The 72,089-nt window shown below is 44.4% G+C and overlaps 1 protein-coding gene across 4 annotated transcripts; it reads left to right on the forward strand.

Moving 5' to 3' along the window:
* The first annotated feature begins 13,998 nt into the window (after positions 1–13,998).
* On the forward strand, positions 13,999–50,234 carry LOC122548350 (equilibrative nucleobase transporter 1-like). 4 transcript variants are annotated; one of them, XM_087983065.1, is made up of 12 exons: positions 13,999–14,031; positions 27,490–27,622; positions 28,593–28,639; positions 30,040–30,116; positions 32,304–32,396; positions 33,693–33,832; positions 36,559–36,791; positions 38,388–38,546; positions 43,081–43,200; positions 44,034–44,229; positions 45,807–45,930; positions 48,180–50,234. In XM_087983065.1, exons 2-12 carry the CDS (start codon positions 27,600–27,602, stop codon positions 48,315–48,317), a joined length of 1,350 nt encoding a protein of 449 aa, XP_087839191.1. In that variant the 5' UTR covers positions 13,999–14,031; positions 27,490–27,599; the 3' UTR covers positions 48,318–50,234. The 4 variants fall into 4 exon arrangements, with proteins under 4 accessions (XP_087839191.1, XP_087839189.1, XP_087839190.1 ...); XM_087983063.1 differs by lacking the exon at positions 13,999–14,031 and adding an exon at positions 22,356–22,546; XM_087983064.1 differs by lacking the exon at positions 13,999–14,031 and adding an exon at positions 22,356–22,546 and having other exon boundaries at positions 44,054–44,229.
* The last annotated feature ends 21,855 nt before the right edge of the window (positions 50,235–72,089 follow it).

Here is a 72,089-nt window from a genome sequence, read left to right on the forward strand (position 1 = left end):
CCGCCCTCATTTCGGGAGCTCCGACCACAATGCCGTGTTTCTTCTCCTGGCTTACAGGCAAAAGCTCAAGCAGGATCCAAGTTCAGTGCTGGTCGGAGGAGGCAGAGGATCAACTCTGGTGCTGTCTGGAATCGGCTGATTGGGCTGTGTTCAAACAGTCCACAGGTACCCTGGACGAGTACACCACCACCGTCACAGACTTTATCAGCAAGTGTGTGGCAGACTGCATACTGAGGAAGTCAATCCAGGTGTTCCCCAACAGGAAACCTGGATGAATCAGGACATACAGAACCTGCTAAAAATCAGATATGAGGCCTTCAGGTCAGGAGACCCACTTAAGTTTAAGGAATCCAAGTCTGACCTTCGCAGAGTCATTAAGACAGCCAAGGACCAATACTGATCCGAACTAGAGACCCAGACAGACACCCCGCGACTATGGCAAGGACTGAATGACTTCACAGGTTCGAAAAAGAGACAGTGAAAGATAGCAGGCAATGGCCCATACCTCCCAGATCGTCTCAATGCCTTCTATACTCGTTTTGAGCAGAATTCCGGCGGAGAGGCAACACCTATTCTGACAAGTCCTGACAAACCATCCCAACAGTCACTGCATCAGAGATTAGAGCAGTTTTCCTTCGTGTGAATCCAAGGAAAGCGATGGGACCAAACTGAGAACCAGGCCGTGCACTCAGAGCAGGCGCAGATCAACTGGCAGAGTTCTTCTTGGATACCTTCAACCTGTCCCTGCAGCAGGTCATGTCCCCGCCTGTTCCAAGAGGACCAACATCATCCTTGTGCCTAAGAAGGCTCATGCAGCATGTATCGATGACTACCGCCCAGTGGCCCTAACTTTGATGGGTCATGAAGTGCTTTGAAAGGCTGGTCATGGCATTAATCAACTCCAGCCCCCTCCGACTACTCTTGACCCACACCAATTTGCCTATCTGACCAACAGATCCACGTCAGATGCCATATCACTTGCCCTTCACTCCTCCCTAGAACATCTTGACACCAAGAACACCTACGTAAGAATCCTACTCATTGAATACAGATCAGCCTTCAACACTATTATCCCCTCAAGTCTGATTACTAAACTTAGTGATCTCAGAGTAAGCCCCACTCTCTGCAACTGGATCATCAGTTTCCTGACCCATAGGCCACAATCAGTGAAGTTTGGGGACAATATTTCATTGTCACTAACACTCAACACTGGAGCCCCCCCCCGGGGTGCATACTCAGCTCCCTACCGTAACACCATTTACATGTTCGCTGATGACACCACCATAGTCGGTCGAATCTCAGATGGTGATGAAACAGACCACAGACGAGAGGTGGAAGACCTGAAAAAATGGTACACTGAGAACAACCTAGCTCTCAATGCTGGCAAAACTAAGGAACTTATTATTGACTTTCGGCAGGCTGTTCCTCATGCCCCCCCTACATATTAACAGCACAGACATGGAATGAGTAGAGAGTGGTCATCAGCAACAAGCCTTCTTGGACTCTTCATGTGGATGCACTGGTTACAAAGGCCCGACAACGTCTCTTCTTCCTCAGGCAGCTGAGGAAATTTGGCATGACGGCGAATATCCTTTGCCAACTTTTATAGGTGTGCCATCGAGAGCATTCTGTCTGGATGTATCACTACCTGGTGTGGCAACTGTACCATTCAAGATCGGAGACGGTTACAGAGAGTGGTGAACTCAGCCCAGACAATCACAAAGGCCAACCTCCCATCTATAAAATCCATCTATCAGGCCCGCTGTCAAGGAAAGGCCGCCAGCATTCTCAAAGATCCATTGCACCCTGGCAATATTTTTCTACAACCTCTACCATTGGGGAGAAGGTACAGAAGCCTGAACACTCGCACCACCCGGTTTGGAAACAGTTTCTACCCGACTGTTGTTAGAAAACGGAATGGACTCACAAACTCTTAACATTCACCTGTCCCTGTGTTTTTGTTTTTGCCGCTATTTACCTATTATTTACTTTTCTATGCTACTTAACTCTGTGACCTGTCTGTATTGCTTGCAAGACAAAGCTTTTCACTGTGCCTCGGTACATGTGACAATAAATTCAAATTCAAATTCAGACACTCACCACCCTCTGTTTGAAAAAATTGCCCCTCTGGACCCTTTTGTATCTCTCCTATCTCACCTTAAACCTGTGCCCTCTAGTTTCAGGCTCCCCTACCTGGGGAAAATGCAGTATTTCCCTTTTCTATGTCTGTCATGATTTTATAAATCTAGATAAGGTGAGCCCTGAGCCCCCTACGCTCCAGGGAAAAAAGTCCCGAGCCAATCCAGCATCTCCTTCTAACTCAAACCTTCAGTCCAGATAGCATCCTAGTAAATCTTTTCTGCACTCTTTCTAGTTTAATATTATCCTTTCTATTATAGGGCATTCAGAATTGCATGCAATACTCCAAATGTGGCCTCACCAACGTCTTGTACAGCTGCAACAAGACATCCCAATTCCTCTACTCACTGCTCTGACTGATGAAAGCAAGCATACCAAATGTTTTCTTCACCGCTTGGTCTACCTGTGACCCCACTTTCAAGGAGCTATGATCCTGTACTCCTTGGTCTCTTTGTTCTCTAACACTACCTGTGAGCCCACTTTCAAGGAGCTATGATCCTGTACCGCTCAGTCTCTTTGTTCTATAACACTCCCGAGGCCCTATCATTGACTGATTAAGTCCTGCCGTGCTCTGCCTTACCAAAATGCAACACTTCACATTTATCTGAATTAAACTCAATCTGTCACTCTGCAGTCCAGTTGATGAAAGTCTCGCGGCATTCCCAGATAACCTTCTTCACTGTCCACAATGTTGGTGTCATCCACAAACTTACTTACCAGACCCTCCTAAATTCTCATCCGAGTCATTTTATGTAAATGACAAGTAACAGTGGACCCAGCACCAATCCCTGTGGCACAGGGCTCCAGTGTGAAAAACAACCTCTATCCTCTGTTTTCTACCATCAAGCCAATTTTGTATCCAATTGGCTGGTTCTCCATGGATCCTGTGAGATTTAACTTTACTCAGCAACCAACCTGATCAAAGATCTTGCTAAAGTCCATGTAGAGAACATCTACCACAATGCCCTCATCTACTTTCTTGGTCACCCTTTCATAAAACGTAAATTCATGAGACATGATTTCCCATGCACAAAACCAAGCTGACTATCCCAACTGAGTCCTTGTCTCTCCAAATTCATGCAAATGCTGTCTCTCAAAATCCCCTTGAACAACTTACCCATCACAAACTTGAGGCTCACCGGTCTGTAGTTCCCAGGCATTTCCCTGCAGCCTTTCAGAAATAATGGCACAACATTAGCCACCCTCCAATCTTCGGGCACTTCACCTATGGGTCTCGATGTTGCAAATATCTCCGTTAGGGGCCCAGTAATTTCCTCCCTAGCCTTCTACAATGTCCTGGGACACACTTCATCAGGTCTCGGGATTTAACTACCTTAATGCATTTTAAGACTTCCAGCACCTCCTCTTCTGGAATGCACTCTCCTCAAGACTTCACTATTTATTTCTCCAAATTCCCGAGCATTCATAACTTCTTCAGTGGTAAATACTGATGATAAATATTCATTTAGGATCTCACTCAGCTCTTTTGGCTCTGCACATAGACAGCCTTGTTGATCTTTAAGAGACCCTATTCTCTCCCCAGTTACTCTTTTGCTTTTCATGTATTTGTAAAATCTCTTTGGATTCCCCTTTGCCTGGTGTCCTCTTTATGCCCTCCTGATTTCTCTCTGAAGTGTTCTCAGACACCCTGTATACTCCTCAAGGTACTCACTCAATCCCAGCTGTCTACACATGTCATATGCCTCCATGTTTTTCAAGACCAGGGCCTCGATAACTCTAGTCATCCAGGGTTTCCTATTGCTGCTATTCTTACGCTTCACTCGAACAGGAGCATGCTGCCCCTGAACACTCATTAACTCACTTTTCAAAGCCTCCCACTTACCCGACATACTCGAGAGACAGCCTTTCCCAATCAACCTATCCAAGTTCCTGACTAAGATCATTAAAATTGGCCCTGCCCCAATCTAGAACTTTAATTCGTGCACCAGATCTAACCTTTTGCCATAGCTATTTTAAAACTAATAGAATTATGGTCACTGGTCTCACTGCTAACATTTCCATCACTTACGTTGATGTAGAGCCATCCAAATATTGCACGAGAACTTCTTCCAGAACACACTTAACAAGTTTCTCTCCATCCAGGCTCTGAACATTATTGCAGTCCCTGTTGATGTTAGGAAAGTTAAAATCTCCTCCTATTGCAACCTTTTATTCTTGCGGCTATCTATGATCTCCTTATATAATTGCTCCTCAATCTCCCGCTGACTATTAGGGGGCCTGCAGTACAATGCTATCAAAACAATCTCCCCCTTTTTTATTTCTCAATTCTACCCTCATACAATCAGTGAATGAACCCTCAAGAATATCTCCTCTCAGTCTCGCTGTGATATTCTCCGTTATCAAGTTTTACCCTCTCTGATATTTGTAATATGTCCTGCCCAAAATGTTGATACAGAGCTAAAATCCCAGATAATGTTGGTGTTTAAATCATCGTGATTTATAAAGGTAATGTGATTTGTCTATTTGATGATAATGGTGTATGTACCATGGAATTATTGGGGTTTATGTATGTTAGAAGTGAGAGCTTTAGTCTGGATCACGATGCAAATGCATCAATATGCTCTGGTTACATTTTCCATGTGGTTGAGCTGATCCTGGTGTTAATCTTCAATAATTAGTGTTGCATTCTAAATATGATTGTGTTGGGATTATATCTGGTACATTCTCAGGGTACTGGGAATGAAGGCGTCAGTCCATCAATTGTGCAGCATTCCTGTTCGGATGGGTCTCCTGAGAATCAGCGTTTGGGATATGTCGTTTCCATTTTCAGCACCAGGACTGATCCCAGCACTGACAGCCAAGGTCTATGGTGTGGAGAAGGCAAATGCAATTGATTGCTTGTAGATACATGAGAAGCGGATCTGAGTGTCACTCTCAACAGTCAGGAGATGCAGTCACACGCCTAATCAGTCAGGGTTAATGCCCTGGTCGTGTCCTGGGGATCTGGGTTTGAAACCTGCCATGGCAAATTAATTTGTAAAAAATAAAACTCTAGAATTCAGCGTCTGATGATGATCATGAATCCATTGCCTATTGTCAGGAAAGTTGGTCCAGTTCACTATTATCCTTAAAGAAGAATACCTGTCCTTACCTAGTCTGGCCTATATGTGACTCCAGGCTCACAGGAACATGGTGGACTCTTGACTGCTTTCAGGGCAATTAGGGATGGGCAACAAATACTGCTTCATCCAGCAACGCCCACATCCCATCACAAGTTTTGTAAAAATCCATGTTCACGACCAATTTGGATGTTCACGGCCAAGGAATCAGGAGCGGGATCTGCCTAGCAAACCATTCACATGTTCAGTCAAACGATCCTCATCCCCACTTACAGGTAGCTCTCCTATAATGTGGTGGTTGTGTTCCTGTGTGACACTGTGTTATAGAAAATCACGCAATAGAAATAACGGGGCCTATGGGAAAAACAGGGTTAGGGCAAACCACCAGAAATATCAGTAAGAATCGAAACAAAATCAGTTAGCTCAGTCTAAGTTAATCTATAAATCATATATATTAATAAAACAAATGTCACACTTTAACACTAAAATCGCACTGTAGCTTTCACAAAGCTCTTCACCAGAAAGCGTGCGAGCTGATGGACTATGTGATCTCAACATGGAATTCCAGTCCTCCTCAAGATCTTCCCTGTTTGAAATAAAGTTCCTTCTAAACATACATTACAATTTCCAGTTGCAAGCTAAGTTTCAAGATTTGCAGAGCTCATTGCATGCCTGTTTTAGCTGAACACTGAATTTGCATTTTGCAGACAGAGGATCCTGAGGCTCGGTTTTGCTGTTCAGGTAAATGCTGGGGATGGGAATCGTGTAGCAGCGAATGGGAGCTCGCTTTATTAGAAAAAAGCCCACAGTTCACAAATCGCACTAAATCGTGTTTAATAAACACGCGTTATAGGAGAACTACCTATATTGCAATTACAATCACCTCCTATTCAAACAACCTGGAATCAAAATAACCAAATGAGAAAATGCTGGAAAATCTCAGCAGGCCTGGCAGCATCTGTAAGGAGAGAAAAGAGCTGACGTTTCGAGTCTAACTGACCCTTTGTCAAACCAAAAAAAGGAGAAATAGGGAGGTATTTATACTAGGCTGAGAGAAGCTGAGTCATGGCTCCAGAAGCAAAGGTAGCAATAAAGAGGTGATAATGACAGTGATTATAGGGAGATTAGGAGCTGTGAATGACCAAGGCTGAAGCCTATGTGACAAAATATAAGGGGGATTGGGGGGGATAGGTGAAGCAGAGGCAAAATGGAAGACGGGGGAGAAGGGTAGTAAAAGGGGAAGAGGAGAGTAAAAAGATGGTGAGAGAGTGGGGAGCAAGAGAAAGAGAGACAATCAAGAAATAAGAGGTTATTATGGAGTCAAAATAATATGTACCACCATTAAGTAGTGAAGGGGAACAGTAAGAGATAAGAAAGTGAGAGTCAAAGTGGAAAGTATAGGAAGAGAGGCAGTGGGTGAAAGAGAAACAAGGAAATGGGCTTCAGAAATGGAGAGCAGGAATGAATGAAAGCGAGTCATACTAGACTCAAAATGTTCACTCTCTTTCTCTCTCCACAGAAGCTGCTGAGTTTTTACAGCAGTCTCAGTGTCTCTTTCACATTTCCAACATCCGAAGTATTTAGAGTCATAGAGTTATAGAGATGTAAAAACCGAAAGAACTGCGGATGCTATAAACCAGAAACAAAACAGAAGTTGCTGGAAAAGCTCAGCAGGCCTGGCAGCAACTGTGAAGAGAAACCAGAGTTAACGTTTCAGGTCTGATGACTCTCCCTCAGGTCCCAAATATTCGCTTTTCTTATAGCAGGAGTGGAGGTACTGCAAGGGAAGGAAACTAAGACGGAGAGAGATTCCAGAGGGAAATTGGGATAAATAGAGACTGAAAGAGAAAAGAGACAGAGGGAGAGAGAGAAAAAAGCAATGGCGAGCTGTGAAATGTTTTCAGCAATCAAACTGACATGTTCGACAGCAATATTTTCAAGAGCTAATTTACCTCAATGCAATGAGGAAGGGTTTAAGACACGAGATTAATCGAATGACTTCAGACATGTACGGCATGTCAGCATTGCAAATGCCAGTTCCATTTCATCAGAAAAGGGAGAAGAGTGCAGGTGAATGGAGAAATGGAGAGATGATTCACAAAGAGAAGGTGAGACAGGGTAGGAGCAGGAGTGTGACCCAGAGATGGACTGCATCACAGACCATTGGAAGGTTAAGGAAAGCGTTGACTGAGAACAGATGAGACAAAGGCAGGAGGAGAGATTGAGAGAGTGAGTTATAGAGGGAGGGAGACAGAAAAGCAGCAAACAGAGAGGGAGGGATGGAGAAGTGAATAAAAATGTACATAGAGAGAAATTGAAACAGGAACAGAGACAGAGGTTTTATTAAAAGCAAAGTGACGCTGGCTTGAAATATGACACTATTTCTCTCCATGTTTTTTTCCCCGGAATGTTCTGCTTTTTAATTCCAACAGAGCTCTTTAAAGAGATTCACCAACGGAAAATCACTCCTTGAAAGTTTTGCAGAAAATGAAAGATTCTTTATTTATGCATGACTCGATTCAGAGAGACAACTGCTTTAAGCAAAATTCAATCAGAAACAAATCCTTTCGTCTTCTTAAAAACTGTGTACTTTATCTTTCCAACTTAATTTTCCAGACAGTAAACTGCCCGTGTCACTGAAAGAATTGACAGTATTTTGAAATACTTACTATATCCAGCACAGAATTTAATGAAGTACACAGATTTATGGCCAAACGTCCTTCCACTCTGCTTTGAATTCCTGACCTTATCAGAATTCCCAACAGTCAGTGACAGTACACTTTGCCTCAGAACTAACCTATGAGTGAACAGAGTCAACATTCTTCACTTTACTGAGTTTACAAACAGCAAACTCAGCAGCTTGCTCATAGGTCCATTAGTACTGACTCGTACATTTCAAAATGATGGCGCCATCACGGTCGGTCATGTTCAGGCTTCTGAACCATTCTGGTCCAGGGCAGCAGAATTCTTCTCTCTCTCTCCTCATCTTTTCTCTGTTTCTTTTCTTTCTTCATCTTTGAGGCCAGAGCAGTGTTGGCAGAGTGATTGCTGCAGCGTCAAAGATGTGGATCAGGACACCTGGCGGCAGCTGCAGTGCCCAGAGCAGTAGGCCGAGCCTGGGCACATGGCGATGCCAGGAATGGGGATGTCTGACTGTGGTAGGCCTGAAGCAGAGACTATTGGAGGTGGCAGAACCCAGAGCAGGGATTCCTAATTGTGGTAGGCGCAGAGCCTTGGCTGCGTGGCGATGTCTGGAGTGGGGATTCCTGGCGGTAGGCCCAGAGTCTGGATTCTTGGTGGTGATGGTGCCCATAATGAGGGCTCCTGACTGCAGTAGGCCCAGAGCTTTGCCTTTTGGTGGTGACAGTACCTGGAGTGGGGACTCCTGACCCCTGGTAGGCCCGGAGCCTGGACTCTTGGCAGTGTCAGCAGCGAGGCCAGGGTCTCCTGAGGCATCAGCGTCATCGTTACTGTACCTGAATCAGGGACTCCTTGAGGTGAAGAACACCTTGCGGCAACCTTGCAGAATCCCTGGAGCTGTGTTCAAGACCCAGTTTGAACAGAAGATGAACTCTATTTAAATAATTGCTTTCAATTCTTTTTGTACCTCAAAATAACAGTGGATTATAGCAACAAAATGCTTTTCACTGTATTTTCCGAGATATATGTGACAATAAATCATTCGGATTCAGACAGATGATTACTTTAACACCCCAACCTGTTCCCTGGCCAGCATCTCTGTCTCAGGTTTGTTGCAGTGTTTCAGTGAAGCTCAGCATCACATGGAAGAACTACAACCTTATTTTCTAAATGGGGACCCTGCAGCCCTCCGGACTCAATGTCGAGTTCAAAAACTTTACCTGAAAGATAATAATGTAACAAGCTACACTGCACTTGCTTGGATGAATACAGCTCTAATAACCTTGTCATGACCTGCAAAACTCCGAACATGATCAATAATTCTTCTACAACTGTAAAAATATCAGATTAAGCTCAATTATCAACACTAGGCCCAAAGCCTCGAATGTTATGACACTTCAAGTGTTCATCCACAAGCCTTTTCAAGGTTGTGTAGTTTTCCTCCTCCACCACCCTCCCATTTTACACACTCCAGTTTTGAGGGAAAATGTTTCCCTCAAATTACCTCTAAATCTCTCACTCTTGACCTTAAAATGATGCCCCTTTTTACTGATCCTTCGACTGTGAGCTGCTTCCTAAACATCCTGCTCATGTCCCTCATGATGTTATACACCTCTATCAGATCCCCACTCAACTGTCTGTGCTCCAAGGAAAACAACCTGAGGTTATCCAACCTCTCTTCATCTCTGAATTGCTCTATCTCAGGCATCATCCTGGTGAATCTCCTTTGCAGCCCCTCCAGTACAATCCCATCCTTCCTATAGCGTGGGAACCAGAACTGTACACTGTACTCCAGCTGTGGCCTCACCAAAGCTCCAACATCAGGTTGTACCAGAACTTGGAGAGACTTCTTCTGGGATACTGTGTCCAGTTCCGGTCACCCGGTTATCGGAAGGATATTATTAAGTTGGAAAGGGTTCTGCAGAGATTTACAAGGATGTGTTGGGTATGGATGGTTTGAGATATAAAGAAAGGCTAGATAGGCTGGGACGTTTTTCACTGGGTTGTTGAGGGTTAAACCATGACCTCATAGAAGGTTATAAAATAATCAAGGGTAGAGATAGGGTGAATTGGAAAGGTCTTTTCCATAGGATGTGTGTGGGATGTCAAGATGAGGGGGCACATTTTTAAGGTGAGAGGAGAGTGATTTGAAAAAGACACAATTAAGTTCTTTACACAGAAGGTAGTTCCTGAGGAAGGGGTGGATGTGGACACAATTACAATGTTTAAAGGACATTTGGATTGGGACATGATTCAGAAAGGTTTGGAGGGATATGGGTCAGAAGCAGGCAGATGGGACTAGTTAGGTTGGAATTATGTTCAGCATGGACTGGTTGGACCGAAAGTTCTGTTTCTGTGCTGGATGACTTGAAGACCTTCTTGGAGTTTGCTATAGAGTATTAACATGGACCAAGGGTGGCTTAACAGACGGAGAGCAGTGATTAGGAATAACCAGGATATTTTTGGATTGCTCAGTTGTAGGTCGTGGGACTCGAAGGTTCAGGACCCGTGTCACAAGCTATCTATGCTCCATATTAATGACTGATCTTTGGGGACTGCGCTGTGGCTGTTTAATCATTGATTAGATTCAAGGCAGAGAATGATGGAACATTTGGACAATTCCTGAGGAAAGCAGGAAAGTTGGGATGGAGGGTTATCCCTGATATTGATGGACCAAGCAGCAAATGGGCGACTGGAACTCTATCCCCTTTGTTCCCCTTTCTCCACACAAGTCTCACAATGTCCCTGCACATTGCAGAAAGATGAGAGCTCATTCTTTGGAAAGCAAATACATCTGACAGTATCTGACAGAGAAAACACTGTCTTCCCAGCTGGAGATTCCAACTCCATGGAATTAGGCCTGAGATTTGTGCAGAATTCGATACAGCAACAACTCCTAAAAGGAGCTGCCCTCATAGAGGTAGTAAAAAAGTTAAAGGGTAAGTCTGCTGGTGTTTTAGTGCCCTCTGGATTGTTGCTCCTGGGTGTGTAAAAGTGATTCCTTCTTCTCATCCACATTCCCTTCAAAGGAACACTGTGAAATCAAGATGTGAGAGGGAGCTTGCTCCTCCCAAACTCTCAGTTGACTTCGATTGCATCTGTTTGAATGTTTCCCTTGTGATACTTGCATCTGCAGGAGCAAAGGAATTCCTGCCAATCTTAACAGAGTCAAAACAATGCCACAAACTACAGTCACGGAGTCACAGAAGGTGTACACAAAAAGACCCTGCAGCTCATCATGTCCGTGCCTGCTCAGAAACAGCCACCTAACTATTGTGATCCTGTTCCCCAGCACTTGGCCCACAGCCTTGTAATTTCTACACACTATACATCGTCAACATCTTCAATGTTCCAAGGGTCACAACAGGCTGTGAGTGCCATGTTCCCAACACCCTCTGGGTGCATGCGTTTTTCCTCACAACCTCTTTTGCCCTTTACCTTAAACAGTTGTCTGTCTATGTCTTTGATAGAAACATAGAGACATTGGGGATAGATTAGATTAGATTCCCTACAGTGTGGAAACAGGCCCTTTAGCCCAACCAGTCCACACCAGCCCTCTGAAGAGTAACCCAACCGGACCCATTTTCCTGTGACCGATGCACCTAACACTATGGGCAATTTAACATGGTCAATTCACCCTAACCTGCACATCTTTGGACTGTGGGAGGAAATCCACACAGATACGGGGAGAATGTGCAAACTCCACACAGACAGTTGCCCGAGACTGGAATCAAACCTGGGACCATGGTGCTGTGAGGCAGCAGTGATAACCATTGAGTCACCGTGCTGCCCCATAAAACACAGAACGGTGCAGCAGAGAAAGCTGTTGGAGTAAGACCAATGATCACTCCGTCCCTGGGTGGTCTCAAACCTTTCAGTTAGCAGCTGAACACACAGACCAATTGCACCACAGAGACTGGATAGGAGTAGCCATTTGATGCTTCCAGCCTGCCCCACTGTTCATTTTGATCATGGCTGATCATCCAACCAAACAGTCTGTTCCCATTTTCTCTCTTGATCCCTTTAGATCGTGTATCCGACTCTTTACCCACCAACACTTTCTATGTCTGCAATCTCCACCAGCACTCTCTCCCCCTGACCTTCTCATACCTTTATCATGTCTGAAAAGTATTCAACAAGAAAGTTGTGAAGCAGATTACTCAAACGTTCAGGAATTGGAGTGTTATCTTTATATATCAGGTATCATGAGTTCCAACCTCACTTGCAAACGTTTCTATTGTTTTCATAGTCTACCTTTTTTGATAAGTGGTACTTGCTGACGTGTGAATAGTGTTTTACAACTGATAAACATTATCTGAACAGCACAGAAAGCACGCATATTTGACAATGAATATTTTCCCTCTCACTGCCTCTCTCCCTCTGCATGTCTGACATGCTCTTTCTCACACACACACACACACACACACAAACACACACAAAACGGAAACAGTCCCTTCAGGCCATGATGACCATTTTCCCAAACTAAATTAATTCCAACTGACTGTGCATGGCCCATATCCCTCCAAATATTTCTTACACATGTACCTATCCAACTGTCTTTTAAACATTGTAACAGTACCCACATCTACCACTTCCTCAGGAAGTTCATTTCACACATGAATCATTCTGTGTAAAAATATTGCCTCTCATGTATTTTACTAAAGTCTTTCTCCACTCACTTTAAAAATATCCCCCCTAGTCTTTAAATCCCCAATTTAGGGAAAAGGCATTTACCATTCATCTTATCTATACTCGTCATTATTTTATAAATCCCTAAAAGGCCACCTCTCAACCTCCTATGCTCCAGTGAAAAAATGTCCCTGCCCATCCAACGTCTCCTTATAAGTCAAACATTCCATTGCTGGTAACATCCTGCTGAATCCTTTCAGAACCCTCTCCAGCTTACTAAAATCTTTGCTACCTTCTCCCACCCTCCTCTCTGACCTATCACCTCCATCCCCACCCCCATTCACCTATTATACTCTTTGCTACCTTCTCCCCAGTGTGCCCCGCCCCCCGGCCACCTATTTATTTCTCCACCCTGACAAAGGGCTTTTGCCTGAAACATCAATTTTCCTGCTCCTCGGATGCTGCCTGACCTGCTGTGCATTTCCAGCACCACTCTGATCTAAACTCTGGTTTCCATCATCTGGAGTCCTCACTTTTGCCTAAAATCTTTCCTATAATAGGTTGACCAGAACTGGACACAGTACTCCCGAAGAGGCCTCACCAATGCCCTGTGGAGTCTCAGCATTACATCCCAACCCCTGTACTCAAAGAGCAATGAAGGCAAGTATGCTAAATGCCTTCTTAATCACCCTGTCTACATGCGATGAAAACCTCAAAGAATTATGAACTTGAACCGCTGGGTCTCTCTGTTCTACTGCACTACCCAAGGTCCGACTTTGAGTTATATAAATCCTCTCCATGTTTGTGTTACCAAAATGCAATGCCTTGCGTTTATCCAAATTAAACTCCATCTGCCACTTATCAGTCCATTGATCCAATTAATCAAGATCCCTTTGATGATCTTCTTCACTATCCAACAAACCACCAATTTTGGTGTCATCCACAAACTTACTGACCATGCCTTCTATACTTTCATCTAACTCATTTATATAAATGACAAACAGTGGAGCCAGCTCTGATTCTTGTGGAACACCGCTAGTCACAGGCCTCCAGTTCAAAAATCAACCCTCAACCACCACTCTTTGTTTCCTACTGTTAAACCAATTTTGTATCCAATTGTCAAGCCCGCCCCGAATCCCATGTGATCTAATTTTACTAACTCGTCTACCATACTGAACCTTGTCAAAGGCTCTACTAAGTTCAAGTAAGCGATGTCTACCATGCTGCCCTCATTGTTCTTCCTGGTTCCTTCCTCAAAACAATCCAATTTGCGAGTCATGCTTTCCTTTGCAAAAAACCGTGCTCCCTAATCATTCTCATCCTGCCTACACTCTCCTGCTCTCTGTTCCTATTTCCATAAAAGAGAGCAAATTTGATTATTCTAACAGTAATTGCAGTGCAAAGTGCATTTCAAACAGCATGCTCCATGAATCGCGTTTAGGATAAAGCGAGTACAAAGGTTAGCAATTTGCTGAGAACAATCATTCAGTGTCTCAGTGGAAAGTGTTACATTTAGTCAGCACTACCTCCTTCATCTAATGTTGTGAGTATTTAAACTTTACTTTTGTCTTTAGATATTGAGTGTTCAGTGCTGATTGGTATATTGGTAAAAGAAGGCAAAACAGTTCCCAACAGATATTTATAAGTGCTGAAAGGTGAGTAGTTGGAATGTGGTGATGGTATCAGAGCTTTTCAGGATCATTACACTGACAGTTTCACACGTCCACATATCTGCAGTCACTACCCCATGTTGAATCTCCCCAGCTCACACTCTGCGACCTTGAGAGCGGGTTGCAGATGCCAGGAGATACAATGTTCAACAAGTATCAGAAGACCCCGCAAGAAATAGAAACAGGACTAGGCCATTTGGCCACTCAAGCCTGCTCTGCCATTCAATAGGATCCTGGTTGATAAAGACATTCCTCACTTTCACTATCCTGCCCTTTCCCTGGAACCCTTGATTCCCTGACTGACTGAGAATCCATCTGTCTCAGCCTTAAATTTACAGGAGGACTCTGCCCGTATAGCTCTCTGTGGCAAGGAATTGCAAAGACTCACAACACTCTGTGAGGATTCATTCGTCCTCATCACAGTCTTATTCCTGAGAAAGTGCTTCATATGGGTAAGAATGTGGAGAGTGAGGGTAATAATGTGCTGAGACGGTAATAATGTGCAGAGTGAGGGTAATCATGTGCATAGTGAGAGTAATATTGTGGAGAGTGAGATTAATAACGTGGAGAGTGAGGGTAATAATGTGGAGAGTGAGGGTAATAATGTGCAGCATAAGGATAAAAATGTGCAGAAAGGGAAATAATGTGCAGAGTGAGCGTAATAATGTGGAGAGTGTGGGTGATAATGTGTAGAGTGAGGATAATAATGTGGAAGTGAGGATAAGAATGTGCAGAGTGAAGGTAATAATGTGGAAAGTGAGGGTAATAATGTGCAGAGTGAAGGTAATAATGTGCAGAATGAAGCTAATAATGTGGAGAGTGAGGGTAGTAATGTGGAGAGTGAAGGCAATAATGTGGAGAGTGAGGGTAATAATGTGCAGAGTGAGGGTAATAATGTGCAAAATGAAAGTAATAATGTGGAGAGTGAGGGTAATAATGTGCAGAATGAGGGTAATAATGTGGAGAGTGTGGGTGATAATGTGGAGAGTGAAGGTAATACTGTGGAGTGTGAGGGTAATAATGTGAAGAGCGTGTGTAATAATGTGGAGAGTGAGGGTAATACTGTGGAGAGTGAGAGTAATAATTTGGAGAGTGAGGGTAATGATTTGTAGAGTGAAGGTAATACTGTGTAGAGTGAGAGTAATAATGTGGAGAGTGAGCGTAATAATGTGCAGAGTGAAGGTAATAATGTGGAGAGTGAGAGTAATAATGTACAGAGTGAGGGTAATAATGTGGAGAGTGTGGGTGATAATGTAGAGAGTGAGGGTAATACTGTGGAGAGTGAGGGTAATAATGTGGAGAGTGAGCGTAATAATGTGTAGAGTGAGGGTAATAATGTGAAGAGTGAGCTTATAATTTGGAGAGTGAGAAGTGAGGGTAATAATGTCCAGAGTGAAGGTAATAATGTGGAAAGTGAGAGCAATAATGTGGAGAGTGAGGGTAATAATGTGCAGAGTGAGGGGAATAATTTGGAGAGTGAGGGGAATAATTTGGAGAATGAGGGTAATAATGTGCAGAGTGAAGATAAGAATGTGCAGAGCAAGAGTAATACTGTGGAGAGTGAGGGTAATAATGTGGAGAGTGAGGGTAATAGTGTGCAGAATGAGAGTAATAATGTACAGAAAGGGTAATAATGTGCAGAATGAGTGTAATAATGTGAACAGTGAGGATAAGAATGTGCAGAGTGAGGGCAATAATGTGCAGAGCGTGAGTAATAATGTGCAGAGCAAGGGTAATAATGTGGAGCGTGAGGGTAATAATGTGCAAAGTGAAGGTAATGATGTGGAGAGTGAGGGTAATAATGTGGAGAGTGAGGGTAATAATGTGAAGAGTGAGGATAATAATGTGCAGAGTGAGAATAAGAATGTGCAGAGTGAGGGCAATAATGTGCAGAGCGTGGGTAATAATGTGCAGAGCAAGGGTAATACTGTGGAGAGTGAGGATAAGAATGTGCAGAGTGAGGGTAATAATGTGGAGAGTGAGGGTAATAATGTGGAGAGTGTGGGTGATAATGTGCAGAGTGAGGGTAAGAATGTACAGAGTGAGGGTAATAATGTGCAGAGTGAGGGTAAGAATGTACAGCATGAGGGTAATAATGTGCAGAGTGAGGGTAAGAATGTACGGCATGAGGGTAATAATGTGCAGAGTGAGGGTAAGAATGTACAGCATGAGGGTAATAATGTGCAGAGTGAGGGTAAAACAGGGGAGGAAATAAGTGATGAATCACAGAAACGGAGTTCCCCATTTGTTTCAATCTCCCAGCTACCCGTGACGGTGAAGATAAAGATTGTTGACGGGTCAGACAAAATGCAGATCACAGCAACTTGTAACAGGGGCTGTCAAAAGCAGGCGGAGGAAGTAAAGCATCACGGATTCAGTGCTGAATGGGTGAATTAGCATTATAAGTAATATAGATCAAGAGGCACACGCAGTACGTTTATTCATTTGTTTCAAGGTTAAAATTATGCAGATATAATCCGGAAAACGTGTGGTTATCCACTTTGGTAGCAAAAACTGGAAGGCAGGTTATTATTTAAATGGCAATAGATTGGCAAAAGGGGGGAAGTGGAACAGGACCTGGGTGTCCTTGTACACCAGTCACTGAAGTTAAGTACATAGGTGCAGCTGGCAGTGAAGAAGGTAAATGGTACGCTGGCCTTCATAGCGAGAGGAGCAGGGAGGTCTTGCTGAAATTGTACAGGGACCTTGGTGAGACCACACCTGGAGGACTGTGTGTAATGTTAGTTTCCTTATCTAGGGAACAATGGAGGAAGTGGAATGAAGGTGTGTCAGATTGATAGCTGGGATAGCACCACTGACCTACAAAAAGAAACTGGGTCAGTTAAGACTATAGTTTTTAAAAAATGAGGAAGTCTCATTGAAAGAGGACTAGACAGGGGAAACACAGGAAGGATATTCCTGATGACCCAAGGAGCCTGGAGCTAGGGCTCACTCTTTAAGGATACAAGGTTGGTCATTTGGGACCAAAATGAGGAGAAATGTCTTCACCCAGAGATTGGGGAGCTTGTGGAATTCTCTGCCAGAGAAAGTGGCCAAAGCCAGAACATTTATATTTTTCAAGAAGGAATCAGATATAGTTCTTAGGGCTTAAGGGGTCAAAAGGTTATCGGAAGAAAACAGGAACACGGGACTAAGTTAAATGATCACCCATGATCACATTGAATGGTGGAGCAGGCTCAGAGGGCCAAATGGTCTACTCCTACTCCTATTTTCTATGTTTCTACAATACCTGAAGCTGCCTTGAAAGGATACCGGAGAGGTCGAGAGAGAATCCAATCTAACCCTGTGGGTAGCCAAAACATAAGGAAGAAATGACCAAACTCCTGTAGGGAGATTATCAGGAACTAGAAGCTAAACCATTGAAGAATTATTACCTCAGGATTATCATGTCAATCATGTGCAAGTTGACATTGCGACAGATCGATGGAGTTGGACGAAAGAATGGGGCAGAAAGGATGGGTCCCATTTCATGGGTGCATGTGCCTTAACTAAGGGACGACAGGATTGTACCATTGAAATGCATTGAACTGGAGCTAGCTGGGGACTAAATTCACATCAGAAAGCACACTATCGGTGGTCACAAGATTTGGAGATGCCGGTGTTGAACTGGGGTGTATAAAGTTAAAAATCACACAACACCAGGTTATAGTCCAACAGGTTTAATTGGAAGCACTAGCTTTCGGAGCATCGCTTCTTCATCAGGTGGTTGCGGAGTACACAATTGTAAGACACAGAATTTATAGCAAAAGTTTACAGTGTGATGTAACTGAAATTATACATTTTAAAATACCTTGATTGTTTGTTAAGTCTCTCATCTGTTAGAATGACCATGGTTGTTTCACTTCTTTCATATGGAAATCACAAACCGTTTTTTAAAAGTTACATTCTCAGGTTAACTGTAACAATTGGTGTCAGCCCAGATAAGATGTTGAAGGTTAGCCCCCTGTGTTCTGTTGTCTGTGCCAGACTGATTCTAATCTAAAAAATGAGTTAACAGACTCTTATATGGATTCTTGCAGTTTTTGAGCAAAGTACAATGTAACTCTGCAAGTACAAATTCACCCCACAAACATATATGTGTTTGTGTGCATGTGGGTTTGTGTGTGTGTGTCTGGGATGGGGGATTGTGAGTGTCTGTGAGAGACAGTGCATATGTGTGTGTGAGAGTATAAAGGGGTCTAAGTCTGTGAGAGGGTGTATCTGTGAGTGTGGGAGTGTGTGTGTCTGTAGGAGTGTGTGTGAGTGTCTGTGTGCGAGTCTGTGTGTGTATAGGGTGCCTGTGTTTGTGTGTGTGTGTAGGAGTGTCTGTGTGTGTATATATTGCAACGGTGGTCACCTGTAGTGTGACATGAACTCAAGGTCCTGGCTGAGGCCCTCCCTATGGGTACCGAACATAGCTATCAGCCTCTACTCAGCCACTTTTCACTGCTTCCTGTCCCAAAGTCCACATTGGTGGATGGTCACCCAATGGTCACAAAGGCTTAAAGTTGACAACCAAATGCTCAGATGGAAACCGAAAGAACTGTCAATCAGAAACAAAAACAGAAAGTGCTGAAAAAGCTCAGCAGGTCTGGCAGAAACAATTTGAAGTGAAGAACAGAGTTCAACACACAAAACATAAGTATATCAGGTAAATTTAAAAAAATACTAAAAGGGATTAAATAATTAAACAGACAACAAAATGTGAGTCGAACAGGTAGTCTGAGGAAAAATGAGAGTGTGTTCCCCCAGCAGATGTTCCTTACAAAAACATACAAGGAGCAAACTAAGTGAATTGCTCACTGTAATAAATTAAGTAACTTGAAGGGCTTGGTATTGTTAGCCATTCCTGAAACATGACTGTAAGAGCTTCTTGTCTGGGAATGAACTACAACCGATTTAAAGTTGCCCAAGGAGGGCAGTGTGTTTGGTACGCAACATGGAATAGTCATAGTAACCAAAGATCATATCATTTCCTGAAGAAGGGCTTATGCCCGAAAGGTCGATTCTCCTGTTCCTTGGATGCTGCCTGACCTGCTGCGCTTTTCCAGCAACACATTTTCAGCTCTGATCTCCAGCATCTGCAGTCCTCACTTTCTCTCAAATATCATATCATTCCCAATGAAAGTGCATTGGATTTAGAATGGAGTGAGGCCTTTGCTTAGGCCCTTAAGTTGCTGCTGTGAAGTACAGAGATTCAGCAAGCAGGAAGCATGTTTTCAAAGAGACAGAGGGGGATTTAATTAGAACTCCTAATGTGTGAAAACAGGCCCTTTGGCCCAACAAGTCCACCCTGCCCCTCCGAAGAGTATCCCACCCAGACCCATTCCCTTACATTTACCTCTGACTCATGCACCTAACCTACATATCCCTAAACACTATGGGCAATTTAACATGGCCAATTCACCCTGACCTACACATCTTTGGACTGTGGGAGGAAAGCAGAGCACCCGGAGGAAACCCACGCAGATACAGGGAGAATGTGCACACAGACAGTCACCTGAGGCTAGAATCAATCCTGGGTTCCTGGTGCTGTGAGGTAGCACTGCTGACCACTCTGCCACTGTGCCGCCCCAAACTTTCAACTTATATTTAGAATCAGTAGATTAGCAAAATCACAAATAAACAAGTGTGCCTAGGATATTTTCTGCAGCAACACTTTCTGTTTGCACAAGAGCAGAATGATAATTGCCTGCCAACTGTGACATAGATTACAATTGCATTATCGTTTGATGGCAGGCCATTTAAGTGTCTAAGTACCTTATCAAGCAGTGTGTTTATTTTTGCTCAGTTTGTTCATGTTACAGAGTCTCAAAGATCTATCTTTGAAATGGGACAGCCAGTCTTCCAAGGAGCTAACACTAGAATACACAAAAACTTGCTTTGTTAAAAGTGTTATTTTCATTCTTTATAGGTTCATGGGATCCAGGTGTGGCTAGAAAGGCCAACATTTATTGCCTCTTCAAAGTTGACCTTAAATCAAGGCAACACTCAGACGATAAAGAACAATCGTTGTAGGGATCTGAAGTCACATGCAATTCAGACCAGATTTCATTCCCACATTCGATTTTGTTCACTCAGGGCCATTAGGGAACCACATTGGTTTGTACAGCAATCAATGAGAGTTGGCATGGTCCCCATTACTGAGATTGGGTGTACATTTATCAACATTAAATGGTACCATCAGCTGTGGAATTTGAACTCAGTGCATTAGAATGACCATCCGGGCTACAAGTCGACCAATGTTAACATTTCTCTTTGAGCTGAACATCTGACAAAGCAAAGCGAAATTACTACTGTGCCAATCAATGATTTACATTTAACCTGGAAATGTAGAAAATAGGAGCAGGAGTAAGTTGGTCAGCCCTTCAAGTCTATCCCACCATTCACTATGATTTTGGCTGATCATCTGACTCAATAGCCTGTCCCCACTTTTTCTCATATCTTTTGATTCCTTTAGCACCAAGAGCTGAATCCAGCTCCTTCTTGAAATCACACAATGTTTTGGTCTTGATTGCTTTCCATGGTAGTGGATTGCAAGGCCAGCAGCATATTTTTACAGTGACAAAAGAAAGGTTTGAAAAAAAAAGCATGAGGGGTAATAAATATTTTACACAGAGAATAGTTCATGTGTGGAATGAACTTGCTGAGGAAATGGTGGATGTGGGTACAGTTACAACATTTAAAAGACATTTGGATAAAGTACATGAATAAGAAGTGTTTGGAGGGATATGGGATAAGTGCAGGCAGGTGGGATTAGTTTAACTTGAGATTATGGTCGGCATGGACTGGTTGAACTGAGTTTTCAAGCTGTATGACACTGTGACATTCCTCTTCATCACAGACCGAAATGGTTTACCTCAAATCTTTAAACTTACTTTATTTATTCCTTTAAACAAACTCATATACTCCTTGTCCCACATCTTCAGCAAGATGCTCCACTTCAACTTCACAAGAATCTAATCCCATCATTCATCTGTTGGCCTCCCAAATTTCACCTTCTGTGAAATTAAGCTCAGCAAACAGTGAGTCAGCAGTTACCAACTTGCGCCTACTCTCATTCATTCACCACTGCTCACAGCACCAGAGGTCAAGATTCACTTCCAGCCTCGGGCAAATGCCTGTGTGGAGTTTGCCATTTTTCCCCGTGTCCATGTGAGTTTCCACCTGGTGCTCTGGCTTCCTCCCACGGTCCAAAGGTGGATAGATTGGCCATGGTAAATTGCCTTGTCATGTCCAGGGATTTGCACGCTAGGTGAGTTAGCCATGGTATATGCAGGGATACAGAAGTAAGGTGAGGGCTGGGTTGGGTTGGGATGCTCTTTGGAGGGTTGGTCCACACTGAGGGAGACTTGCAATGTGGAGAAAATCAGTGCTGAGCTGTCATGACTTCCACCTTCTAGGATGATATGTGCAGAATGATTCCCCGTCCTTTGGAGTGGATATAGAAATCTCATGAAGGTGATTGGGTTAAAAAAAAAAGAGCAGGGAAGCTTTCTGCTCTGTTGTAGGCCCATTGTTTTCTCTTCCCCCCCAACTAGAATAATTTGAATAAGTCATCAGACATTACCACATTGAGTGACTTGCTTCTTACTCTGCTCACATTGGCCAGAATGCTAGTATTGTTAGGCTATACAGACCAATGAGTCTCACTGTCTTCCAGCTCACGGCAGACTGGATACAGAAGCACCTTGGAGCTTTACCTCAGATTCCATGGCCCTGGTCTCATGACATCCAGCCTATCTGCATCTAATATTACATGTTGTATCAACATTTCTTAGTACTTTCAATTATTTCTCAGGTACTCCATTGTGTGAAAAGAAATTGGAATAACACTTCCAAAGTATCTCAATGTTTTCTACACAACGATCTGTTCCCATCCTAGCTCGGGTCAAAATTGTTACCTTCCAGCCAAAGCAAGCGTTTTATTTACTCTCGGCCTGTTTTTCATGTCATTTCCCATCTTAGTTCCATCGCTCATTGCCATGTCCAATCAACCCTTAATGAGATTTTTTTTTAACCTCAACACAATGATGTCCTGAACAAATCAACAGCAGCTCTACCTGAACGTTATCTCGCAAGCGTTCGCAATGTCTTAAAATGGGGGAAGTATCTCTATAGAGGGCATTTCTTTTTTTTTACCTCAGACCCATGCAGATAACACTCCAAGGACGTCCAAGAGAATTCCCCATAATTCGAGGCAAATGTTGAGCATCAAAATCAAGCAGTATTTGACCTTTGCAAATGGCCTCTTCGAGTGTCTATGCTTCGGGGGTGCCATCTTCGGCTGGGCCTCCCTGGTCTTTGTGTTGAAGAAGGAGGGCTATTTCTCCGATCTCTGTGACTCAGTCAGCAACATCAGCCACCGTGGAGAGAGGAACAGTACTGGTAAGAGTGTGTCACTGAGCGTGTGCGGGAGAGACACAGAGTTAAAGGGAAAAGGACAGATGTGGGGAAGTGACAGCGAGACGGGGGGATGAGGGCTCTTGAGGGAGACACAGGGTGATGAAGGGGAGAAGGGGGATCAGGAATTAATACCTGCAAAGACATGGCCTTGCCTTAGACATGGCCCAGAAAATGATCAGCTTTGATGCTATGGACCAGACCAAACCCGCCCCCTCTCACAATGTGTCAAGGAATATCACCGAGATCCTATTTTAGCTTATTTAAAGGCAGGTTTTAGGCACTCTGGTCCTGTTGTAATTCAATTGGTCAAACTATTTTATCAAAACAGACTTTATTCTTATACCACAGTTGAAATACAAACAAAGAACTGTTCCAATTTCGCAGCATCCCTTGGCAAAGGAAATACAGCAAAACAGGTTTCCCTAACTTATCTCACTCCTCCAGTCAAGGAGAGAGACACCACCACCTTTAGGTTCCCCTCCAAGATAATTAGCACCCTGACTTGGAAATACATTGCCGTTCCTTCACTGTCGCCAGGTCAAAATCCTGGAATTCCCTCCCTAATGGTATTGTGGGTCAACCCAAGCAGGTGGGCTGCAGTGGTTCAAGAAGCCAGCTCGCCCTCACCTTCTCAATGGGCAAATGGGAATGGCAATAAGTGCTGTTCCAGCCAATGCTGCCATATCCCACAAAATGAATAGATTCTTCAAAAATGGATCTAGCAGCTGAAAGAGAACTCGTGCTTTTTTTTTACAGCAGCAGAGAGAGAGAGAGAGCGGTATCCGGCAGCTTCAACTCCAAAAACACTAATTTCACCAAATGAAAGGAAAAACAAGACTCTTGGGTCTGTGTGTAAGCCTGACTCCACCCGCCTTCTTCTATCTACTTTAAAGAAAACCCAAAACTATTTTCTCTGCTTTCCATGGAACAGACACCTCACCATGAGCGCTCTTCAAGAGAAGCAGGATAGAACTAATCCCTCTTAAAGGCACATCTCATCCCACTTGACACTGACAAATCACACCACCTGACCTTAGCTTTCAATGGTATTTTGGTGGCTGCACCCATTCCATAAACATAATTGGGTTTACTGTTGAGCAGACATTTGATGGACCAAGAATATAGCTAGAAAAGTCCAGCAACTACAAATTCTGCTGTAATAACTCCCATCTTAACTCTCCAAAGTTGGACCAAAACCCCAGTCAGATGATATATTCTGTGGTTGATTAGTTTTTTTTGATGATATATTATAAGGGTCTAATGGTATTATCATTAGACTATTAATCCAGAGACGCAGGGAATATTCTGGGAAACCAGGTTCAAATGCCACCATGGCAAATGAATTCAATAAACTCCAGGGAAAAGGGACTAATGTTGATGACTGTCAGGAAAAATCCACCTAGTTCACTGATGCCTGTTCGGGAAGAAAATCTGTTAGTTTTACCTGTTGTAACCGACATGCCACATACTGCAATGTGGTCAACTCTCAACTGCCCTCTGGACAATTAGGGATGAGTAATAAATACTGACCTGGCCAGTGATGTCCACATACTGTGAATGAAGTAAAATATATATATAAAATTGGCTGGATAAGTGCAGCTACATTAACGTTCAAGAACACAATCACCAATCCATGCAAAATACCTTCTCTTGATCGGTACTGAAATCACTCCCAGAACATTGACTGCGATTTTAGTGAGTGATGAAGTGGTGCTGCTTCAAGCACAGAATGTGTTTCCTAATCGCACTGTCAATATAAAGTATAATATGCAACATTACCGAGGGATTTTGGCACCACACTGTATGGATGCATGAAACAGGATCAAACGCACTATGAGACAACATGATTCCATGAATTGTAAGACTTGGATACTCAGAGCAGCGACACCAGAGGTAGTTAGCCACAGTCACACCTTCATGGTTCATATAAGACCATAAGATAGGGGAACAGGAGTAGGCCATTTGGCTCATTGTGTCTGCCCCACTATTCAATGAGATTGGGGCTGATCTAACAATCCTTAACTCCAAATTCCTAACTAATCCCCATTACCTTGCATCCCCTTGCTGATTACAAATCTTGAATATACTTAACAACCCAGCTTCCCCAGGCCTCTCTGGTAAAGGTTTCTAAGAAGATGAACAAACCTCTTCCCAATCTCTTTCCTCGATGTGTGAGCCCTTCCTCTGAGATGATGTCCTCTCTGCTCCTCCACTCTCCTTCAAATTGAACTGACCCAAATAAACCTCCTAAGAATTTTCTATGGTTTAATAAAGTCTCCTATCATTCTTCTATACTCCAGACACAAACATCTCCTTCCCCCGTATTCACCGAGTGAAATCTCTCAGGATTGCTTCCAGGGCCAGTATATTCCTCCAATTTGGAGGATGGACTTGTTCAAAGTACTCCAGGTTTTGTCTAATAATTTTTTTGTTCGCTCATGGGCTTTGGGCATTGCTGGCTGGGTCAGCATTAATTGCCCATCCTGAGTTGCCCCCCCCCCCCGAGAAGCTGCCTTCTCGAACCACTGCAGTCCATATGCAGTAGGCTGACCAACAATGCCCTGAGGGAAGGGGTTCCAAGGTTTTGACCCAGCGATAGTGAAGGAATGCCGATATATTTCCATGATTCGGAGATGCTGGTGTTGGATTGGGGTGTACAAAGTTAAAAATCACACAACACCAGGTTATAGTCCAACAGGTTTAATTGGAAGCACACTAGCTTTCGGAGCGACGCCCCTTCATCAGGTGATTGTGGAGGGCTCGATCGTAACACAGAATTTATAGCAAAAATTTGCAGTGTGATGTAACTGAAATTATACATTGAAGAATTGATTGTCTGTTAAGCCTTTCATCTGTTAGAATACAGTGATCGTTTCACTTCTTTCATGAAAGCTAGTGTGCTTCCAATTAAACCTGTTGGACTATACATGAAAGAAGTGAAACGATCACTGTATTCTAACAGATGAAAGGCTTAACAGACAATCAATTCTTCAATGTATAATTTCAGTTACATCACACTGCAAATTTTTGCTATAAATTCTGTGTTACGATCGAGCCCTCCTCAATCACCTGATGAAGGAGCGTCGCTCCAAAAGCTAGTGTGCTTCCAATTAAACCTGTTGGACTATAACCTGGTGTTGTGTGATTTTTAACGAGATATTTCCAAGTAAGGATGATGAGTGGCTCGGAGGGGAACGTGCAGGGTTGGTGTTCCCATGTACCTGCTGCCCTTATCCTTCTAGATGGAAATGGTTGTGGGTTTGGAAGGTGCTATCTGAGGATCTTTGGTGAGTTTCTGCAGTGCATCTTGTTGATGGCACACACTGCTGCTGCTGAGCGTTGGTGGTGGAGAGAGTGGTTGTTAGTGGATTTGGTGCCAATCATGCGGCTGCTTTGTCCTCGATGGTGACAGGTTTCTCGAGTGTTGTTGGAGCTGCACCTATCCAGGCATGTGGGGAGTATTCCCCCACACTCCTGACTGGTATCTTGTGGACAGGCTTTGGGGAGTTAGGAGGTGAGTTACTTCCAGCAGGATTCCCAGCCTCTGAATGATTGTCAATAATTAAACAGCAATGAACATAATGTGAGGCCACATGATCTCTGAGTTGCAAAATTTGAAAGTTGAAGATGAAGACACCACCTCCATGACTTGCCATCAGTCTCACTTTGATAGCTCTCATTCCTACCCCTGACCAAAAGTATTGAAGTTACTCTCGGAACCTGAACATGCGTAGACAGGGTCCTGGTGCTAGTACTAGAGGAGGGTTGTCCTGGGATCGGGACAACATGGAAGGAGAGCTGGATTGTCAGATGTGGGTGTGCCCCACTGTCAGAGGAAATCTCCTGAGGATGAATTGTGACTAGACAATCAGTACCAAGGACAGCAGTCCCGATGGAGTACAGCCCAAACGCAGGACTGGAGAAAGATCTGCACTGTCAGTGAGCTGGTTTTGAAGGCTTAAGTACCAGAGGGGCATTGCTCTGTGAGGGTTTAACCCTGCGAGAGCACTATTGAAGGAGCAAGCTTGAGGGAAGATCCCATTGCCAAAGTAATGTGGGAACTGACTGAAACCTCATCTTTTATCTCAGCTGAATACAATACATTGACAGAAATTCTGGAGCTGGTTATCTTCCATGTCCTGGCCCTGCAGTCTACATTCTAATTCATCACAAAAATGATTAGCTTTCAAAACGATCTCCGGTGAATTGGTGGATGAATTGCACTAGCAGTGGAATGTTCTTTCTTATTAATTGTTTTTTGCTCATTGGCTTTTGTTCTCTCTCTTGGTATTCATCAGCCTGGGGCTCTGACAGCTCAGTCAGCTGGCTTGCAATATGTATGATGCCAACAGCGTGGGTTCAATTCCCGCACTTGCTCAGGTTACCATTTAGGATTCTCCATCTCAACCTATCTCCTCACCTGAGAGCCTTCCAACCCTACGGTCTCCGTCTGTCTCTCTCTCTCTCTATAATGACAGAGCAGCCCCATGGTCCTTGCAGACTATGTTGACTTTATCTTTATTCATCAACCTCCATTGAACACAGTCTCAGTATTTTGTCTCACTGCCTTTTTCTGTATCTTTGTCTCCTTCTGACGATCTCGCACGTTCTCAGGCATGTTTTCTGCTCTGTCTCTCTCCATCCAGCTTCTTCAATTTTTTTTGTTGTCAGATTCTTTCTGACTCAATCACTCCTGTTTACTATTTCTCTCTTGATACCTTATCCTTTGCGTTGCTCACCCTCTCTATCTTGCTCACTCTGGTCTTATGCTTTTCTTGATAGTTTCCCTCATTTTTGGCTTCACTTCACACATTTTGCCTCTCATTGCTTTCAACTTATTCTCTCTTCCCATGCTGTCCCTCCCCAACCATGCTCTCCCTCCTTTTCACTCCCTCTCATTGTCTCTCCACCTTCCTTTGAACCAGTGGACTGTGATCTACAGGATCAGCACTTCGCCCTGGTCTTCACGCTGGCATCGTTCTCGCTCTCTTTCATCACCCTGCCCTGTGGGTTCCTGTTTGACTACTGTGGCACCATGGTGACACGATTCACAGCCATGTGAGTCCTCAATGTTTTCTCTGCCCGGGTTACCATTACTGTCTGGTCGTATATTAGCTGCAGGGTGAACGAGGGGAGCTGGGTAGGACAATGAAAGATGGGGTGTTCATGCTAAATTGCCCTGCAGTGTTCAGAGGGTTTGATGGATTAGCCACGGGTAAATGGGATGTTGTGGGGTGATACGGTGGGATGCTCATTGGAGGGTCAGTGCAAACTTGATGGGCTGAATGGCCTCTTTCCACTTTGTAGATTCTAGGTCAGAGAGTGGGAATGGGAGCACGAAGGTATCTGGAGAGGCAGTGTCAAGGGCAGGCAGATGGAGAAAGAGAGGACAGAGGGTGAAAATGGATTGGAGGGGAGAGGCAAAATTTGGAGCACAGCTTTTGGGGCACTTTCAGGGGAGGGTGGGTAGGAGGAGAGAAAAGTGGTTGGATAGATTTGGGGTCGGAACTGGGCGAGGCCAGTGTGATCATTAGTTGGAGTGAGGAGAGGAGGGGGAGGGTAATCCATGGGATGGAGTGAACAGTAGTAAAGGAAGAATAAAGCCCCATTGGTGAGCACATCATTCTGAGGAAACAATCCACTTTGTGTAACAGTGTCCGAGATTGTGCACCTGGTATGAACTGGCCTACAGTGGCCCACTGGCCAGTTTTGAATGTTATTGTCACAAACACCAGCAAAATATTTGTGATTTAAAGGAATTCAGGAGGAACCTCCTACAAAGGTCAAATCATGTATCCACATGGCCATCTTGGTTTTATTTGGCCCTCGAAGGATTGTAGGTGGAGTTAAGGCCAGCATTTATCACCCATCCTAAATTACCCTTGGGGAGGGGGGGTAAGTGATAGACTGGTCTGCATGTGGCTGGGTATCTGGGATTTTGTTCAGGTTGGGTGAAAGAGTACAAGGAGTACAATGTGATGATGAGAGAGTCTTGAATTTATCGCACTGTCTTTCTCCATCTCCCCAGATCTCTGTACACCTCTGCCAATTTAATGATTGCCTTCTCCACTCCAGGTGAGTCAAACACCTTTATTTCTGTGCAGAGTCTTGGCAGATGGGTAACGCTATAATCCAGTACATAAAGCCTGTTAATGATGATGGTCAGAACAGAAAGATGTCATTCATTCTCACCATATCCTACCAACCTTTACAACATTCTAATGTTCCTTACTGTCCTAAATGTTTACACATACATGAATGACCGCCATCGATTGGCATTCAGGCTTAGCTTAGTTCATTTTAAATGCACATATTGTTCATCTCAACTAACTCATCGGTTAGCAGACTCCACAACATCCCCTTGCTGCATTTCCCTTTTGAATTTATTGCTGTGTATTGCACATTAATGACCAACAGGTTCCTCAAGTTGAACTCAACCTCTGTCTGCTTTATTCAAACATTTCCAAATGCTAATAAGCTTGATGAGGGATCCTTCGATTCCCTGATGTCAGTGCAGCCTGTCGGACAGGGAGAGATAATTTTAAAGTTGAATGAGGAGAATTGATGACCAAGTGAACATGTGAAGCACGGCTGATGATGAAGGGCTTCACAATCCAAGGACAGGATTGTGGTATCATCAGAACACAGGGACAGGAGGAGGCCATTCAGCTCCTCAAGCCTGTTATGCCATTCAATGGCTGTCTGTGGCCTAACTCCATATCTCTGGCCTATATCTCTTAATGCCTTTACGTGACAGAAGTTGTCACCAGGCATGTATTTTTCAACCAGTGCTGAAAATACACTCATTACAGAAACATACAATCCCTACAGAGACGATAGAGACCAATCAGCCCATCAAGTCTTTCTCCACCCTCTGAAGGGCATCCCACCTTATCCATGTAGCCCCAAGTTTACAGGAAGTAATCCACCCAACTTGGACTCTCTGGGGTAATTTTTCAGTGCCGCCAATCCACCTAAACTGCACACTTTTGGACTTTGGGAGCAAAGTACACACAGGCACGGGGAGAACATACAAACTCCACACAAATAGTCTCTTAAGACGGGAATCGAACCCGGGTCCCTAGCACTGCAAGGCAGCAGTGCTAACCACTGAACCACTGCCGCAGCCAAAACAAAGCTGCATTGAGATTTGAAATCAGGGTCTCCTGTTTACATGGCAGGCACTTTAACCCACTGAGCTATGAAGTAAAATACACGTGACACTAAAATCATTCATTCAGTAAGGCACTGAGCCCTCCCCTACAGCACTGCATCTCGGTGGGAGTCCATTGTTCTTGTTTGTGATGCTATTCTCAATGTTAGTGACAGTGAAAATTGCCTGCCCTTTCCCTCACATTGTTCCACTGCTCCATGTGATGGACCATCTTGGCTGATGAGCTGAGGTTCCACATGCTTGCAGTAATGCAATTCCCTTTTATATCTCATGATCACTGTCACCCTCTGTTCCCTCACAGATTCTGCTATCCTGCTGTTCCCTGCAGCCTGCATGATCGCAGGTGGTGGAATCCTCTTCTTCACCACCAACATACAGGTAATGGCCAGTCATCTGGCAGAATCTCTACAGGGAATGCTGTACTGTCGGAGACTCAGCGTCAAGACAAGCTCAGAGATTGCTGGAGAAACTCAGCAGGATCTGGCAGCATCTGTGGACAAAGAAACAGAGTTAACATTTCAAATCCAGTGACCCTTCTTCATTACCCTGTCTTTCAGCTGAGGATGTACAGCACTGTCGCTGTCCGTACTGAGGGAATGCTGCACTATTGGGATTCAGTAACCACACAATATCCACTATTATAGGATCAGTATTCGAATAGTCTGACGGTGTCTCACAGGACAGTACCGAGGGGGTTATGTCTTGTCACTCTGATAGGGAGCCTATATTTGAGAGTCTAATATTGAGGGAGTGCTGCAGTGCCTGAAGGTCTGTATTGAGTTACACCATTAGAGAGATTGACCATTGATTGTTCATCTCACAATGTGAAGAAACTTTCTGCCTACAAATTGGTTGCATTTCAATCATGAATGTTGCCTAGGCCATCAGCAATTCTGAACTCTCCAATCCAGTATCTTCCCTCATTACTGACCGGGCAGCATTCCTGCAGTGCTGCTATTCTGATCAAGAAATAGCCCTTCAGTTCCTGAGACTGTGGGGAAAACCCTTACTTCCACACAGATGGTGAAGCACCTCTTCCCTATGAAACTCCCTCAATACTGCCGCTCCAACAGTGCAACGCTGAACCTTCACCAGCTCCAGCGCTGACTGGAAGTCAAGCATTTTGATTGGATGAATCTCTTTCGATGACATCATGTGCTTTTCTGAATGTTCTCAGCACTCTCTTCACAGTAGGTCAGCATTTATCGCCAGTCAGGCAGTTATTTGTCAACCACAGTTGGATAATTCTAAGCCACACCAGGTCATGACAGCAGTTACCTACCTTATGGAAGGTAACAGATGGGTTACCCTCCCCTACTGACAATTTGGTCATCATTAGACCCTAATTTCAGGTTTTATATTGAATCCACCATCTGCTGTGGCAGGGATTTGAACCTGGCTCCCCACATCATGACCTGGGTGTTTCTGGGTTAATAACTCCACAAGGCCATTGTCTCCTGCTTTTGGAGAGTAGCCCCTTAATCGAAGCCCTTTCTCGTGAATATTATTATCTCGGGGAGCCGAATGCATGTCATTAGCATCAGTCAATAGGATTCCGTGACGTACTGCTAATAAGAGGGAGAATCAGTTCAGATCACTTAAAACATTAGGGCTGACTGACCTAATTCTGCTCATATAATTTAATAGTCTTATGCCAACAGCGTTGAAGAAATATACCTCTTTCCATCATTTCTGTGTTTCTGTTTTGTTAAGCTCTGCTGTTAACCATTGGATAGTTGAGGGAAGTGAAGGGAATTGGAGCCATTTACTGTGACTGGGTATGCCAATGACCTGTGGTGTTGAGGCCATTCCTGCTAGCTCACGAGGGCTGGACACTGTAAATACCAGGAGGAACAGGATGAGGCCATTCAGCCCCTTGAGCCTGCTCCACCATTCGAAACAATCATGGCTGATCTCATCTCGGCCTCAACTCCACTTTCCTGCCTGCCTTCCATAACCCTTCTGCTGCTCATTAAAAATCTGTCTGTCTCCTTACCTTCCAGGTTGGTATGGTAGCTCAGCACTGCTGCCCCACAGTACCAGGGACCTGGATTCGATTCCACTCTTGGGCGACTGCCTGTGTGGAGTTTACCTGTTCTCCCCATGTGTGCATGGGTTTGATCTGGATTCCTCCCACAGTCCAAAAATGTGCAGGTCCGGTGGATTGCCCAGAGGGCTCGAGGGTTGGTACAGACTTGTTGGGGGAAATTACCTCTTCCTATACCGTAAGGATTCTACAAATTGATTCAATATCCCAGTATCCATTGCTGTCTGAGGGAGTGGATTCCACAGTTTCACGGCCCTATGAGCAAAGTCATTCCTCCTCATCTCCGTTGGAAATCAGCTATCCCTCATCTTAAATTGAGGCCCTCTCATTCTGGATGCCCCATATAAGGAAACATGCTCTCTCTGTCTAAACCATGTGCGATATGGTTCTCTCAGTGCAAGGCCGAGATTGGATCCATGCCCATCACTGTTCAGTATAGACTGCTAACTCCCAGAATGGCTTGCAGGATTACACACCACCCCCAATCCACTGATGGTTTCTGTTCTCTCTGACTCCAGGTTGGGAATCTATTCGGGAACAAACGTGCCACCGTCATCACACTCTACAATGGGGCTTTCGGATCGTCAGCAGCCGTGTATCTGCTGGTGAAGGTGAGGTGGGCAGTAAGGGAACAAACAGATGGTGTAACATGCTGGAATCACGTTCCAGAACAGACTTAGGAGAGTGTAGCAGGAGATAACATACTGGCCTTATCCATCTTCCAGAAAACCACTGCCTTTCTTGTTTAATTCATTCATGGGATGTGGATATCACTGGCCAGGCCAGGATTTATTATCCATCCCGAGAGGGCAGCTTTGAGTCAAGAACATTGCTGAGGGTCTGAGTTTCAGGTAGGCCAGACCAGGTAAAGATGGCAGATTTCCTTCTCTAAAGGGCATGAGCGAACCTGATAAGCTTTTTTCCCAAGAATGGATGCATGGTCACCATTAGGCACATAATTCCAGATTTTTAACTGAATTCAAATCCCACCGCCTACTGGGGCAAGATTTGAGCTCAGGCTCCGAGGTGGGTTTCCACGTTAACAGTGCAGCGATAACACCACTGGGCCATCACCTCTCTCCCCTCTTCCTGTATCAGTGGGAGAGTCAGAAACTCTCATCACATTGGGCAAGCGTATCAATGTGCACTTGCAATGTTAAGGATAAGGCCAGGTGTTGGAAAATGTGAAAGGACAAGTTAGATGATTGTGACCAATGCAGTTTCAATGGGCTGAAAGGCCTTTTCTGTATTGCAGATCCTCTGTGGTGTTCTTCCCATTGCCAGTGAGAAAGAGGCTGGGGGAAGAGGCTGAGGAGAATACATGGGTGTGAAAAGAACAGAGAATAGAACTGAGAGACAAGGAGGTGGCAAAGAAATGAAAGGTACTGCAAACGGGAAAGCCAAGAGGCAACTGAGAAAGCAGTGGAAAGGCAGAACACGGAAGAGAGAAGGCTGGAGATGCATTAGGTATTGAACAGGAATAAGTGCATCCTCCCGGTGATCCGGTTTCCTCCCACAGCCCAAAGGTTAGATAGATAGATTCGCCATAGGAAATTGCCCATAGTTTCCATGGATGTGCAGGTTAGGTCAATTGGCCATGGAAAATTGTCCCATAGTGTCCAGGGATGTGCAGGTTAGGGTGGATTGGCCATAGGAAATTGTCCCAGAGTGTCCAGGGATGTGCAGGTTAGATGGATTAGCTGTGGAAAATGCGGGATTACAGGGGTACGGGTGAGATGTTTTTTGGAGGGTTAGTGTAAACTCAATGGGCCAAATGGCCTCTATTTGCACTGTCAGGATTCTGTGACTCTAGCAATGAGGAAGAGGTGGGAAGATTAGATGGAATCTTATGTGAGCTGTTAGTAATATGTATTTCATTTCTTCACATGCCGACACATCTTCTCTAGGGTTTGTACGAGTCTGGTGTATCCCTGAGATCCATGTTCATCTTCATCAGCTGCTTCAGCTCCATCCACATTTGTAGTACCCTTTTCCTGCTCCCACAGACACAAATTCCCAACCAGCTCCCAAAGGACTACAGCTATGGGTAAGTAGCACAGGGAGTGTGTACAAGTCTGCAATCTCATTGAAGGATTCGGCTGCTTTCTCAAGATTCACTGGAAAGCCTCGAATCCAATTGGGGAATGTCCAGAGGGTGACATAGTGACTCAGTGGTCAGTACTGCTGCCTCATAGCACCAGAAACCCAGGTTCATTTCCACCCTCGGGCAACTGTCTGTGTGGAGTTTGTTCTCTCGGTGTCGACTTGGGTTTCCTCCAGGTGCTCTGGTTTCCTTTCATAGCCAAAGATGTGTAGGTTAGGTGGACTGGCCATGCTAAATTGCCCCACATGTCCAGCTATGGTCCTATTCAATGGTGGAGTAGTATCAATGGGCTGAATGGCCTACTCCTGTTCCTTTTTGTGATGGATTGAATTTTCATTAGATCAGGATTGGACCCTTGAATCAATGCTAATGGAAGAATGGGGGAACATGTCAGTGCATGAGATTAGATTACTTAAATTAGATTAGATTACTTAAAGTGTGGAAACAGGCCCTTCGGCCCAACAAGTCCACACGGCCCCGCTGAAGCGCAACCCACCCATACATTTACCCCTTCCCTAACACTAGGGGCAATTTAGCATGGCCAATTCACCTGACCTGCACATCTTTGGACTGTGGGAGGAAACCCACGCAGACACGGGGAGAATGTGCAAGCTCCACACAGTCAGTCACCTGAGGCGGGAATTGAACCCGGGTCTCTGGCGCCGTGAGGCAGCAGTGCTAACCACTGTGCCACCGTGCCGCCCAGAGGTTACAGCTTCTGACTGAATACAGTGCTGCTGCTGTTGCGGGTCCACATTTTCTCCACGATGCCCAGTTTTTAGTGGCGCAGTCTGTTCAAATTGGTCATATTTTGGTTCTTCCACATAAGGACTGAGCAGAGGCTGCTTGTATCTGCTTGTTTCAGTACTCTGATGGGAGATGCCTCTGTTAGGTAGGTGGTCAGCTCAAATAGGTTTTGCCCATCTTGTTGCTACCACAGACTGAGTAAAGCAGTTGTGTCCTTTCGAGTTGAATATTGGGCTTGTAGCGACCCTCTTTGCGGTGCACATTAAAGTCCTCCACCAAGACCGCATGTGTGCCCTTGACATTGCTGTGTTCACCCCATTTGGAGTTCCACGCAGACAGATCTTGACTTATCTGTCAGAATTGTCCCTTTCTGTCTGGAGGATCTTGAAGGAGAACCATTGCTGGTGTTTTTGAATCTGTAGTCTCTACTGTTTGTCCTGTTCGGGTCCGAACTCTGCTGGTTTAAAGATGGTCCGGAGTCCGTGTGGGATGAGTTGGTTACGGAGGCAGGCACTGAGGAAGCAAATGTGGCTGTAGTAGCGAGTTTGTTTCAGGACATGGTTGAAGAGCTTCAGGGCAGAGGAAATGACCTGGGAGTTGCAGTGGAAGAGGGACTCCCTGAGATTCTTGTAGAGAGGGGAGGAAAACTTCTTCAAGGCAGGCATCCTTGCAAGAGGATTCAGAGTAGGGTTAGAATCAACTAGGTAAAACCAATGACTGCAGATGTTGGAAACCAGATTCTGGATCAGTGGTGCTGGAAAAGCACAGCAGTTCAGGCAGCATCCGAGGACCAATAAAATTGACATTTCGGGCAAAAGCCCTTCATCAGGAATACAGGCAGAGTGCCTAAAGGCTGGAAAGATAAATGAGAGGAGGGTGGAGGTGGGGAGAAAATAGCATAGAGTACAATAGGTGAGTGGGGGAGGGGATGAAGGTGATAGGTCAGGGAGGAGGGTGGAGTGGATAGGTGGAAAAGAAGATAGGCAGGTAAGACAAATCATGGGGACAGTGCTGAGCTGGAAGTGTGGAACTGGGATGAGGTGGGGGAAAGGGAAATGAGGAAACTGTTGAAGTCCACATCGATGCCCTGGGGTTGAAGTGTTCCGAGGCGGAAGATGAGGCGTTCTTCCTCCAGGCGTCTGGTGGTGAGGGAGCAGCGGTGAAGTAGGCCCAGGACCTCCATGTCCTCGGCAGAGTGGGAGGGGGTGTTGAAATGTTGGGCCACAGGGCAGTGTGGTTGATTGGTGCGGGTGTCCCAGAGATGATCCCTAAAGCGCTCTGCTAGGAGGCGTCCAGTCTCCCCAATGTAGAGGAGACTGCATCCGGATCAACGGATACAATAAATTATATTGGTGGATGTGCAGGTAAAACTTTGATGGATGTGGAAGGCTCCTTTAGGGCCTTGGATGGAGGTGAGGGAGGAGGTGTGGGGGCAGGTTTTGCAATTCCTGTGGTGGCAGGGGAAGGTGCCAGGACAGGAGGGTGGGTTGTAGGGGGGCATGGACCTGACCAGGTCGTCACGGCGGGAACGGTCTTTGCGGAAGGTTGAAAGGGGTGGGGAGGGAAATATATCCCTGGTAGTGGGGTCCGTTTGGAGGTGGCGGAAATGTCAGCAGATGATTTGGTTAATGCGAAGGTTGGTCGGGTGGAAGGTGAGCACCAGGGTCGTTCTGTCCTTGTTACGGTTGGAGGGTTGGGGTCTGAGGGCGGAGGTGCGGGATGTGGATGAGATGTGTTGGAGGGCATCTTTAACCACATGGGAAGGGAAATTGTGGTCTCTAAAGAAGGAGGCCATCTGGTGTGTTCTGTGGTAGTACCATCCTGCAGTAATTAGATGCCCCTCATTCGTTTGAACAAAATCATTTGGATTGTTCAATTGCGGCCGTATCTTCGATAAGCAGATTCCTCCCTTGTCTGGATAGGATCACTTGTACAGATTTCGGATTGAAATCCTTATCCCGAGCACAGGAGACTCCGAGCCAGAGGAAAACTGTAAGAGGTGGAGATGGAACCATCCGGTGGACCCCCAGGAGGTGGATGGAGGTGGAAGAGCCTGGCAGAGAGACATCTAAAATCATGCAACCGGACAGGGGAGACAGAATGGAAAAGGAGGAAATGGTTGACGGTTGGAAAACTCAGACCAAAGAACAAGGAGGTTTGAAAACATGGGCTCTCTCTGCCTCCAATTCCTTCCCTCTCCCCTCCCTTCTCAATCTCCTCTTTTCCTTCCTCCTCTCCCTCCCACTGAGTCAGTGGGCCAGTGAGCGACAGATAGAGTTTAATGCAGATCAATGCAAGGGATTGTATTTTGAAGACAAACACGGACTTACACAATTAATGTTAGGGCCCTGGAGAGTGTTGGTGAAAGACACAACTAGGGGTGCAGAGTTCCTTGAAAGTGGCATCGCAGGTGGACAGGGTGGTGAAGAAAGCATTTGGCATGCTTGCCTTCATCGATTAGACCATTGAGTGGAGGAAGTGGGGCATCATTTTATAATTATACAAGACTTTAGTAAGGCCACATTTAGAGTACTGCATACAATTCTAATCGCCATGCTAGTGGAAGGATATTATTATAATAGAAAGGGTGCCAGAAAGGTTTACAAGAATGTTACTGAGTTTGCAAAGTTTGGGTTATAAGGAAAAGCTTTTTTTCCCTGGAGCATTGCAGGCTGAGGGGTGACCTGATAAAGGTTTATATAACAATGAGGTGCATCGATGAGGTGAATAGTCAAAGTCTTTCCCCAGGGTGGGGGCGTCCAGAACTAGAGAGCAGGGGTTTAGGGCGAGAGGGGAGACATTTAAAAGGGACCAGAGGGGCATCTTTTTCACACAGAGGGTGGTACGTGTATGGAATGAGCTGCCAGAGGAAGTGGTGGAGGCTGGTACAATTACAACATTCAAAAGGCATCTGGAAGGGTATATGAATAGGAAGGGTTTAGAGGGATATGAGACAAATGGGACTAGATTAATTTAGGATATCTGGTCAGCATGGACGAGTTGGACTGAAGGGTCTGTTTCCATGCTGTACATCTCCAAGACTCTTTGGTCGAGAAGGGTACCATTGCAACATTTAAAGTACATTTGGAGAGGTACAAGAATAGGAAAGGTTCAGGGGTATATGGGCCAAAGGCAGACAATTGGGACAGTTTCAGTTTGGGAAACCTGGTCAGCATGGATCAGTTAGGCTGAAGGGTTCAATTGCTGGTTCCATGCTGGAAATTGGGGCGGCACAGTGGCTCAAATGTCAGCACTGCTGCCTCACAGCACCAGGGTCCTAGATTCAATTCCAGCCTTGAGTGACTGTCTGTGTGGAGTTTGCGTATTCTTCATGGGTTTGGTCCATTTCCTCCCACAGTCCAAAGATGTGCAGGCCAGGTGAATTGGCCATGCTAAATTGCCTATTGTGTCAGGTGCATTCATCAGGGGGGCAAGTTACTCTTCAGAGGGTGGTGTGGACTTGTTGGGCCGAAAGGCCTGTTTCCACACTGTAGGGAATCTAATCTAATCTGAAACCGTGAGAGAATTAGGATAGTTTTGTGAAAAATCTCAAAAGGCCAATACAAAAAGCTACCGTCTGTTGCCTCAGCTAATGCGATGAAAGGACTAAAGTTTCAGCCTGCCGCTAGTTTTGATTTCATTTTTTGTTTTTCAGTGATCTGCGCAAGTACGGACTAGTTTCTCTCTTCTTTACCTCTTCCACCTTTTAATTCTTTGTTTGTCCCCCCCAACCCCCTCCTCTCCTGCCAAGGAGTGGAAGAGGAGACCCCATCGTTCAGGAGCTGCATCTTTTCAAAGGTCTTCCTCACTCACCTGCTCTGGCTTTCAGTCATACAGCTGCGGCATTTCCTCTACATCGGTACACTCAACCCCATGCTCAACCTGCTCACCAACGGTGATTCCGGGCAAGGTAAGGTGTCAGAGGGTTATGGGGGAAGGTGCCACTGGGGTGTTGAAATGTAGATGGAGAGAAGAAGAGAGACAAAGGCAATGGGAGCGAGGAAACAGATTGGCGCTGCTATGGGGTTTGGAAACAGAGAGATGCAAAAGACAGCAGGAGAAGCAAAACTGAAAGAGGACGTGCAGATTTATTGTGTGTAATGGGCGCTATCAAGGCAACAGTTATTGCTCAGCTCTAATTGTCATCGAAATGAACAGTTCACTCTCCATTTCAGAGCGAGCCAGAGTTCTGCATTCACATGAAGAATGGGCTGGGAAATCTCTCATTAGCTGTGCGTGCCAGTGGCCTAATGGATAAGGCACTGCCCTTGTAAGCCAGGGGTTGTGTGTTCTCAGTCCGAGCTGGGGTAAGGTGGCTGTCGGTTCTCATGTGGTGCTGTGGTAGCATTCCTGCCCCTGGATTGTGGCGACCCAGGTTCAAGCTGCCCCTGATGTGTAGGGACATCTCTGAATGGGATGATTAGGGGAAAGCTCTCCCTTCCTAAAGGTCCTTACTGTTTTTGACCATAATTAGTGGTGATTTCAGCCCAAAGTTTTTATTTCCAACTATCAACCTGTTCAGGGGTGTTATAACACACATCTAGAGCAGGCGGGAATCAAACCCTGGACTCCTGGCTCACAGGTAGGGACAGTACCACAGATTTATTAACTGCACTTAAATTTCACCAGCAGTCATGGTGTGATTTAAACCCGTTATGACAGAGCATTATGCTGCCCCTCCGAATTATGACCACAGAACATTGAAACATTGTCCCCATCGCTCCTGATAGAGGCAACAATGGGCATCAATAGTAACGAGAGTGAAAGCTGCAGAACAAGAATGGTCAATAGGGTCATAGAGTCATAGAGCTGGCCAGCACGGAAACACACCCTTCAGTCCAGTGCTGACCAGATAACCTAACCAAATCTAGTCCCATTTACAGAGTCATAGAGATGTACAGCATGGAAACAGACCCTCTGTCCAACTCGTCCATGCTGACCAGATATCCCAACCCAATCTAGTGCCACCCGCCAGCACCCAGCCAATATCCCTCCAAACCCTTCCTATTCATATACCCATCCAGATGCCTTTTAAATGTTGCAATTGTACTAGCCTCCACCACATCCTCTGGCAACTCATTCCATACTCGTACCACTCTCTGAGTGAAAAGGTTGCCCCTTAAGTCTCTTTTATATCTTTCCCCTCTCACCCTAAACCAATGCCCTCTAGTTCTGGACTCCACCACCCGAGGGAAAAGATTTTGTCTATTTATCCTATCCATGCCCTTCATGATTTTGTAAACCTCTATAAGGTCACCCCTCAGCCTCCAACATTCCAGGGAAAACATCCCCAGACTGTTCAGCCTCTCCCTATAGCTCAAATCCTCCAACCCTGGCAACATCCTTGTAAATCTTTTCTGATCTCTTTCAAGTTTCACAACATCTTTCCGATAGGAAGGAGACCAGAATTGCATGCAATATTCCAACATTGTGGCACAACCAATGTCCTGTACAGCTGGAACATGACCTCCCAACTCCTGTACTCAATACTCTGGCCAATAAAGGAAAGCATACTAAATGCCTTCTTCACTAGCGTATCTACCTGCAACTCCACTTTCAAGGAGCTATGAACCTGCACTCCAAAGTCTCTTTGTTCAGCAACACTCCCTAGGACCTTACCATTAAGTGTATAAGTCCTGCTAAGACTTGCTTTCCCAAAATGCAGCACCTCGCATTTATCTAAAATAAACCCCATCTGCCACTTCTCAGCCCACTGGCCCATCTGATCAAAATCCCGTTGTACTCTAAAGTAACCTTCTTTGCTGTCCACTACACTCCAATTTTGGTGTCATCTGCAACCTTACTAACTAAACCTCTTATGCTGCCATCCAAATCATTTATATAAATGATGAAAAGTTGTGGACCCAGCACTGATCCTTGTGGCACTCCACATTTGCCAGCATCTGGCCCATATCCTTCTAAACCCTTCGATTCATATCCCCATCCAGATGTCTTTTAAATGCTGTAATTGTACCACCCTTCACCATTTCCTCTGGCAGCTCATTCTATACACGCACCACCCTCTGTGTGAAAAAGTTACCTCTTAGGTACATCCTAAACCTATACCCTCTAGTTCTGCACTCCCCACCCGAGGGAAAAGACCTTGTCTGTTTATCCTATCCATGCCCCTCATGTTTTTATACACCTCTATAAGGTCACCCCCTCAGCCTCCGATGCTCCAGGGAAAACAGCCCCAGCCTGTTCAGCCTCTCTCTATAGCTCAAAGCCTGCATCTCTCGCAACATCCTTGTAACTCTTTTCAGAACCCTTTTGAGTTTCACAATATCCTTCCGAGGACAGGAGAGTTTCCTCCCTCTAATTTCAGGATGGCATCTGGTGACAGGGGACGTTCCGCACAGGTCAGTGTTAGGATCACAGCTATTGACGCTATACATGGACGATCTGGAATAAGGAACTGAGGGTGTGTTGTTATGTTAGCAAATGATACAGAGATAGGTGGAGGGACAGGTAGTGTTGAGGAGGCTGTTGAAGGACACGGACAGCCTAGAAGAAATACAGGATGGAATGCAATGTTGGAAAGGGTAAGGTTATGCACTTTGGGAGGAAGAATCAAAGAATAGACTATTTCCAAATGGTGAGAGGCTTCTAGAATCTGAAGCTGAAAGAACAGAGATGTACTGTTGAGGCTCTATTAGGCACTGGTCAGACTGCATTTGGATTACTGTGAGCAGTTTGGGGCCCCGTATCTAAAGAAGGATGTGCTGGCCTTGGAGGGGGTCCAGAGGAGGTTCACAAGATTTATCCCGGAGCTGAAAACCGTATCATGTGAGGAGAGATTGAGGACTGTACTCAATGGAGTTGAGAAGGATAAAGATGGGGTGGGGGGGAGGAATCTGATGGAAATGTACAGAATGTTGAGAGGCCTGGATAGACAGAACGTGGAGAAGATGTTCCCATGAGTAGGAGAGTTGAGGGCCCGAGGGCACAGCCTCACAGTGAAGGGATGGTCCTTTCAAACTGAGATGAAAAGGAATTTACTCAGAGGGAGCTCGCCCCCCTCCCTTGGCCTGCATTGCTACAGGAAATGGTGCAGGCCAAGTCATTGAGTGTGATTAAGATTAGATTACACCCATTCCCCTACACCTAACACTACAGGCAAATAAGCATGGCCAATTCACCTAACCTGCACATCTTTGGACTATGGGAGGAAACCAGAGGAAACCCACACAGACACAGGAAAAATGTGCACACTCCACACAGATAGCTGCCCAAGGTGGGAATTGAACCTAGGTCTCTGGTGCTATGAGGCAGCAGTGCTAACCACTGTGCCACCATGCCACCCAAGTCAGAGATGGATGGATTCTAGATTAGTAAGGGACTGAGAGAAGGCAGGAAATTGGGATGGAGAAACAAATCAGCCATGCATGAATAGTGGAGCAGACATGATGGGCTGAAAGGCCTTATTCTGCTCCTCTATCTCATGGACAGCGAAAGAATGCAGGTTAGAGTGAAGAGTTTAACTTCTGCTTTGACATTAGTTGGAGCGGGTGACATTTTGCTCTTGGGTGTTGTCAAGGGAGGGGGGCGAGCTCCCTCTGTCTCAGGACTTCTCAGTCTCTTTGCCCATGCTAGGGAGAAGTCTCAGCTCCATGTGAACCATACTCTCTGCACATTGAGCAGGAGTGCAGAGGCTGTTACTGGAGTGACAATACAGGAACATCAGCTGAAAAGCAACAACATAGGATTAAGTGTTAGGAATTCAGCTTGGAAATCCATTGTTTGTGCTCTGACATCAAACTCTAATATCAGCAATGGTGAACATGGAGAAACCACATTGTGGTCACAAGCATCTGGGGTGCCAATGTATTTTGGGAAGTGAGTTTACAAGAAACAATCTGACCTGTCATTTCTAAGTGGGTGCTAGAATATGGTTTTCAGTTTTCCCCTATGTTTAACTCTTATCTTTCAACCTCACTTTTCGGGGCAAATAAAACCACCCCTTCCAGAAAGCCAATGCGTGACATGTATAACTGGTTCACTTCAATCAGTTTTATTTGGAAGGCTCCTTTGGGTGACATGGTGGCGCAGTGGTTAGTACTGCTGCCTCATAGCACCAGAGACTTGGGTTCGATTCTTGCCTCAGGCAACTGTCTCTGTGGAGTTTGCATGTTCTCCCTGTATCTGCTTGGGTTTCCTCCCACAATCCAAAGATGTGCAAGTTAGATTGGAATGGTCATGCTAAATTGCCTACAGTGTTAGGTGCATTAGTCAGGGTAAATATAGGGTAGGGGAATGAGTCCGGTTACTCTTTGGAGGGCCAGTGATGACTTATTGGGCCGAAGGGCCTGTTTTTCTACTGTAGGGAATCTAATCGCTGTAAAAGCTCAGTAGCACCAGCTTTCGGAAAATAATATGTACAAGCCTTAGCAGTTCAGTGTTAAAGTGACAATTTCCTCCTCCCTCTTTTTGTTTCGGGTCCTCAGTAAGCAGACTGACGAACGCCTTTGCCATCACACAGATGAGCAGTGTTTTTTGTGCCCCATGGAACGGCCTGATTATGGATCGACGCAAAGACAAAAGGAAACTAGCAGCCGGTTTCTCAGGTAATTCAAGTGTCCCTGTACATTTCAGTCCCCATCCTCCATCACCCCCAGTTCCGAATACAGAAGGCAATTCATCGAATTGTACTCTGCACCCCGATCACACCCAGTCTCAGATCATCCAGGTTTTCATTCTACTCAGAATGAGGGCATCACCGACTGGGCCCGCATTTATTGCCCATCCCTAATTACCAAGAGTCATCCATATTGCTATGGGTCTGGAGTCACACGTAGGCCAGTCCAGATAAGGTTGGCAGCTTCCTTCCCTAAAGGGCATTAGTGAGGCAGATGGCTTGTCCTTCATAATGGTTTCACAGTCAATACTAAACCCCTGATTCCAGATATATATTTAATTCAAAATCCACGGTCTGCTGTGGCTGGATTCGAGCCAAGGTCTCTAGACAATAACTGGGGTCTCTGGATAAGTAGTCTATTGCTAATGCCACTAGGCTATTGCATCCACATAAAACACAGTGATCATTCCCACGCCTGGGTAATCCAGGTTTAAACACTCCAATCATTCCCACGCCCAGATAATCCAGGTTTAAACACTCTGATCACTCCCATTCCTGGGTAATCCAGGTTTACACACTCTGCTCCCACTTTGATGCTGCTGTGCTGAATGTTTCTCCTCCCCATAGGCAGGGATTGTCATCCTGGCTCGTTCGGTGATTACTGAGCTCTGATTCAATGCGTTTGTTTGTTTTGTTTTGCCCCCACCTCTTCATTGCACCTCTCCCCTCCCCCTCCTACTGCCCCCTCTGCTCTCCTCATCCTCTTGTCCCTTGCCCTCTTCCTCTGACCCCTGCCCCCTCCCCCACCCCCTCCCGCCCCAGCGGACTGTGCCACCTCGAAGAAGCTGGATGCCATGATGGCCGCTGTCCTGTCTCTGACCATTACCGTCACACACGCCGTCCTGTTCGCTGTCTGTGCCACCATCCCTGTGCTCCAGGTTCAGTACCTGACCTTCATCCTCCAAGTGATCAGCCGCACCTTCTTGTATGGAGGGGACGCAGCATTTATCTCTCTCGTGTAAGTCAGTGCCTGATTCCTCACCAGTGGCCTAATGGCATTGTCCTTTAACTGTTGATTTTTGACACCCAGGTAGTGCTCTGGGGACCCACGTTCAAATCCCACCCATAGCCCTTGGTGGAATTTAAATTCAATGAAATAAAATCTGGAATAAAGAGTCTACCAATGATCGTGAAACCATTGTCGATTGTTGGAAAAACCCATCTGGTTCCCTAATGTCCTTTAGGGAAGGAAATCTGCCATCCTTACCTGGCCTGGCCTACATGTGATTCCATCTCCACAGCAATGTGGTTGACTCTGAGCTGCCTGTCCAGCGATGCCCACATCTCATGAGTGAATTAAGAATTTTTAAAATTGCACTGAATGCAGTTGCACTGTTAGGATTGGTTCCTGTGCCCTGCATTCTCTCACTGGGTCTTATGTCAGTGACTATGAGCGAGGACCCCTCTCAGGCGTGACACTATGACCTGGAAAGGATTCAGCTGTGGAAGAGATCAGAACCAGCTGCCAGGAAATGTCAGACAGTGAGTTTTGTGAAGGAATTCAGGGAAGAGCTCCTGACCCAACTAAAGGCCAGAATGTGAACCCCCTATCATAATAAGTGGCTATGAACAATGACATCATTACATTCCGAGGAAGGCTGAACAGACACTCAACCGGGCAATATTTTCAGTGCATCAGAGGTAGAAGCGTAGGCCATTCAGCCCCTTGAGCCTCCTCCGCCATTCAATACAATCATGGCCAATCTCATCACGACCTCAACTCCACACTCCTGCCCGCTCTTCAACCTGTTATTCATTAAAAATCTGTCCATCTCCTCCTTAAGCTTACTCAATGTCTCAGCATCTTGGGGAGTGAATTCCACAGGTTCACAACCCTTTGAGAAAAGTAATTTCTCCTCGTGTCTGCCTTAAATCTTCCACTCCATATCCTAAAATTATGGCCTTAGGTTGCCCCCATGAGGAAACATCTCCTCTACATCTGCCTTGTCCATCCCCTTTAGCATTTTATAGGCCTTAATTAGATCTCCTGTCATTCTTCTAAAGTCCAGAGAGTGTAGGCCAGAGCTGGTATTACTCCATCAGGAAATGCAGGCGTCCCTTGTCCATCCCTCTAGGCCATTGGAGTTGCTCAGAGACAATGTGAGTTTGAGTCACAGGCCCACGTGTAGGCCAGACCGTGCTAAAGATGTCAGCCTCCCTTGCCCAAGCTGCAGCTATGTTCCAGAGACTTTCAGTTTTGAATGGCAATCAACAACAGCTTCATCGCTGCTGTCACGGAGAGGAGCTGATAATACAGACAATTTGTTTCAAAACAAGCTTTAAATTTGAGTTCTGTCACCTTGACATGACAGGATTTGGAATCATTTCTCAAAAGACAGCAGCAGCCTGGGTTAGGTGACCGCTGGCACCATGCTATTACCGTGACACAGCAATTCTTCTGAGGTGGGCATGGCTCAGTATCAGATGTGAATGAGGTGCCTCATCTTATGCATAAATGCGAACATCAACCTGTGCAGGGTGGAACACAATGAAGTTTGATTTGATATTCCCTTCCATCTCTCTCCTCTTGTGCAGGTTCCCTTCCTGCCATTTTGGGAAGGTCTATGGACTGGTGCAAGCTCTCTCTGCTGTTATTTCTCTGCTTCAGTACCCATGCTTCACTTTGATCCAGGGGCCCTTGCACGGCGACCCACTTTATGTGAGTAACAGTATGTAATGATAACCCAATCCTCTCAATGATTCGAAGTCAGAGATTGAGCTGGCAATGAAGATGCAAACGTCATTAATTTGGATGATGGGAGAGTATCTCACCCATCTCCTGTGGTTCTGCACAAAGACAAACTTGTTGATCTTTAAGGCGCCCAATTCTCTCCCTAGTTATTTAATGTACTTGTAGAATCTCTTCTGATTCTCCTTGACCTTTTTTCCAAAGCTAGCTCATGTAGACAAGGAGGAGGCTGGAAGCAGGTCAGGTAGATTAGATTCCTTACCGTGTGGAAACAGGCCCTTCGGCCTAACAAGTCCACACTGACCCGCTGAAGCGCAACCACCCAGACCCATTCCCCTACATTTACCCCTTCACCTAACACTATGGGGCAATTTAGCATGGCCAATTCACCTAACCTGCACATTTTTGGATCGTGGGAGGAAACCAGAGCACCCGGAGAAAACCCACGCAGACATGGGGAGAATGTGCAAACTCCACATGGTCAGTCGCCTGAGACGAGAATTGAACCCGGGTCTCTGGCGCTGTGAGGCAGCAGTGCTAACCACTGTGCCATCGTGCCGCCCATGATGGTAGCATCAGGAGGTGGTGAAGTCAACAATTCAGGTATTACCCTTCTTCAGCTATCTCATGTCTCATTTTGCTCTCCTTATTTCCCTCTCAAGTGTACTCCTACTGTCCGTGTACTCCTACAGGGATTCACTCAATCCCAACTGTTCCTTATTCTTGACCAGAGCCTCAGGGTAGGCTGGGTTGTTTTCCCTGGAGCGTCAGAGGCTGAGGGGTGACCTTATAGAGGTTAATAAAATCAGAGAGGCATGGGTAGGGCGAATAGACAAGGTCCTGGAGTGGGGGAGTCCAGAGCTAGAGGGAATAGGTTTATGGTGAGAGGATAAAGATTTAAAAGGGAGCTGGGAGGTAAGGTTTTCACAAGCATGCATAGAACAAGCTGCTAGAGGAAGTGTTCAATGCAGATGCAATTGCATCTTTTAAAAGATATTTGGACAGGTACATGAATAGGAAAGCTTTAGAGGGCAATGGGACAAATACAGTCAAATGGGATTAGTCCAGTTTGGGATGCCTGGTGGGTAAGGACGAGTTGGGCTGAAGGGTCTGTTTCCACATTGTATGACTCTGTGGCTAGGGAGATTTCGAGGGAGAGAGAGAGAGCCATGTGAGCAAGAGAGAGAGAGAAAAAAACTCTGACACAGACATGTCGAAACACAGAAAGACATTCCTCAAATGGAATTTGCGATGCCTCCACTATTGGGTTGGTTTCAAAGGTGAGGTCATCCCCAGATCTTTAAGAGTCCTGAATCTGTGGAAAGTCTAAGTAAAACCATCAACACACCCCATAAAATTAAAGTAAAATCACAATGTAATGCATGGGACATAATTTATTTGCAGTATCAATATCACGATAGATCACAGTGTTTGAAATATAGGATTCTTTTGCTGATTTATCAAGACTGCCAGCTGATAAGGTACAGGTTAAACCCACACTCATATAGTAGCATGTGCCTGTGGGACTGTACACATCACTGGGCAGATGAGAAATAATGTCGAGTGTTTAATGAACGTGTGTAAGAATGCACTTGAATGCAGTCACAAATGAGGAAGCGGAGTTGTTTGAAGGAAATTCATATTGTTCTCTTTGGCACAGAGAAGCTAAAGAGAAGACTTTATGGGGTGTATGAAAACTTGGAATATTTTGACAGGGAAAAAGTGAAAAAGCTGTCTATATTGGTGACAGTGATTCCATATCAATATAAGCAGGACAACAATTTCAGATGGTGAACCAGAGGTGACTTGGTGATACAACTGTTCAAAGAATGAATGATGAAGATTTGGAATTAATTGGAAGGGGATGAGAGTTATAATTGCAGGATTTAAACAAGGACGTGACAAACGCAAGAAAAGTTGTGACAACTGAAAATTTCATTACAAATCCCAACAATTCGGGGCCAGTGGGAAAGATTGTACAGTGGAATCCAGGTTCTTTCAAAAAACAATCCGAGGCAGATTGGGCAGATCGCCCAGCTGTGCTGTAATAGGCAAAGGTATATGAACAGGGAAGGTTTAGAGGGAAATAGGCCAAATGCGGGTGAATGGAATGAGTTCAGTTTGGGATACCTGGTTGATGGGAACTGTGTGAGATGACTTCGGACTGGAGACTTGCTCTCTCATTTTATTTTTCTTGTTATTGTGAACGTACGGGGCAGCTGAATCTTGGATTCATCGCCGTGCTAATGCTAGCGTACATCCATCCCGTAAACGTCTACCTCCACTGCCGTCAGGAGAGTCAGAGGGAAAGCACGTGCACACATCACTGGGCACAACTCGCAGCTCGGGAAGGATGACAGGCAGGAATGATTAAGATAAAGTGCTGTGCACAGATCATGGGATTTGCTGGGCAGACAAGGGTATTGTGCAGATGGGCAGATGGCCACCATAATCAGCATGAGAATGAGCACTACGAGACAACAGTCTCTGCATCAATGTCAGCAAGAGAACAGTCACTCCACTAACATCAACAAGATAGCAGTCTCTCCATCAACATCATCAAAACAACAGTCTCTCCATAAACGTAAGCAAGAGTACAGTCTCTCCATCAAGTCAGCAAGACAACAGTCTCTCCACCAACATCAGCAAGAGAACAGTCTTCCCATCAACATCAACAAGACAACAGTCTCTCCCTCAGCATCATCAACACAACAGTCTCTCCATAAACGTAAGAGAACAGTCTCTTCATCAACGTTAGCAAAACAACAGTCACTCCATAAACGTAAGCAAGAGTAGTCTCTCCATCAAGTCAGCAAGACAACAGTCTCTCCATCAATGTCAGCAAGAGAACAATCTCTCCATCAATGTCAGCAAGAGAACAATCTCTCCAACAGCATCAGCAAGACAACAGTCTCTCCATCAACATCAGCATGAGAACAGTCTCTCCATCAACATCAGCAAGAGAACAATCTCCCCAACAACATCACAAGACAACAGTCTCTCCATCAACATCAGCAAGACAACAGTCTCTCCATCAACATCAGCAAGAGTACAGTCTCTCCATCAACGTCAGCAAGAGTACAGTCTCTTCATCAACGTCAGCAAGACAACAGTCTCTCCATCAACGTCAGCAAGACAACAGTCTCTCCGTCAACGTCAGCAAGAGTACAGTCTCTCCATCAACATCAGCAAAACAACAGTCTCTCCATCAGCGTCAGCAAAACAACAGTCTCTCCATCAATGTCAGCAAAACAACAGTCTCTCTATCAACATCATCAAGAGTACAGTCTCTCCATCAGCGTCAGGCAACATAACAGTCTCACCATGAACATCAGCAATACAACAGTCTCCCCATCAACATCAGCATGAGAACAGTCTCCCTATTAACATCAGTAAGACAACAGTCTCTCCATCAACATCAGCGAGAGAACAGTCTCCCCATCAACATCAGCATGAGAACAGTCTCCCCATTAACATCAGCAGACAACAATCTCCACGAACATCAGCAAGAGAACAGTCTCTCCACCAACATCAGCGAGAGAACAGTCTCCCCATCAACATCAGCATGAGAACAGTCTCCCCATTAACATCAGCAGACAACAATCTCCACGAACATCAGCAAGAGAACAGTCTCTCCACCAACATCAGGAAAATGAAGGAGCTGGTCATTGACATGAGCAAGTGGAGTGGAGAGCATGCTCTGTCTACATCAATGGAAATTCGACATGGTCCTCAATGCTTTACCAATGTTTATAGATGCACCTCAGATAGTATCCTATCTGGATGCATCACAGTGTGATATGGCAACTACTCTTCCCAAGACCGCACAAAACTACAGAGAGTCATGAACTTAGCCCAGTACATCACACAAACCAGCCTTCCTGCCATTAACTCCATATATTCATCCCACTGCCTTGGAAAAGCAACTAACATGATCAGAGACCCCTCCCACCCCAGTTATGTGATCTTCCACCCTCTTCCATGGGCAGAAGATACAAAAGTTAGAAATCCCGTACAAACAGATGTAAGAACAGCTCCTTTCCTGTTGGCATCAGACTTTTGAATAAACCTCTCAAAATATTACAGTCTATCTCACTCTCTTTCTCTCTCTGCACCTTTTCTGTGGCTGTAACATTGTATTCTGCACTCTGCTCCATTACCCTGATGTCCTTTCTTGTGTTATGACCTGCCTGAATAGCACATAAAACAATAGTTCTCACTGTATCACGGTGCTTGTGCCAATAATAAATCAAATTGAAGATTCTGTGCAGAAACATCACGTTTGTTTTCTTTGGATTGCAGGAGATCCACAAAACATCAGTGTTGGTTGTGAGGACACCAACAGTGCAGACTCTATGGCTCCCTCTGGAGACATGGACCAGGATTGTCATTTTAGGTTTTAATTGCAGAGCATGACTTGACTCTGAGAGGAACATCCAACATGACTCTACAATGCCCAACTTCAAGGCATTTTTACAAAATGCATTGTTGTATGTTTCATTCATGACTTTTCACGATCTCAAAGCAGTACCTCGATTGCCCATGAACATGCTGCAGCTACATGGGTGCCCAGTTATGTTTATAAACATTGTTTTTTGTGTGATAACATATGACGAGCAGGACTGTGCAATGGTTTGACTGAAGACTCCTTGCTATCAAAACCAGTGTCACACAGGACTGTGACATTACAGTAACACCATGTTTGATTGCTCCAAATGTTTCCCCAGACGTGACCAATAAATTATTGCACTGACGGCAAACTGATTAATTGACATGTTCACCATTGTCTGAAAGAGAATTGAGTTTGTCCTGATTATCAGGAAGAGCAAATTGCCCAAGAGCAGGGCAATAATGTTGCAAATCCAATGTTTTCAATCCAGATTCATGGTGATAATTTGGAAAATATACTTCATTCCACATAATGAAACCCCAATGACAAGGGATAACAAGGGACCTGAACCTAATATAACTCCCTCCGGCTGCTATCAGTTCTGCTGGGCATTTCCAGAATTTTCTATTTCTTTCTCCATATTTCGATAGTACCTTCTTATTAGCTTTATTGTTGTGTCCGTGTTGGGAGGAAAGTTTAGAGTTTGTTACTTTATCTCTCCCACCTGTTAGAAACTTGCTCTGTTATCAATGCCATCCCTCTGCTGGTTCAAGTTGAAGAAGAGGCAGGATCTCATCCAAATTAATTTTTATTGACTCATGGGATGTGGGCGTGGCTGGCTGGGCCAGCACTTCTTGCCCGTCTCTAGTTGCCCCCTTGCGAAGATGGAGGTAAGCTGCCTTCTTGAACCACTACTGTCCGTGTGCTGTGGGCTGATCCTTAATGCCCTGAGGAAGGGAATTCCAGGATTCTGACTCAGAGACAGTGAAGGAACAATGATATATTTCCAAGTCAGGATAGTGAGTGGCTTGGAGGGGAACTTGCTGGTGTTCCCATGTTTCTGCTGTCCTTGTCCTTTCAGACAGAAGTTGTCATGAGTTTGGAAGGCACTGTCTGAGGATCGTTGGTGAATTTCTGCAGTGCATCTTATAGATGGTACACAGTCCTGCTACTGAACGCTACTGGGTGGAGGGAGTGGAATCTTGTGGATGTTTTGCCAATCGGTGTCAAGCTTCTTGAGTGTTGTTGGAGCTGCAAGTAGGGAGTATTCAATCACACTCCTGACTTGTGTCTTGTAGATAGTGGCAGGTTTATGGGGGAAGAGTGTCAGGATTGCGATTTTGCTACCAGAAAAGGAATTTCATTCCTGCAGGTCACTGCTGAAGATAAGTCCACCATTCAAAGGGAATCACTCACTCTGTACAGAATCGGACACTTATAAATGTTGGGATCACGATTGGGATGAGTGGAGATCTGGAGAGATGTCTAATGGAGAGATGAGAAAGTGATGCTTTTGAAACACAGAGAGGGTGAGAAGGGAGGGGGGATTAAACAGAAAGTAGTGTGAAAGTCTGGGAAATGGGAGATGAGATGGAAGAAGAAGACAGAAGAGAGAATGAAAGAGAAGCAGCAGCAGATGAAATGAATGGCAAGAGGAGGAGATAGCAGACACACATAGACTCTCACATGCACACACAGGCATAGATAGAGACAGATACCCACACAGACCCAAACATACTCTCACATACATACAGAGGCAGACAGGGATAACAAACACAGACGCACACGCACATGGACACTGACACACAGAAACAGTCTGTCACACACATGTATGCATACTATCATAGAGACACACACATAGAGAGATATAAACACAGCCAAACAGACACATATTCTCATATTCACACACAAACACACACACACACAAACAGTCACACAGACATACACAGAGTGATATACACAGACATACAGACAAACATGCGCACACACGCTGTCACACAGATACACACAGAGTGATATACACAGACATACAGACACACATGCATAAACACACTGTCACACACGTGATATTCACAGACAGACAGACACACACGTGCACACATACACATACACACTAAGTGATGAGTAGCTCAGATATCTGTGTTGTTCATCAGCTCATCTCCTTGTCTCTAGACCCCAGCTTGGGGCCTCTGTATTATTCCTCTTGGTTGGAGCTCCTGTCTCCTGTGCAGGTACAGGTTTAAGGGATGTCATAGAAGTCATAGAGATGTACAGCATGGAAACAGACCCTTCGGTCCAACCTGTCCATGCTGACCAGATATCCCAATCCAATCTAGTCCCACCTGCCAGCACCCGGCCCATATCACTCCAAACCCTTCCTATTCATATACCCATCCAAATGCCTCTTAAATGTTGCAATTGTACCAGCCTCCACCACTTCCTCTGGCAGCTCATTCCATACACGTATCACCCTCTGCGTGAAAAGGTTGCCCTTAGGTCTCTTTTATATCTTTCCCCTCTCATCCTAAACGTATGCCCGCTAGTTCTGGACTCCCTGACCCCAGAGAAAAGACTTTGTTTATTTATCCCATCCATGCCCCTCATAATTTTGCAAACCTCTATTAGGTCACCTCTCAGCATCCGACGCTCCAGGGAAAACAGCCTCTCCCTGTAGCTCAGATCCTCCAACCCTGGCAACATCCTTGTAAATCTTTTCTGAACCCTTTCAAGTTTCAGTGGGAACACTGCTGCCTCACAGTGTCAGGGATCTGGATTCAATTCCAACAGTCCAAACATGTGCAGGTTAGGTGAATTGGCCATGAAAAACTACCCTTAGAGTGTGCACTAGGCATGGGAAATGTGAGCAGGTTGGGTGGGTCTGAGTGGGATATCTGATCTATTCATCAGTTAGTGTTGACTCGATGGGCTGAATGGATTCTTTTTGTACTGTAATGAGCTGACATTGAATCTGTATCTCTTATTAGTTTAAATAATGTATTTGGGGAGATAATGTGCCATTTTCTGTCTTAACCCTTCCTTATGGGAGAAAGTGAGGACTGCAGATGCTGGAGATCAGAGTCGAGAGTATGGTTCTGGAAAAGCACAGCAGGTCAGGCAGCATCAGAGGAGCAGGAGAGTCAACCTTTCGTGCATAAGGTTTTCATCAGGATGCTTCCTTGTGCTTGTTTCATCTTAAACCTGTCTTCTCCTAAAGTCATTGAGGTCTACAACACAGAAGAAGGCTCTTCATCCCATCAAATCCATATGCAGGTGAATACAACCACCTAACTATTCCAATCCGATTTCCCAGCACAGGGCCCATAGCCTTATCTACCTCTGCATCACATGTGCACATCGAAATATCTCTTCACTGTGATGAGTGTTTCTGCCTCTCCCACCTTTAACAGGCAGTGAGTTGCACATTCTTACCACCCTCTGGGTGAGAAAGTGTCCCCACATCCCCTTTAAACCACCCCTGCCCCTTACATTAAATCAAAGTCCTGGGTCATGGATCCCTCAGTCATAGGGAAATATTTCTGCCCAGTCTGTCCAATCTCTCTTCATAACTGGGACTCTACAGCCCAGGGAACAGCCTGGCAAATTTCTTGCTATCAGCCCTGCTGACAAGTTGTATGTGTTTCTCTTGATTGTCTGCATATAATCTTATGATGATTTCAGTGAAGTCTTTTCTGAAGGTTATTTGTCTTCAGGAAACAACCCCACATCTCCTGCCTGACCCAGACTGAACTTCCTTGTCCAGGGAATTCGTGTCAATCTTTGCAGTTTTGTTTGAGTAACCATCACAATCTTCCTAAATTAAACATAAAATTCAAATGTCATAAATGAGTTATTTACACCGAGCATAGCTGCTCTCTTCTAATTCTGTGTCTCCGACATGATATTTCTTTTCGAGTGCGGGTCAGATGATAAAGAGGGTGTGAGATCAGTGACACATCTGTCTTCACCTTTTGGAAACTAGAAGGGACTTCTTTTTTGATCCTATTCTGAAATAGCAGCATCAGAGACACTTCACTCATTCTCCTGCTCACCTGATTTATCCCTTCATCTCTCTCTCTCTCCCTTTCTCATTCTTTCCCCCCCTCTCCCTCTCACTTTCAGAGTTCTGCGTTTCCCCTTCTCTCTATCCACCCTCTCATTTCTCACTCCCTTTTCCCTCTTGCCCCTTTCACACTTCCACTTCCCAACCCCTTTTCCCTCTCACCTCTCTCTCATTCATCATTTCAGGGAAGAGGTTGCTGGTGGTGTTTCAGTGCTGTTATGTTGTGGGTAACCATAGCTGTAGCTAGCAGAGGGATCATAACCCCGTTGAGAGTAATATTTCCCGTTATATCCTACATCGACCGTGTTCTTAAAAAGAAACATCTTTATTAGAATGCTTACAGTGTGGAAACAGGCCCTTCAGCCCAACAAGTCCACATCAACCCTCTGAAGAATAATCCACCCAGACCCATTTCCCTTTGACTAGTGCACCTATCACTTTGGGCAATTTAGCATGGCCAATTCACCTGGCCTGCTTATCTTTGAACTGTGGGAGGAAACTGGAGCACCCAGAGGAAACCTACGCAGACACAGGGAGAATGTGCAAAGTCCACGCAGACAGTCACCTGGAATTGAACCCAGGTCCCTGGCACCGTGAGGCAGCAGTGCTAACCACTGAGCCACCATGCACCTTGGGAGAGCAGAGCTGAATGTGAACCCTCTAAATTCATTCCCATGTGTGAGACAGGTATCATTCTTCAGATAACGAGGTATTCCCCAATTTGTACCACAATTCAGATCCCAACGTGCATCCAGATATTCATCTGATGGCCCCTCTCATCTCTCTCTCTCTCCCACACTCATACCTTACTCTTCTCTCCCTCTGCCTCCTGTCTCATTCTCTCTTTCACTGTCATCCTTTTATCGTTTCATTCCCATCTATCCTTAAATTACCAGGTTCCCCATTCATTTGCATATGTGATGGTTCTCCTTTTCTCAGAAGGAATTGGATGCTTATTTGGGAGGTGTGCATTTTGGAAAAGTAAATCAGGGCAGGACTTATATATACCCTTAATGGTAACATGCTGGGGAGTGTTGCCGAACAAAGAGACTTTGGGGTGCAGGTTCATTGTTTCTTGAAGTGGAGTCACAGGTAGATAGGATAGTGAAGAAGGTGTCTGGTATGCTTGCATTTATTGAGTGCATTGAGTATAGCGGTTGGTGGGTCATTTTATTGCTGTACAGGACATTAGTTAAGTTGCTTTTGGAATACTGCATTCAATTCTGGACTCTCTGCTATAGGAAGGAAGCTGCTAAACTTGAAAGGGTTCAGACAAGATTCCCAAGGATGTTACCAGGGTTGGAGGTTTTGAGCTATAGGGAGAGGCTGAACAGGCTGGAATGTTGGAAGCTCAGGGGTGACCTTATAGAGGTTTATAAAATAGATGTTTATAAAATTATGAAGTCATGGATAGGTTAAATAGCCAAGATCTTTTTCCCCGGGGTAGTGGAGTCCAGAACTAGAGGGTATAGGTTTAGGGTGAGAGGGGAAAAATATAAAAATGACCTAAGGGACAACTTTGTCACGCAGAGGGTGGTGCGTATATGGAATGAGCTGCCAGAGGAAGTGGTGGAAGCTGGTACAATTACAAACATTGAAAAAGCATCTGGATGGGTTAATGAATAGGAAGGATTTAGAAGGATATGGCCAAGAACTGGCAAATGGGACTAGATTAATATAGGATATCTGGTCAGCGTGGTCAAGTTGGACCGAAAGGTCTGTTTCATGCTGTACATCTCTATGACTCTATCCGGGGAGCAATGACATGCAGGGATATGGACCAAAGACAGTGGATTGGCATGAAATGATAGAGCTAGTAGTCATATGATGGGCTGAACGACCTCCTTTGACACAGGAGTGATTCTCTGATTCTTTTCTCTTGTTCTCTGCCCTGCCCTCTCTCCCATTATTTCCATCTCCAGTCCAACTCTCTGGCTCCACCTCAGCCTCACCATCACTCTGTTTCTTCCTCCTCCCTCCGTCTTCCTATTTCTCCCTCCTTTCTGACCTCAGACATTGCTTGCCACCATGACTCGACGCCATGGTGTCACCGTGGGACGTCAGTGTGAGCATGGGGTTGAGGGTCCTGATGAATAAGTCGTGTTGGAGCTGCAGGATGGAAATCCACAGCAGGGGAGTGGCAAATAGTCTGAAGAAGATGCAACACCTGAGTGAGCAGACTTTGTCCTTCTTCACTTTGGTCCCAGAGAACTAGTGAGCCAAACAGGCCAGGAATTACTCCGGAAACAAAATGGGGAAGCAGGGAGGGACTGCAAGCACCATTGATAGCAACAGGTTCTCTTTCCCTTTCCTACAACACGAAAGACCATTCATTTAACCTGTCACACCTAATCCAGATCAGTGAGGAGTGACAGGGGAGTGAGATAGGGGGAGATTGGGGAGGATGAAGATAAATTGCTGAGCTAATGCAATGCTGCTCATTACAATAGACAAGCAGATTAGGATCGAGAGACTGGCCCTGCTTTATAAAGCTCTGCTTCAAGCCCAGTGACAATATCATCATCTCTTCTGTCAAACACACCTTCTAAAGATACACTGGTCTTTGACGCTCAGGACTTGATTTACTCCAAAAGTTCAGAGATCGTCCAAACTCAGATTGTGAAGTCTGGACCTTACCATCTCAAAAGACAGTTTTTTTCCCAAAATATGAAGCAGAATGAGATAAAGCAGAAAAGAAAGGTTGATTTCTGATAGTTGAGTAATATGGAGCTGTAGAGAGCAGAGTCTAGAAATTAAAGCTGCAATTCCAGCTCTTAATAAAGAATAATTTGTCTATATTTAGCTCCCATGTTGACCGTGAAACCAAGTAAAAAAATGAACAGTTTTGAGTCTAATAGGTTCCTTATGGGTAGGATTGACACATTCCTGATGAAGAATGTATGCTCGAAATGAGGATTCTCCTGCTCCTCAGATGCTGCCTGACCGGCTGGGCTTTTTCAACACCACACTTTTTGACTCTGATGTCCAGCATCTGCAGTCCTCACTTTCTCCACGATTGGGAAATTGAGGATATGGACCTCTGGGAGGTAGGACAAAGTGCATAAAAGAGCTGCACAAAATGGCTTCTGCATTGCTAAATTAGATTGCACTGAACCAGAAAGAAACAAGAAACTGCAGACTGATGTAATTCCAATAAAAAAACAGAAATAACGGTTAATTCTAAATTGCACTTAGAGACAAAATGGTTCTCCGCGCTACGTGACTACCTACAATTAGTCTCTAAAGCTATATAAATAACCAACCATGCTTTGCAAGCTGCGAGTCCTCATAGAGGAAATACTAAACCACATTTAGCAAGCTGCAAATCTTTGTAAAGGTGACATAAACCATTATGACTTAATCAATATCATTGGTTCGAGCAACTATCCATGAATACCATGGATAGTTGTTACTATGTAATCATGCTCCATGTCAGATGATGAATAATGTATATAAACCTTATGCAAACTCTGCAAGGTTGTTAGATTCTTTTAATTACCAAAAGGTTTTCATACTTCTGGGCGAATCAGAGTCTGCCATCCCAGAGCTATAACATACAATAAACGATTGTTTGGCTGTTAGCCAAAGAGTCGTTTATAGATGTATTAATTGACCGATCGTAGAACCGAGTGACCTACAGATCATCAATGTGACAATGAACTAAGGTGTCATTATAAATATTAACCAGGTTGGAACTCTAATCACTGGAGTTTAGAGAGGTGATGTCATTGAGACACACAGGATTCTTAAGGAGTTTGACAGGGCAAATGTTGACAGAATGTTTCCTCTCATGGGAGAGTCTAGAACCAGAGGACACAGTCTCAGAAGAAAGGAGCACCAACTGAAGACTGAGATGAGGAGGAATTTCTCCTCTTAGAGGGCCATGAGTCTTTGGAACTCCTTGCCACCTAGAGCTGTGGGACAGAGGCCTTGTACATTTTTCAGGCTGAGACTGATAGATTCTTGATCCGTCGGGGAATCAAAGTTTACAGGGAAAGGTTAGGAAAGTGAACGTGAGGAATTTCGGATCCTACCAAATGACAGAACGGGCTGGAGAGGCCGAACAGGAAGAAAGGCATTCCCACCTCTTGAGGTTTAGGATTTGTGATAAAAGTGATCAGTCGGCTCCATCTTTTCCTCTTTCTCTTCTGCCTCCCACAGCTCGCTTTCAGGTCGCTTGTCCATTTCTACGTCTGCCTCATTTCCTCCACGCAAAGGCTTGATCTACCTCGCAGTCTCCTCTTCATGGGACGATGATTCCGACCCAAATCTCTTGCAGGTGACTCTACACAGCCAAAGCAGAAAGTTTCTCATTAAACACGAGGTGCAAGAAAAACCAACAAGAAAAGAGATTGCTTTACCATGACGTAATATTCACTATCGTTACAGGATGTAAATCAGAACGCAATTCTTCAAGAGATCATCGACTGTATCTAAGTGAATTATTTATAGATTCATTCAATTTTGGTGATAACATTTCATCTACATAATCGTATCTAACTCTTAATACTTGGATGCAGAAGGAATTATCTACATTTTACCCAACGTTTTGTTTAAAATCCTTCATCCACAGAAATACTGAGATAAATCTCCATGAATCCTTAAATCCTTTGTTGAGTGTGCTGTCCAGCGCAGAACATAAGAAGCTAGTTGCATGCTAAGGTTTTGAAACAATTTTATTGACAGAAAATAAAAGAACGGGGACGTTGCACAAAATTCCAGCACCACTCTAACCTAGACTCTGATTTCCAGTATCTGCAGTCCTCACTTTTGCCAACTGGACCTGAAATCTTAACTCTGATTTCTCTCCTCAGATACCAACAGACCTGCTGTGTTTTTTTTCCCAGCCTCTGCAGTTCTTTCAGATTTTTGGCTAACTCTTACCCACCCTCTGGGCAATTAGGAATGGGCATAGAGTCATACAGTGGTACAGTCTGAGTGGTGCAGAGCAACACCATGGCCTGTTGTATTAGCATCTAATTGACTGAGTCCAACCAGACTCAGCCTTAGGGTGTAGGTTTGCTCGCTGAGCTGTAGGTTTGATATCCAGACGTTTCATTACCTGGCTAGGTAACATCATCAGTGGCGACCTCCAAGTGAAGCGAAGCTGATGTCTCCTGCTTTCTATTTATATGTTTGTCCTGGATGGGGTTCCTGGGGTTTGTGGTGATGTCATTTCCTGTTTGTTTTCGGAGGGGTTGATAGATGGCATCTAGACCTATGTGTTTGTTATGGCGTTGTAGTTGGAGTGTCAGGCCTCTAGGAATTCTCTGGCATGCCTTTGTTTAGCGCGTCACAGGATGGATGTGTTGTCCCAGTCGAAATGGTGGCTTTTTAGAGTCATACAGCATAGAACAGACCCTTTGGTCCGACTTATCCATGCTCAACCAAGCTAGTCCCATTTGCCAGAATTTGTCCCTTATCCCTCTGAACTCGTTCTGTTCGTATATCCATCTGGATGCCTTTTAAATGTTATAATTGTATCAGTCTCTGCCACTTCCTCTGGCAGCTCAAACCATACACATTATCATAGTGCAGGCATGGGGATTCTGTGTATAGCCATTGCTAATATAAAAGTCTTGATCAACTGTATTCTGTTCCATAATGCTTTTATCACTATCCAGCCATGCATCTTTGGTACAAAGTGCCAAGTTTACTTCAGAACAGTTGTTCAAGGTCCTGGACCCTGTTACTAACTAACAACAGCCCTAATTAGTGAAAGTTAAGTTTGATTGCTGTGTTTGACAACAGTCTTGCCCTTTTGACTTATTATCTTTCCACTTTACATCACCATCTTTATTCTTTAATTTTACATTGAATTGTTTGATTTCACTCCAGGCTCAGGTCAGTTGATACCCTGCCTAGCATTTGATGACTTTTCTCTGGGATTTAAACTTTGTTCACTATGCTGTTAGATAGTTCCCTCCATCCAAAATTGATGGAGAAACTCAACAGATCTGGCAGCATCTGTGGAGAGAAAGCAGAAGTTAATGCTGTGGTTCTGTTCGCTGAGCTGGAAAGTTTTGTTGCAAACGTTTCATCCCCTGTCTAGGTGACATCCTCAGTGCTTGGGAGCCTCCTGTGAAGCGCTTCTGTGGTGTTTCCTCTGGCATTTATAGTGGCCTGTCCCTTCCGCTTCCGGTTGTCAGTTTCAGATGTCCGCTGTAGTGGCCGGTATATTGGGTCCAGGTCGATGTGTTTGTTGATGGAGTTTGTGGATGAGTGCCATGCTTCTAGGAATTCCCTGGCTGTTCTTTGTTTCGCTTGCCCTATAATGGTAGTGTTGTCCCAGTCAAATTCATGTTGCTTGTCGGCTACGTGTGTGGCTACTCAGGATAGCTGGTCGTGTCGTTTCGTGGCTAGTTGATGTTCGTGGATTCAGATCATTAGCTGTCTTCCTGTTTGTCCTATATAGTGTTTTGTGCAGTCCTTGCATGGGAATTTGCTCTAGACCCCCTTGCAGGGCTTCTCGGTCTCGGGACCGGTCAAAAGAATTACTAGGAGTATGGTCTGTTTATAGAAAGCTTACCAGTTTAATAAATTATGGCAGCCTGGCGTAGATTTGTCCAGCAACACAGAGCTTAAAAACGTCTGTGTTCCATGGAGAAATGGCACAATTACATTCAAAAATTACACATTATTTATATGTTTTTTTAAGAGATATATTATCACATATAATAAGGTGACATAATAAGCCATTTTGTTGTGTTAATTGTAAGTTGAAAAGACATTTTGTGGGTAATAAAAATCTACATATATGCTTGTTGCTTCTGACAACAACCTAAATTCAAATTTTAGATCCTGATTCCACTATTTGGTCATTATATGACCACATCATAAAGGCATGGATAATCCAATGATATTTCCTTAGAAAAGGCTCATAATAACAAGAAAAGTCAAATCAACTGTAATTTTCTTTTAGAATAGATTCCCTACAGTTTGGCAACAGGCCCTTTGGCCCAACAAGTCCACACTAACACTCCGAAGAATAACCCACCCAGACCCATTTCCCTCTGACTAATACAGCTAACACTATGGGCAATTTAGCATGGCCAATTCTTCTGACCTGCACATCTTTGGATTGTGGGAGGAAACCCATGCAGGCATGGGGAGAACCATACATAGAGAGTTGTCCGAGGCCAGAATTGAATCTGGGACCCTGGTACTGTGAGGATCTTAATTACGTAAATCGTCATGTCCTGGGAGCAGTTCAAGGTTAGTTTGAATACTAAATCACTGTCTTATGATTTATATTATGAAAACGCCATTGTTTTCTCTTATCTCTAAATACAGAGCTGAAAATGTGTTGCTGGAAAAGTGCAGCAGGTCAGGCAGCATCCAAGGAGCAGGAGAATCGACGTTTCGGTCATAGCCCTTCCTGAAGCAGGGTTCATGCCCGAAACGTCGATTCTCCTGCTCCTTGGATGCTGCCTGACCTGCTGCGCTTTTCCAGCAACACATTTTCAGCTCCGATCTCCAGCATCTGCAGTCCTCACTTTCTCCTATCTCTAAATACAATCAACTTAGTAAAGCATCAGTTCAAGTTCACAGAGTCAAATCATTACTTGCAGCCATATTGTTGTGTTATTTTAAATTGAAAAGACATTTTGTGGTTAATAAAAATTTATATATACTTGTTGCTTCTGACAACAGCCTAAATTCAAATTTTAGATCCTCATTCCCCACTTTGGTCATTCTATGACCACATCATAAAGGCTTGGATCAAATTACTCCAATTCGATAGCAGCGAAAGATACCATACTTTCTCTTCCTTCGAAGAGAAACCGGGGCAGGTGATGATGCTTCCTCATCATCATCTAAGTGGAGAAGAAACATTTTTTGGGTGGAACCCAATGTTGTCAACAGAAACTAATATTTTAGCAATAATACACTTAACAACAACAATACCAACAAAAAGACCAACTAAACAATAGCAGCATACATAGCCATATTGATTAGTCAGTTGTATCATGAGCCAAAACCCCAATCTCCCCATCCTGCACCTTCATTAATTTGGTTGACAAAAATGGATGTTATCGACATGTCTAGTAATGTTTTTGATAAAATTAGTGACCCCTAAGATGCACTTTCCCTTGACTATGGCGCAAACTCCACCTTCCTTCACAAATATGCAATCAAGAGCATTGCGGTTTTATTGGATGAATAGGCACAATTCTGAAAGCATGTCCCTATTTTTTATTAGGGCAGCAGTTGACTCATTTCACAAAATTATGAGCCCACAAATTAGAAAATTATGGTTTTGATGACTAATAACTCCTGAAGACCCTTCTACGGAAAGAACACTAAGAGCTGTATATGCCAATGAGTGAGTTTTAATTTTTGATAGAACCCTTGGATTCTTCCATTCTGCATAAAAATCAGGAGAAACTGAACATTTAACAGGGGAATTTGAGTCTCATTGACAGGTCTCATTGAGTCTCAAGGATAAGGAACAGTAGTTGGAAATAGTGTTCCTACAGCTACAGCATGAGGAGTACTTGCTCTATTCAGGGCAAGGTAGTAGATGCCTTATTATAACTGAAAAAAAAAATCCAGGTTTAGTATAGATAATAGAGGGACCGTCCCAATAAGAGGGCCTATCTTTGTGACTTCCTGGAGTACCTGGGTAATCCATGATTACACAGTTTGGTCCAGAATGTAGAGGCTGAAAATCATTTCGTCAAATGAGGTGGGTCTCTTGATAAAAGACGTGGTCGGCATCCCAGAATGGTCCTACCTATTCAATAATTGGGAAAATATTATTGCCATTAGAGGTATCATAATGAAGGTGGGTGTTGTTTTCCACTCCACAAAGGGTTTGGATGCCTGTGGTAATAGAGGCACATTCGTCCTTAAGGCATACACATGAGATATGTCTGATACATTTAATCATAGCACAGGGGATAGGCACTTTTACGTAAGTACAACCGCATCCCTTACCATTGTAGCAATTTGGATAGGATATCACAGGTTTATTGGAGGAAGTCCATAATCCAGAATTATTTGAAAACTACAAATGTAATCAAACTGCCACACAACACCTTTACAGGGTAAAGACCACTTAGACTTGTTCTGTAAATGAACTGTTCAATCTTTTTAATGCAGATGACCAATGCAATAGTCATTCTTGGTAACATTCAGTCTCTCGACACACAAGGGCATCTTCCTGGAGTAGTTGGTACACAGTCTCTGGTTGCTCAAGATTGTGCAGGTAAACTGACCTCTCTTGTACACCAATCCTGGCAATGGTCAAGTTCAATCTTTATCATCTCCCTCTTGCAAGGTTGGAGACCACGGAGTGTCCAATGTAATAAAGCATAAACCATTTCCTCCTTGTATAAGTATATACAATATACACATAATCAATTAAAATAGGCAGCAGCAAAGAAGTAACACAAACTAATCTAGTAGGGGTCATCCATATTCTGGTTTGGGTATCAAGGGAGTACCCTATTTGACGCCATAATTTGTGCTCATCTGCAGGCTAGAAGCCCTCGGAGCAATTTTAAAATAAATAATTCTCAAACTCATTAAAATAGCCCACTGGTGTAAATACATTGCCCACATTGGCAAAAGGCTCATTCATTTTAAACTCTGCACTAGAGATTCCCTTCCTACTCATTATTTCCTTACTCTATATGGAGGAGCCCCAGCATGGGCAAATTAAGCAAACCTATTTTTATAAATCCAACTTTGCTGAGATGTAATACTCTTCAAAGTTTTGCTAATAAAAACATCAATATTACCTAAAATTTAGATTAGTTCTGCAATATATTGTATTATTTTAAAAAAACATACATTAACCTTGTGCCCAATCAAATGGCCTGATCTACAGCTGTAGTTAACAGTATTTAGAATTAAGTGCAGAAACCCAATAGTGATATTGAGCAGAAAAGTTGGTGATGAATATTGGCCGGAGGGCAATGCTGTCCCCAGATTATGGTAACATGACACAAAGCTTTCAAACCACACTGAAATTTTCTAATATTGAGCTATCCCTAGATTTTAGATATTGATACAGTCTTAAAACTATAAACCATCACTGTTCAGCATCAAGATAATAGCTCAGCCAGACACTTCTTCTTCGATCTAACAGCCCAAACCAAAGATAAATCAAATCAACCAGTATGCATTCTTACAAGTTCCATCCACAAAGCAAAGATATTTAGACTTAGTATCTATGTATGGAATCAAATCACTTGATAATTCAGTCAGTAGTATATTGTAATATAAAGCGTCTGTAATTATTGCAGAAATGGAAATTTGCAAATAACTTCCAAATTTCTAAACAATTTGGAAAACAACCCAAACACTAAACCCATACGATTACAGTCACTAAGCAATAGAGAAATCAACCTCTTCATTGTGAATTGGTACTGAACAGACAATCTCATTCCCCCGTGATTTCTGCGTCTGACCTTTCTGGCATAACTGTCCTTATACTGTTTCTAACCGGGTTTTGCTGTGGACCTAATGGGATCAGAAGTTTGGGGTGTAAGGCTGCCTGCTGGGCAGCTGTATATACTTGCGCGCTACTTTAGAAACAGTATTAGTTTCATCAGCATGAGCCGAACATCTTGATAATTGCCAGATTGATTGGACAAAATAGCATTACTATAGCACTGTCCCCTTGGGGGTTAAAAATCTTCAATGTTCCAACAAGATTCCAAAATTGTGGGTCATATTAAAAGCACAATGAAGAGTCAGTGTATCTTAGTAGATTTTCCCTTTGCTAGAAAGAAGGCATGTCAATTCCCCACATAAGCTCCAAAGTAACATTAAAGACATATTACACCCATTGGCCACATTTCAACAGTTAAAGCAAGGGCCAGGTATTTGTCGCTTGGGTTTTGCTGTCTTGATACCAGAAATGCTGAGGCCTGCCTAACCTCATTTTCAGGATCCCCTCAGGAAAAGATTGTCCAGCAGTGGTCATCGGGTAGGTACATGAGGTAGGTTCCACCCCCAGTGGGTACACTCTTTCCAATCAACCCTATCAGGGCTGGCATACAGCATTTGGGATCACGAGGCACTGATATAATTTATACTAGCTGTAACTTGCATCATGGTTCAGTTCAGTTCTGGTCATCCCAATAAAGAGAAACACCACTCACCTCATTTGCAATTGGAAATTCCTAAACTGGTTTGTACTGTTGGTCTGGATCCTGACAGTGACTCCAGGTGGAAAACATTACAAAAACATAGGGTTTAATAAAGGTAATTGAGCTTCTTGATTATTGTTCAATTGTTTGTCACTTCCATCAGACAGATAAGTGCATCTTTTAGTCTTGTAACACAAGCCATTCATATTCAGGCTACTCTTAGAATTTCACTGCATTTACATTCGTATCACCCTTGGACATATTGAGCAAATTTGGCCAATTTGATCTTGCAGTTAGGGGCATGCTTCATTAACATAACTTTAGTTCCCAGGATGGGCCCGGTTTAGGATGGCACAGGCTACTCATCCTCAGGATATCGGCTATGAAGACTGGGTGCTTCATTTTCAAAAACAAGGAAAGGTTTGGAATAAGTCGGGGTGGGGTGGGGATATATGCAGGGGACAATCAGGAGATATTAGGGTCTCAGGGGATATCCATGAACAAAATCCCCATCCTCAAAAAGGGTCATTATGCCACACATAGGCTCGGTATTCCGAGCAGAATCTAAGTTATTTATTTTATAGTATTGTTGCTTGTTTGTATATTCCTCAACCTTAGTGACCTTACACTATTTTCTCAGGTTGCTTTTATTTAATAGACATATCCCTATCGCCCAATCACATGGAGAATTTTTTCAACTGGTCAGTAAGGTAGCTTTCCATTCTTTAATTAACAATGCTTAATGCAGCCATGTTTTAAATTAACCATGAGGCAAGAAGACATGTCACAGGCAATGTGTAAAGGAATAAAAACAAGTGACCCTGCCAATTAATTTTGATTCAGGCTAATACAATTGATAATCGTAAACATTATAAAATAAAAAATAAAATAATCATTATCTGTAATTCAGGGTGGGAAATCAAGAAGTGACTAAGACATTTTAAAAACTGTACTCTGCTGCTTTATCCTTCTTACTGCATCATTCTCTTCCCTTCTGTAGTTGATCTCCTCGCCTGTATTTTCATTTTAACCTTATTTAACTAATTTTTCAAGTTACGTTTGCATTACTTTAAAGCTGTTCACAGCTATCCATTTTGGAATTTTGATTGTCATAATCTGAAAGCTAGTTTTAGGATTTGAATTATCAGCTAATCAAAAATTGCAAGAGGAGAATAATTAAATAGGTGATTTGTCCTGTTCACTTGTCCTGGTCACCGTGCCACATGGCTGTGACATTATGGAGCCTGCTAACTCCATGGCAATGGGGCAGTGATTGATTTACCACCCTGTTCCTCAATATGTTTGGCTGTCCCTATCGTCCAAAGGGTGCAATCCTGAGTGACAGCAGTGCCTGCAATAGTCCTTTTTCATTTGTTAGGGACACCTAATGATATGGACAGCATTCAGTTTGGATTTTAGGGAGAACTGAAGAGCACAGCAGTTCAGGCAGCATCCAAGGAGCAGCGAAATCGACATTTTGGGCAAAAGCCCTTCATCAGGAATAAAGGCAGTGAGCCTGAAGCATGGAGAGATAAGCTAGAGGAGGGTGGGGGTGGGGAGAAAGTAGCAAAGAGTACAATGGGTGAGTGGGGGAGGGGATGAAGATGATAGGTCAGGGAGGAGAGGGTGGAGTGGATAGGTGGAAAAGGAGATAGGCAGGTCGGACAAGTCCAGACAAGTCAAGGGGACAGTGCTGAGTTGGAAGTTTGGAACTAGGGTGAGGTGGGGGAAGGGGAAATGAGGAAACTGTTGAAGTCCACATTGATGCCCTGGGGTTGAAGTGTTCCAAGGCGGAAGATGAGGCGTTCTTCCTCCAGGCGTCTGGTGGTGAGGGAGCGGCAGTGAAGGAGACCCAGGACCTCCATGTCCTCGGCAGAGTGGGAGGGGGAGTTGAAATGTTGTGCCACAGGGCGGTGTGGTTGTTTGGTGCGGGTGTCCCGGAGATGTTCCCTAAAGTGCTCTGCTAGGAGGCGCCCAGTCTCCCCAATGTAGAGGAGACCGCCTGGGGAGCAACGGAGACAATAAATGATATTAGTGGATGTGCAGGTAAAACTTTGATGGATGTGGAAGGCTCCTTTAGGGCCTTGATAGAGGTGAGGGAGGAGGTGTGGGTGCAGGTTTTACTGTTCCTGCAGGGGAATGTGCCAGGATGGGAGGGTGGGTTGTAGTTGGGCGTGGACCTGACCAGGTAGTCACGGAGGGAACGGTCTTTGCGGAAGGCAGAAAGGGGTGGGGAGGGAAATATATCCCTGGTGGTGGGGTCTTTTTGGAGGTGGTGGAAATGTCGGCGGATGATTTGGTTTATGCGAAGGTTGGTAGGGTGGAAGGTGAGCACCAGGGTTGTTCTGTCCTTGTTATGGTTGGAAGGGTGGGGGTCTGAGGGCGGAGTTGCGGCATTTGGACGAGATGCATTGGAGGGCATCTTTAAAAACGTGGGAAGGGAAATTGCGGTCTCTAAAGAAGGAGGCCATCTGGTGTGTTCTGCGGTGGAACTGGTCCTTCTGGGAGCAGATACGGTGGAGGCGGAGGAATTGGGAATACGTGATGGCATTTTTGCAAGAGGTAGGGTGGGAAAAGGTGTAATCCAGGTAGCTGTGGGAGTCGGTCGGTTTGTAAAAATTGTCAGTGTCAAGTCGGTCGTCATTAATGGAGATGGAGAGGTCCAGGAAGGGGAGGGAGGTGTCTGAGATGGTCCAGGTAAATTTATGGTCAGGGTGGAATGTGTTGGTGAAGTTGATGAATTGCTCAACCTCCTCGCGGGAGCACGAGGTGGTGCCAATGCAGTCATCAATGTAGCGGAGGAAGAGGTGGGGAGTGGCGCTGGTGTAATTAGGGAAGATCAACTGCTCTACGTAACCGACAAAGAGACAGGCATAGCTGGGCATATGTGTGCCCATGGCTACCCCTTTGATTTGGAGGAAATGGGAGGATTCAAAGGAGAAATTGTTAAGGGTGAGGACCAGTTCGGCCAAACGAATGAGAGTGTCGGTGGAAGGGTACTGTTGGGGACGTCGGGAGAGGAAAACACGGAGGGCTTGGAGGATGTCTGGAGAGGAGAGCACTGAATGGAGTGGCACCAAGCATACTTTACACATTACTGACTGGCGATCCAGCTGAAGAAGAGTCTGGAAAATAAGTTTTCATTTATTTTTGTGGACATTGAAGGATCAACATTTTCTTTGCCTTGATTTGAGAGCAGATTTTCCCTGTGGTGATATATCAATGTTCATTACTTTTTACAATATATATCTGAATAACATGCAACATTTTGTTTTCTTACAGTCATCAATATAAATTGGAAATTCATTTATTCAGTATTTCCTATTTAAAATGTAAAATGTATACAGTTCCCAACTTTGAAATCCACTATAATTACCCACTTTTAGTCCCTTAATTTAAATCCAAGATTCGGTTTCTTAAGTGGTCCTGACCATTTACCATGCTATAGGTCGTGAAATAACTGGAGCTGTCTAAAATGGTTTTGTCTATTCAAATGAAAAAAAACCTTTTAATGCATGAATAATGGCCAAATCCAAAGACACAGATATTAACCATAGGATGTTAATTTTGTTAGATGATCTATGACAAATTAATGTTGAACTGAAATTTCAATTGTCTTGCGGGAGGGGACTCCCTCAATAAGACTACAATTGTCCTTACCAATAATCATCAATAAAATACAGCAGTCTTAAAATTAAGAGGAAACAAACGAGTCTGAACCAAAAAAAGGTTATTATGTTGTCTTCCTCCGTATAAAACTGATTTGAAATCGAATAAGGTTGGCTTTCATATAAGGATAAAAAAGATCAGTTAGAAAATGACAGCAGGGTAGTCATAACCTGTAAAAAGGAAAGGAGTTAATATTTTATTTCATAATCACTAAAGGATTCTAAACCTTAAAAGAAATCATGGGGTTGTTAAGAAGGCATACAATGGTTTGGGCTGAAAATGTGTTGCTGGAAAAGCGCAGCAGGTCAGGCAGCATCCAAGGAGCAGGAGAATCGATGTTTCGGGCATGAGCCCTTCTTTAGGAATGAGGAAAGTGTGTCTAGCAGGCTAAGATAAAAGGTAGGGAGGATGGACTTGGGGGAGGGGCATTGGAAATGCGATAGGTGGAAGGAGGTTAAGGTGAGGGTGATAGGCCGGAGTGGGGCTGGGGGCGGAGAGGTCAGGAAGAAGATTGCAGGTTAGGAAGGTGGTGCTGAGTTCGAGGGTTAAGACTGAGACAAGGTGCGGGGAGGGGAAATGAGGAAACTGGAGAAATCTGAGTTCATCCCTTGTGGTTGGAGGGTTCCTAGGCGAACAAAGTGCCAACCCTCAGTCCCAACCCTCGAACTCAGCACAACCTTCCCAACAAGATTAGGGAACAATGGATGAAAAAGATATTGAAGTTCTAGTCAAGAATAACAAAAATCATATATTAGATACAGACAGTTAGGATCAACTGAATCTCTTGAAGGCTATATAGAGTATTTGGGCACTCTTAGGAAAGAAATCAGGAAGGCAAAGAGATATGAGATAGCCTGGCAGATAAGGTCCAGGATAATCCAAAAAAATTCCACAAAAACATGAAGAGCCAGACAGCAACGCCAGAGAAGCAAGACCCTTTAAAGATTAACAAGGTTATCTTTGTGTTGAACTTCAGATGAATATTTTGCATCAGCTTTTACCGTTGAGCAAGAAATGCATGCCAGGAGAGTGTGGGGAGGCCTCTTCTGGATTAATGTGTGCAATTCTGGTTGCCCTGTTATAGGAAAGATTAAACTGGAGAGATCTCAGTAAAGATTTCCCAAGATGTTGCCGGAAATGTAGGGTTTGAATTATAAAAATAGACTGGAAATGCTAGGACTTTTCTCACTGGAGTATTGGGGATGAAGGGTTGACCTTATTCAGGTTTATACAATCATGAGATGCACAGAGAAGGTAAATGACAAGGTATTTTCCTTCACGTTGGGGAATATCAAAACGAGAGTCATATTTAAAGGTGAGGAGAAAGATTTAAAAAGGACATGGGGGCATAGAGAATGATTTGCATAGAGAATGATTTGCATGTTGGATTGAACTGCCAGAGAAAGTGATGAATGCAGGTACAGTTACAGTGTTTAAAAGGCAGAGTCTTTAGAGATGTACAGCACGAAAACAGACCCTTCGGTCCAACTCATCCATGCCAACCAGATACCCTAAATAAATCTTGTCCCATTTGTCAGAAATTGGCCCGTACCCTTCTAAACCCTTCTTATTGAGATACCCATTCAGATGCCTTTTAAATGTTGTAATTGTACCACCACTTCCTCTGGCATATCAATCCATACATGCACCACTGTTTGTGTGAAAACATTGCCCTTTATGTCCCTTTTAAATCTTTCCTTTCCCAGCTCAAGCCAATGCCTGTCATAATATTATAAACCTCTATGAGGATACCTATCAAATTCCAACACTCAAGGGAAAACAGCCCAGCCTATTCAGCCTCTCCCTATAGTTCAAAATCTTCAACCCTGGCAACATCCTTGTAAATCTTTTCTGAACTCTTTCAAGTTCCCCAAATCGTTCCAATAGGAAGGAGAACAGAATTGAATGCAGTATTCCAAAAGTGGCCTCACCAATGTTCTGTACAGCCACAACCTGACCTCCCAACTCCTGTACTCGATGCTCTGACCAACAAAGGAAAGCATACCAAATGCCTTCTTCACTATCTTATCTACCTGCGACTCTAATTTCAATGAACTGTGAACCAAAGTTTCTTTGTTCAGCAACACTCCCCAGGATGTTATCATGAAGTGTATAAGTCTTGCCCGGATTTGTCTTTCCAACATTTGAATAAGTTCATGAATAGGAAAGTTAAAAATCACACAGCTCTAGGTGATAGTCCAACAGGTTTAATTGGAAGCACACTTCCATGCTCCCAATTAAACCTGTGCTTCCAATTAAACCTGTTGGACTATAACCTGGTGTTGTGTGATTTTTAACTTTGTACACCCCAGTCCAACACCGGCATCTCCAAATCATGAATAGGAAAGGTTTGGAGGGTTACAGACCAAACACAGGCAGGTGAGAAGCTTTCCGTGGCAGTTCATTCCAACACACAAACCACTCTGTGTAAAAAAGTTGCCCTTCATGTCCTAGCCTTAAAAAATGGTTAGCATGGACATGTTGGCCCGAAGGGTCTGTTTCTGTGCTGTATGACTCTATGACTCTGTGACATTACAGCAGGCAGTCAAAAGACAGGTTCGTCTCTGCAAATGCTCCCTTTGTCATCCAACTCAGGAGTTTGGGACATGGCATGGGGAGTATTGTGGATTGATGGAGACACAGAGGGTCTCTGATATTCAGTGGGTGTGTAATGGAGGAACGTCAGAATGGGTGGCTCAGGGGAGATGAAGCCACACAGGGGAGGGCAATTAGACAGGTTGCATGGAAGGGGGAAGTGCTAAGTTTGTGAGACAGCAAAACTTGCCAGGGTGGGGTATGTAAAATTATGGTGGGAGGGCTACAGTTTGAGGATTGAAACACAGAAATAGGGAAGGAAAGAAAGAAAGAAAGAAAGAAAGAGAGAGAGAGAAAGTGAATCAAGAAGAAA

This window comes from Chiloscyllium plagiosum, unplaced genomic scaffold (assembly GCF_037043375.1).
Source record: "Chiloscyllium plagiosum isolate Xiang-an unplaced genomic scaffold, Cpla_swu_hap1 HiC_scaffold_44, whole genome shotgun sequence".
Classification (NCBI taxonomy): Eukaryota; Metazoa; Chordata; class Chondrichthyes; order Orectolobiformes; family Hemiscylliidae; genus Chiloscyllium; species Chiloscyllium plagiosum.

Coding starts and splice junctions, on each gene's coding strand:
- LOC122548350 (XM_087983063.1), top strand. CDS start 22,363: ATGTTGAGCATCAAAATCAAGCAGTATTTGACCTTTGCAAATGGCCTC. Junction 22,547..27,489: donor TGGAGAGAGGAACAGTACTG/GTAAGAGTGTGT, acceptor CCTTTGAACCAG/TGGACTGTGATCTACAGGAT. Junction 27,623..28,592: donor GTGACACGATTCACAGCCAT/GTGAGTCCTCAA, acceptor CCATCTCCCCAG/ATCTCTGTACACCTCTGCCA.